At 41.2% G+C, this 70,198-nt stretch overlaps 5 protein-coding genes and 1 long non-coding RNA gene across 7 annotated transcripts; 4 read left to right on the top strand and 2 right to left on the bottom strand.

Moving 5' to 3' along the window:
• The first annotated feature begins 2,923 nt into the window (after nt 1-2,923).
• Nucleotides 2,924-7,474, top strand: LOC116714500 (uncharacterized). Of its 2 annotated transcripts, XR_004338066.1 has the most exons (4): nt 2,924-2,978; nt 3,586-3,657; nt 6,943-7,048; nt 7,413-7,474. It is a non-coding gene; the product is annotated as an uncharacterized LOC116714500 (long non-coding RNA). The 2 variants fall into 2 exon arrangements; XR_004338065.1 differs by lacking the exon at nt 7,413-7,474 and having other exon boundaries at nt 6,943-7,131.
• An 807-nt stretch (nt 7,475-8,281) lies between these two features.
• Nucleotides 8,282-10,287, top strand: LOC116714495 (uncharacterized). The gene is made up of 3 exons (XM_032555110.1): nt 8,282-9,632; nt 9,868-10,050; nt 10,131-10,287. The coding sequence occupies exons 1-3, from the start codon at nt 8,360-8,362 to the stop codon at nt 10,226-10,228; spliced, it is 1,554 nt and encodes a 517-aa protein (XP_032411001.1). The 5' UTR covers nt 8,282-8,359; the 3' UTR covers nt 10,229-10,287.
• A 16,514-nt stretch (nt 10,288-26,801) lies between these two features.
• Nucleotides 26,802-30,697, bottom strand: LOC116714496 (cis-aconitate decarboxylase-like). The gene is made up of 6 exons (XM_032555111.1): nt 30,476-30,697; nt 30,123-30,177; nt 29,551-29,738; nt 29,133-29,225; nt 28,644-28,849; nt 26,802-27,937 (listed from the first exon to the last, which is right to left on the bottom strand). Exons 1-6 carry the CDS (start codon nt 30,488-30,490, stop codon nt 27,013-27,015), a joined length of 1,482 nt encoding a protein of 493 aa, XP_032411002.1. The 5' UTR covers nt 30,491-30,697; the 3' UTR covers nt 26,802-27,012.
• An 875-nt stretch (nt 30,698-31,572) lies between these two features.
• Nucleotides 31,573-35,665, top strand: LOC116714492 (uncharacterized). The gene is made up of 10 exons (XM_032555107.1): nt 31,573-31,774; nt 31,862-33,361; nt 33,446-33,538; nt 33,625-33,729; nt 33,842-33,951; nt 34,046-34,237; nt 34,341-34,503; nt 34,656-34,821; nt 35,203-35,297; nt 35,382-35,665. Exons 1-10 carry the CDS (start codon nt 31,618-31,620, stop codon nt 35,465-35,467), a joined length of 2,667 nt encoding a protein of 888 aa, XP_032410998.1. The 5' UTR covers nt 31,573-31,617; the 3' UTR covers nt 35,468-35,665.
• A 26,279-nt stretch (nt 35,666-61,944) lies between these two features.
• On the bottom strand, nt 61,945-66,798 carry LOC116714493 (uncharacterized). Its single transcript, XM_032555108.1, has 9 exons — nt 66,738-66,798; nt 65,425-65,538; nt 63,666-65,342; nt 63,471-63,570; nt 63,237-63,385; nt 63,026-63,138; nt 62,847-62,936; nt 62,638-62,760; nt 61,945-62,543 (listed from the first exon to the last, which is right to left on the bottom strand). The coding sequence occupies exons 1-9, from the start codon at nt 66,790-66,792 to the stop codon at nt 62,340-62,342; spliced, it is 2,625 nt and encodes an 874-aa protein (XP_032410999.1). The 5' UTR covers nt 66,793-66,798; the 3' UTR covers nt 61,945-62,339.
• Nucleotides 66,799-67,297: 499 nt separating this feature from the next.
• On the top strand, nt 67,298-68,906 carry LOC116713979 (glutamine amidotransferase-like class 1 domain-containing protein 3A, mitochondrial). Its single transcript, XM_032554272.1, has 5 exons — nt 67,298-67,354; nt 67,767-67,879; nt 67,999-68,170; nt 68,270-68,471; nt 68,554-68,906. The coding sequence occupies exons 2-5, from the start codon at nt 67,772-67,774 to the stop codon at nt 68,744-68,746; spliced, it is 675 nt and encodes a 224-aa protein (XP_032410163.1). The 5' UTR covers nt 67,298-67,354; nt 67,767-67,771; the 3' UTR covers nt 68,747-68,906.
• The last annotated feature ends 1,292 nt before the right edge of the window (nt 68,907-70,198 follow it).

Here is a 70,198-nt window from a genome sequence, read left to right on the forward strand (position 1 = left end):
AGTGATTAAATAAATTATAGTGTTGGTGTTTTATCTGAGCTGTGTGTCTTGCATGCATAACATGTTTCCATATTTATAATTAAAATTTTAGCTTTAACATTTGTAGGAATTACAAAGAAGCTTGTAATTCCTTCTTTGACTGTTATAACTTTTCATACATGTCAGTAAAACATGCAGAGGCGAAGACGCATAAATCCGAAGGAAGATGCCAAATATTATATTGATACCAAAACGGACAAAGTGGGGCTTGACGTCACGTACATCAATGCCTTTAAAGGTATGGGGATTTTTTTGGAGTGGTTTAAATACAATCAAGCCTTTATACATTGTTTACTCTTTCTACTATTATTTTTGCTTTCTTCTGTAGGTCGTGGTATCTTTGCCACAACCTCTTTTCAGAAAGGAGACTTTCTGTGTGAATATCGAGGTGAACTGATCAGTAAAGAGGAATGTGAGAGGAGACAGAGAGTTTACCATGACAACCTTAAAGTATTCTTGTTTGAATTCTATTTTAATGGAAAACTCTGGTGGTTAGTATGTTTGTATCAGAAGTCTAATTAGAACTAAATGGCATATATATAAATGAATATTTTAATATTTAAAATTAAATGTTATGTATTTGCAGTGTTGATGCAGCAAAAGAAGATTGCTCCCTTGGAAGGCTTATAAACGATGACAATATCAGCCCAAATGCCAAAATGAAGTATCTGACCATCCAACAGAAGCCACATTTGTGTTTATTTGCAACTCGAGATATCAATCAGGGAGAAGAGATTACGTACAATTATGGGGACTCAGACTGGCCATGGCGACTCAAGGTACTAAAAAAATAGAAATGTATGAATCTTAAGACAATGTTCATTTAAGAAATGCACTAATAATGATGATTTACAACCTGAACCTCCTTTGTTTTACCATTCTTTTCACAACACTAGATGGCTGACTATACAAGACATTACTGGGCAAATTAACCAGTTGCCCACAAATGTATAATAAATAATTACAGTATAGTAGTATTTACAGTAGTATTTTACGTATTCTCAAAACATTGTTACATCTACAATAAATTTGATATATATTCAAATTCAACAGAACTCCAGTGGGATGTCTTCAACTGGACAAGATGTTGAGGTGCCATCCACATCACAGTTGGTTTCATACTATGGACCGGTATCAAGCAAAGACCAAATAAAGGTGTGGGAAAATGATATTATTGAAAGTTTTAAGACAAAATCTGAATATAAGTGAGGGTATCTCTGTGAAGTAATCTAGGGCAGTATGGTGTTGACTTGTATTTATTTTCTGTTTCAGATCAGAGCTGAAAATGACCAGGATCAGATGATAACCAGTGTCCCAAACGAGACAGATCCAGTCCTGGATTCACTCCCCATCAAGGTTGTGAATATTGGTTTGACCTCTGATAAATGTTGACTTGGCATCACAGAATATATTGGGAGAGTAAATATTTTAATTTCTTAAAGGTTATAGAAAATATTTTTATTTTTGGTGATTTTAATCTAACAGAATCAGACTTCAATTTGGTCATTGCTGGTGAAATTATAATAGTCAACTTGTTTCTTAGCATTCGTCTTGCAGACTGTTTCCAGAATTCAAAACACTTGGGTTAACCACCAAATTATTTTCTCTGCTACATCAGAAAATCTTCTGTGGGGATAAAACAATCAATCTTTCTTCTTTTTCACAGGAATTGGAGAAAGAAATGTCCCAAAGTCCTGACTGTCCTCGTACAACTTCTTCAGCTGGCAACACAGAACAGGTACAGAAGTTGTGTTTTCATTTTGAAATTACCAAACATTTTGGCTGGATTTAAAACTACTTTCCTTGCATGGGTGTTTTCTCTCATAGAACAATCATTTAAGTGAAGATATCTCTGTGAAGTAATCAAGGGCAGTATGGTGTTGACTTGTATTTATTTTCTGTTTCAGATCACAGCTGAAAATGATCAGGATCAGATGACAACCAGTGTCCCAAATGAGACAGACCCTGTCCTGGATTCACTCCCCATCAATTCAGAGGTATTTTATGTTTAAGGTGCAGCTAAATGATGTCAGTCAGCCAACCTGTTCAACTTCAGTGTGTCTGTGTGTGGACCTGAATGCCATGTGGTTTATCTGGACATTGGTTTGTAAGGACAGTCTCATGTCATGGTTTTCAGTTTGTAAGTTCAGCGTGTGTATGTGTGTGTTTCATGGTCACCTGCCCCAATGTGATACAGGAGGACCATATTGTATATGGGGACCTTGCGTTATTGAATTGATAAAAACATATGTTTTGGTTCTTGTGACCTTGTAAATATTGATTTGACCTCTCATAAATGTTGACTTGGCATTACAGAATATATTGGGAAAGTAAATATTTTAATTTCTTAAAGGTTAAAGTAGATGCATAGATTTTTGCTAAAATTTCTTTTAATTTCACAACAGAATCAGACTTCAATCTTGTCAATGCTGGTGAAATTGGAGTATTTTGAATATTTGTTAAAGTTTGCTGTCATTCAATGTGTTTACCGTTCATCCTTTAGGTTGTTTCCAGGATTCAAAACACTTGAGTCACAATCGGACTATTTTCTCTGCTGCATCACAGAATTTCTGGGGAGAAAAAAATCAATTTTTCTTCTTTTTCGCAGGAATTGGAGGAAGAAATGTCCCAAAGTCCTGACTGTCCTCGTACAACTTCTTCAGCTGGCAACACAGAACAGGTACAGAAGTTGTGTTTTCATTTTGAAATTACCAAACATTTTGGCTGGATTTAAAACTAGTTTCCTTGCATGGGTGTTTTCTCTCATAGAACAATCATTTAAGTGAAGATATCTCTGTGAAGTAATCAAGGGCAGTATGGTGTTGACTTGTATTTATTTTCTGTTTCAGATCACAGCTGAAAATGATCAGGATCAGATGACAATCAGTGTCCCAAATGAGACAGACCCTGTCCTGGATTCACTCCCCATCAATTCAGAGGTATTTTATGTTTAAGGTGCAGCTAAATGATGTCAGTCAGCCAACCTGTTCAACTTCAGTGTGTCTGTGTGTGGACCTGAATGCCATGTGGTTTATCTGGACATTGGTTTGTAAGGACAGTCTCATGTCATGGTTTTCAGTTTGTAAGTTCAGCGTGTGTATGTGTGTGTATCATGGTCACCTGCCCCAATGTGATACAGGAGGACCATATTGTATATGGGGACCTTGCGTTATTGAATTGATAAAAACATATGTTTTGGTTCTTGTGACCTTGTAAATATTGATTTGACCTCTCATAAATGTTGACTTGGCATTACAGAATATATTGGGAGAGTAAATATTTTAATTTCTTAAAGGTTAAAGTAGATGCATAGATTTTTGCTAAAATTTCTTTTAATTTCACAACAGAATCAGACTTCAGTCTTGTCAATGCTGGTGAAATTGGAGTATTTTGAATATTTGTTAAAGTTTGCTGTCATTCAATGTGTTTACCGTTCATCTTTTAAGGTGTTTCCAGGATTTAAAGCACTTGAGTCACAATCGGACTATTTTCTCTGCTGCATCACAGAATTTCTGTGGAGAAAAAAATCAATCTTCTTTTTCACAGGAATTGGAGAAAGAAATGACCCAAAGTCCTGACTGTCCTCGTACAACTTCTTCAGCTGGCAACACAGAACAGGTACAGAAGTTGGATTTCATTTTTAATTTACCGAACATTTTGGCTGGATTTAAAACTAGTTTCCTTCCATGGTTGTTGGCTCTCATAGCACAATCATTTAAGTGAAGATATCTCTGTGAAGTAGTCAGCCATTTCATATATGGGGACCTTGCTTTATTGAATAGATAAAAGCATATGTTTTGGTTCTTGTGAGGTTGAGAATATTGGTTTGACTTCTGATAAATGTTGACTTGGTGGCACAGAATATAATCTTAGAAAAATGTTTTAAATGTTGTCAAAGTTTAAAATATATATATATATATATATATATATATAAATTTTGTCTTTTGTATTTATCTACATTTTGACGACACAATATTTTTAATTCAACAATTTAAAAGTTCGCAGAAAAAGTTGTTTTTTATGACTGAAACCCTCTGTAATTATTTGTCTCATTTATTATCCAATATAGTATGATCCCAAAGGGGAAATTGCTTATTCATTGAAAAGCTACTCCATCTGAGCTAATAAATATAAATAATAAAATGTCTGTCTGTCTGTCTGTGAAAACGTTTGGGCACCCCTATTAATCTTAATTATTTTATTTCTAAATATTTGGGGTTTTGCAACAGCTATTTCAGTTTGATATATCTAATAACTGATGGAAACAGTAATATTCCAGTATTGAATTGAGGTTTATTGTACTAACAGAAAATGTGCAATATGCATTAAAACAGAATTTGACAGGTGCAAAAATTTGGGTACCCTTATTTTATTGATTTCAATACTCCCAACTACTTTTCACTGACTTACTGAAACACAAAATTGGTTTGGTAACCTCATTAAGCTTTGAACTTCATAGACAAGTGTATCCAATCATGAGAAAATGTATTTAAGGTGGCCAGTTGCAAGTTGTTCTCCTATTTGAGTCTCCTCTGAAGAGTGGCATCATGGGCACCTCAAAACAACTCTCAAATGATCTGAATACAAAGATTGTTCAACATAGTTGTTTAGAGGAAGGACACAAAAAGTTGTCTCAGAGATTTAAACTGTCAGTTTCCACTGTGAGGAACATAGTAAGGAAATGGAAAACCACAGGGACAGTTCTTGTTAAGCCCAGAAGTGGCAGGCCAAGAAAAATATCAGAGAGGCAGAGAAGAAGAATGGTGAGAACAATCAAAGACAACCCACAGACCACCTCAAAGACCTGCAGCATCATCTTGCTGCAGATGGTGTCACTGTGCATTGTTCAACAATTCAGCGCACTTTGCACAAGGAGAAGCTGTATGGGAGAGTGATGCGACAGAAGCCTTTTCTGCAAGCATGCCACAAACAGTCGCTTGAGGTATGCAAAAGCACATTTGGACAAGCCGGTTTCATTTTGGAACAAGGTCCTGTGGACTGATGAAACAAAGATTGAGGGGTTCCGGTGACGTCAACTTCCAAGATGGCAGCTTGAGCTGACTGCACCTCCAGTAAATCTTAATTTGACCGCCATTAATTGCCAAATATAACAAAAAATGAGTAAAATGGAATCTATAAGGGGGTCTAGAATGGGGAAAAGGGACGGGAATAAGAAAACCACGAATAAAGAATTGGCAAAAGAAAGAAAGACGGCAGGTAGCTCACCAACACATCAGCACCTCAGCGAAGCTAATGCTAATAAGCTTTCCACTGACTCGACTGCACTAGCGCAAATCCTGGGGGAGTTACGGGATTTCCGAAAAGATATGAAACAACAGCTTGATGACATTAAGTCAGATCTCATCAACATACACCAAAAAATTAAGGAGACGGATGACCGAGTCAAAACGCAAACCATTATCATGTCTTCTGGGACTACCCAATCATAAAAGATTACTGAAAAGAGATAAATAGTGCCTTACAAGATATTTTCAAGCAGAACATTCCTTTTGAGATCAAGCTTATGTATTTTACATAATTTCTTCAAAAAGAAATAAATATTTAATGACTATTTTATTAATAGCAAGTAAGAAAAACATTACAAGAAAATGGTTATCACAAGACAAACCAACTTTCGACGACTGGATCGACATAACATTTAACATGTATAAAATGGAAAAGAAATAACAGTCACAGGACTGAACAATTCTGTCAGTGGTGGCAGATTTGGGTAGAGATCTGATTTCATTTTTAGAGACCAAACTTGATTAAATCTCCTATGACAGCCATACTTCATAATTATTTTATACTATGTCTTTCGTTCATGTATTTCTTTTTTTTTCTGGTTTGCTCTTTACATTTCTAACTTGATTCCTTTCTCTATTTTTGGTTTCTTCTTTCACACTCTCTTTATTCCTTGCTTTATAATCTTTCTCAGGGAAGTGAAGTTGCATTTTTGTTTTGACTGTTATTATGCAATGGTCTACATGTCTACCTTATTACAAATGTTGAAGTTAATCCTGTGATGTAGAGGCCTAAGTTTATGTAAGTGATACTTTCTTGAGAATCAATAAAGATAAAATAAAAAAAAGAAACAAAGATTGAGTTGTTTAGTCATAAAAAATGGCGTTATACATGGCAGCAAAAAAATACAGCGTTCCAAGAAAAACACTTGCTACCCACTGTAAAATGTGGTGGAGGTTTCATCATGCTTTGGCCAATGTCAGCACTGGGGATCTTGTTAAAGTTGAGGGTTGCATGGATTTCACTCAATATCAACAGATTCTTGAGAATAATGTTCAAGAATCAGTTACGAAGTTGAAGTTGCGCTGGGATATTTCAGCAAGACAATGATCCAAAACACCGCTCCAAATCTACTCGAACAATTACAATGTTCTGGAATGGCCATCCCAATCCCCAGACCTGAATATCATTGAACATCTGTGGGATGATTTGAAGCAGGCTGTAAATGCTCAGCGACCATCAAACTTAACTGAACTGGAATTGTTTTGTAAAGAAGAATGGCCAAAAATACCTTCATCCAGGATCCAGGAACTCATTAAAAGCTACAGGAAGTGACTAGAGGCTGTTATTTTTGCAAAAGGAGGATCTGCTAAATATTAATGCCACTTTTCTGTTGAAGTGCCCATATTTTTGCACCTGTCAAATTCTGTTTTAATGCATACTTCACATTTTCTGTTAGTACAATAAACCTCAATTCAATACTGAAATATTACTTATGTCCATCAGATATATCAAACTGAAATAGCTGTTGCAAACACCCAAATATTTATATATAAAAATAATTAAGTTTAATAGGGCTGCCCAAACTTTTTCATATGACTGCATATATATGTATATGTGTGTGTGTTTTTAAATGTATGTTTAATTTGTTCTTTGTAGTGTCAAAAACATCACTTGATGTGCACAACAGTATCCTCTTTGGAGAAGTGTACTCAGTGTTTTGGACCTTGTTCTTCATTCAAGTGGGTTGGCTACCAGTGCAAAGGTAAGATATTTAGTTAATTTGTACTGTGAATTAATTAATTTTAATAGGATGTATGTCTTTGTTGAACAAATTACAGTGTCAGAATTGAGTATATAGTTTTCAATACAATGCAATTTATGTCATCATGGTGACTTTCAAAGCAGTGGAAGTTTTCAAAGTACCTTAAAGCCTTTGACCTTGATCTTTATTTAAAACAGAACATAAAAATTTTATCCAGAATGTTCAATTTTGCACATTTAAAAAAAAAATTGTTAATCTATATTTAACTATTCCATCTGATCTAAAAGTAAGGTGTAATGGTTTATTTGAGATTTTGGATTTTGCTTGTCTTCTGTGGTTTTTTTACATTTAAATTTTTTCACAGGTTGTTCAAAAGTCTGGCATTCATACTGCCTTAAACAAATTACAAAGGATGACGGATCTCAGGTGAATATCCACATACGTTTTTTTAGCTTTACCTTCTAAGTCTCCATTTTAACATAAATTATATTTCCCACTTCCCACTCCCAATTTCAGGCAAAAGAACTTTTTAAGTATTCCATAGCTGACTCCTCATCAGATAACAACACATCACCTTCCAAAGAATGTGAAATGTCAGATGATGACCATGCATCTGATATTGACTACATACCAAATTCAGAATCTGCAGAAGCTGATGAAGACTCAGATGTTAGCATCCCTCTTCAGCCCATCAAGTCTAAAGTTGGACAAATTCAAGGAAACCCAACAATACCCGATCTCACTTCATTCTTGCCAGACTCAAGTTCTGTGGTTGAACCTTGCACATCAAATTACTGGCCTCCTTTTCACATAGATGATATGGGTGATGGCACATTCGAAACATTCAGCCCAGCCAAGTCTACCAAAGACTCAAACAATAAACCAAAAAGTCAAAAGGAGCTTCACAAACAGGAATCCTCACAGCATATTTTGAGTGCTAAGAACTACTGCTTTGTATGTGGTAGGCCACAGACCAAAATTTCACGCCATTTAAAAACCCACAAGACACATGCTGAAATTGCTTATGCCTTTTCCCTTCCGGAAGACTCAAAAGAGCGCAATGTTCTTCTAGAAAAAATGAGAAACAAGGGGAACTTCAAACATAACTGTGAGGTTTTACAAAGTGGGAAAGGATCGTTGAAAGTTAAGAGAAAGCCAAAAGCAAAGACTGGAACATTTATACATTGTATGTACTGCCAAGGTATGTACATTCGAAAGGAACTACGGAGACATGTCCAAAGATGCCCCTGTAAGCCACAAAATGAAGATTTGAACCAAGGACATGGAAGAACCAAAGTACTGGGTTTTGCTATGGCTCAAGAGTCTGCATTCTGTCAAGAGATTTCAAGTGGGGTTTGGAAGCTCCTTGGTCCCATGAAGCAGGATGATGTAGCCACAGTTGTGAGAAATGACCTGACCATTATTCAGTTTGCCCAGTCTCTCTACAACAGACATGGACAAGACCCTACTAAGTATGAGTACATCCGACAGAAGCTCCGTGAAATTGGACGTCTGTTAATATGTCTACGGTCTGAATTCTCTATACATAACTTGGAGGAAGCTGTGAAACCTGCTAACTTCCAAAGAGTTGTCCAGGCAGTAAAGATTGTCTGCGGTTTTGATGAAGAAAAGCATTCATACCAAACACCAAGTCTTGCACTAAAACTGGGACATACACTACAGAAAATCAGTGACATTATCCATTGCCGAGCGCTCATGGCAGAAGATGAAGAACTGATTAAGTCAACAGACACTTTCAAAAAGCTGTATACATCCAAGTGGTCTGAGTTAGTGTCACATACTGCCTTGAACACTCTGAGTCATGCCAAATATAATAAGCCATTAACCTTACCATTCACAGAAGATGTTCAGAGTCTTCATAGGTACCTTAAGAAATCTGGAGAAAATGCATTTTCTAACTTGAAAGAAGAGGTCAGCCCCCAGAATTATGCAGAACTTGCAAAAGTTACTCTTGCACAGGTCATTGTGTTCAATCGAAGACGAGCTGGAGAAGTCTCAAAGATGCGTCTCAGAGGTTTCCAGCAGAGAGATGACTCCAAGCTCCATGAAGATGTTGCTGCTGGATTGTCCAAGGTTGAAAAAAGGCTCTGTAGCTACTTCAGTCGTGTTGAAATAATTGGAAAAAGAGGTCGAAAAGTTGCGGTTCTCCTTTCTCCAGATGTGGTGGATGCTCTGACTCTGCTGGTCAGCAAAAGAGAGCAATGTGGTGTTTGCTCCACAAACATCTTTCTTTTTGCCCGACCAAGATCTCAAAGTCACTACAGGGGCCAAGACTGTTTGCGTGTTTATGGAAGCCAATGTGGGGCGAAGCATCCCGAGTTCCTCAGGTCCACGCAACTCAGGAAGCATGTTGCCACATTGTCACAAGTCCTCAATCTCAAAAATAATGAAATTGACCAGGTGGCTGACTTCCTGGGACATGACATTCGTGTCCACAGGGAATTTTATCGCTTACCTGTGCCAACAACACAACTGGCAAAGATTTCTAAGCTTCTTTTGTCCATGGAGAAAGGACACGTATCCACCCTGCAAGGAAAATCCCTTGATGACATCGAAATCGAAGGTTATTGCTGAATTGTTTTTGTGATCTTATTTCCATTAGTAGGACTTGTCTGACATAATCAACATTCGTAAAACTGGTGGATTTAAATAAATGATTATTATTGGAAAATATTACAGTAGGGATTCTCTGTTAGAAAATACTAATAAATACAAAATGTGTTTTAAGCCTCATTTTGGTAATGCTTAGATATAATTTTATGTATGGCACTCATTTGTATTCTAATAATGCCTTTCAGATGAAATAGAACTAAGTGAGGATGAAGAAAAGGAAGATTTAAGTGACTTGGATGACTGCGATTCTGTGGAACCTGAGGAACCCGTGGAAACCGTGGAATCTGTGGAACCTGAGGAACCTGTGGAACCTGAGGAACCTGTGGAACCTGTGGAACCTGAGCAAAGCAAGAATATTGATGATTTGTGTATGTTACTTGAATCCAAAGATGCTATAACTTTTTGTCTATCTGTTTTTTGTTTTTTAAACTTTTGTTGTTTGTCTTAGTGGGAGCAGTGTCATCGACAGCAGAGGAAACTGTCCCTCCTGTTGAAGGCAAGTCAAGTTTCCTTATGAGTCTGTGTTTTGATCCTAGCTACATTTAGTTAAAGCATAATTCTACTGCGCTGACCATATTAACTAGTTCATGCTTAAAGGCCATGCAGTCTAGATGCCCTCAAACTATATGCCATTTGCTTGAGACATGTGCCAACCTAGTGAAGAGTGTTACGACCGGCTCTTTGAGCCATACCAAAGACAGGAAGACACGGAGTTCAACAATAAATAAGCTCTTTATTGAGCACAAGCATGAAATAAAACTAAACTGAAACAACTTGTTTTTTGTCCACATGCCTCCATTTGGGAGATTGCTTTTGTTTCTGCTTGGACATTTCTCATTGTCCTTCTTCTCCACCCAATTTCCAGTAATTTCACATTTTTGAAGCATTGTATTCCAAATTTTTGTCCACTTTCTCAGTTAGTTGATTAGTAGAGAAACTTACAAACATGCTTGGCCAGCAGCCATCTTGAATGTTTTTCATTTTTTGTTTTAATAAACTGTTTTAATCATTTTTCTCTTTACTTTTTTCCCTTCAGAGACTTCCTCTGCTGCACCAAGAAGACAACCAAAAAAACCATGGTCAAGTGCTGAGGTTTCTGCTGTTATGAGGCATTTTAAAGCTCACATAGGTAAAGGAAAACTTGCCACTAAAAATGAGTGCAAACACTGCAAGTTGGTGGAAGGTCCTGTGCTGGCTCAAAGAACAGCACAAAATATCAGGGACTTTGTGAGAAACCGTGGAATAACTGCTATGAGGCAGGCACAAAAGAAAAGGCTCTAGATTTTATGTGAAGTAATCATTTGTTCAAAAGTGTTCCATTTTGTTCATGCTACTAAAACATTTTTTTTTTTTGTTGCCTATCAAACAATATTATCTGTAAAGTCCCGTGACTTAGAGGCTGTTTAAATGTATTTGTGTTGATAGGCAGAAAAGCGTTTTCCTAATGGCGAGGCATTTTTCTGTTGTCCAGCATAAAAATTATTCGAAAAGGTGGCAGAATTTTAATTTAACATTCTTTTACTTATTTATTTATATTCAGAATATTTGGCAACAGTCTGCACCCTAAAGCCCTTATTTTACTTTTGTGTACGTTTTGTTGAGGCACTTAAATTAGATTGTTTTTCTTTTGGTAATTTCAATTTGAGGCTTACTTTTATTTTTTAAAGAAAAATAATTGAATTATTTGGTCATATTTACCTAATAAAATATGTTCTGTTAATGCTTTGTGCTGTCAGGTTGTGTATTTATGCTAATCAGCAGGTTTTTAAATATGACGTAGTTGTCCCTTTAAAGTTCTCACAATACTTTGTTTTGTTCTCATAAACCACATTTGCTGATGTCCATATAAGCCACCATGTTGTCAGGCTGCTGAAAGAAAGGCTGTGTAGCTGCTATCTGAAACCTAAAGTGAGCTAAATTTTTTTCAGATTTTTTGCAGTGTTTTAAGCCACCTCCCATTGCTCTAGCTACTTGGGAAAGGGTAGTCCAGCTAAACCACCGTCGGGCCTGTTTGGCGAATAAGGCAGGCTATACCTTATGTACCTGTATGTGTGTGTGTGTGTGTCCAGGGGTGTGTAGGGCTGTGTGTGTGTGTGTGGGTGTGTGCATGCGCTTTTTTGTCTCCAGGACATAACAGCCGATGGTCAGGGGTGAGTGACCCCCTCCCCTGCAGAAGATCCCTTGCTCTCTCTGTGCGTGTGTATGTCTAATGATTGTGTCATGATGTAATAAAAATGAGTTTGTGTGTATTTATTTCCCCACACACCATAATTTAAAAAATAAATAAATAAATACATAAATGCTTTTTCAGTAAAGTATTGTTTAGAATTAAAGCAGCCTTACCTAACTGATTGTAATCACATTAAATATATTTCACAGCTTTCAACGCTCGTGAAATACGAAAGAGGCTCACTGCAGAAAATCTACAAGCTCGAGTTGTTTTGCTGGACGGATTGATTACAGGTACATTATTTGAATTTATCTAGTAAAATCACATCTCATAACTGTTAGAAGTTTATTCCTAATTATTTATTCCTAATTATTTATTACAGAATCTTTTCTACTTCTGGACCGACCTCCAGCTCGAAAAAGACGACAAGCTCTGGCTCGCAACCGAGAAAAAGTTAAAATCCTGCTACAAGCCGTCAGAACAGTGCTGCAAAATGTTTCCTCCGATGCAAAGGTGATTGTGAAATGATTCATGTATGATTTGTCTCTTATAACTCAGTAAAGAATGGAAGACCAACAAGCTAGAGTTGAATCATCTCAATCAGATTATTCTCAACAAATAGCTGACAATATCCAAACTCTGCAAACACTTGCATTAGCATTGAATACTGGGGGAAATGACTTTTCACAGAGCCCTGCTCTTAGCCCTGCTAGGTCATCAATCTCTGATATTTTAAACGCATCTGAACTCTCAGACTATTTCAGACAAATTAATGATGCCGTTCACGGTTTAAATGACTACATATCTCCGCAAAACTCACCGGCTGCCTCATCTGCGTTGGATGAAACTTTTCAAAATACAGAACCTCAATCAGATTATTCCCAACAAATTATTAATTCCATCCAGATTCTACAAACAATCGCTTCAGCTTTGAATACCGGGGGAAATGACTTTACACAGAGCCCTGATCTTAGCCCTGCTAGATCACCAATCTCTGATATGTTAAACGCATCTGAAGTCTCAGACTATTTCAGACAAATTGACGATGCAGTCCGCGGTTTAAATAACTGTATATCTCCGCAAAACTCACCCGTTGGTTCACCGGCTACTTCGTCTACCATTTCATTAGATGAAGGTTTTCAAAATACAGAATCTGTGTTACCATCTGAAACAGTTTCTGCAGCAAATGATCAAGCACAGCAGCAACAGCAGCGAGGAGGTAATCTAGATCAAAATCAGAGAATTGAACGTCAGCGTTTCAATAACATTGAAATAAGGAGATCGTTATCAATCGCGCCTCCAACCCACGGTGTACCTGACATTGCTGAATTCTACACCGCAGTTATGAATGTTTTAACTGATCTAGCTAATGCTGCAAGATCAATAGCTGTACGTAATGACGTTGTACAGTTAGAATTAGCGTGGGGTAATATTTCTCATCACATAAATATCTCTGTTACTGATAACGATGCAATCCTGCCTGCATTTGAGGAATTTTTAGATGAGCTCGTTCAATCTAATGCAGAGCTGCCCTCAGAAAGTAATTTGGAGCTGATTCTCCAGATAGTCAAGAACCCAACAGGAGGTTCAAAACGCAAGGCTGAAAGAACATTGGAATGTGAATTGATTAATAAGAAGAGGCGTCACCTGTATATTGTAGAAAATACAGGAAATAAATTGTGTTTTGCTACCAGCCTGGCACATGTAGCTCACCCTGAATTTACAGATAAACAAGCTCTTGAACAGGGAAGAAAGTGGCAGCATCAGGCAGGTCTAACTGATCAGACAGCGGTTACATTCAGCGACGTCACAAAGTTTGAAAACATTCTACAAAGAAAAATTGCAGTGTTTCATCGAACCTCAAAAGATAGGGCTTTATCTAAATTTGAAACAGATTTCCAAAATCGTTCAAATCCCTGCTTTCTCCTCCTCCATAATAATCACTTCTATGGCATTAGGAATCTTGCAGGTTTTACCGGTTCGAAATATCATTGCAAATTTTGTTATGGCGGTTATAATAATTCTAACACCCATCATTGCCAAGGCTACTGTGGTGTCTGCTGTTGTTACAGTTGCACACAATTGCAGTACAACCCAGTACGCTGCGATGACTGTAACAGAATATGTCGAAACTCTACATGCTTCGATAGGCACAAAGAACCTCGCAACAGACCTCATGCTGAAATGCTTGTAAGTGATTGCGAGATGATCAAATTTTGTTCTACGTGTAAAAGGCTGTATCACGTACCTATGACCAAAGAGAAAACTTTACACATATGCGAATCAAAATGTGTCATCTGCGGTGAAAAAAATCTACCTCCTGGTACAGATGTAACTCTTAACGATCATCAATGCTACATTCAAACCAGTACTACTGATGACAAACTTCATGACAAACTTGTGTTTTACGATTTTGAAACATTTGTAGATCAGAGCGGCGTACATAAACCCTTTCTAGTCTGTTCAAAATCCATGACAGGTGTTGAATGGCACGCTTATGGCCTGGATTGTGCACAGCAATTCCTTCTTCATTTTAGAAGAACTATGTTTAAGGGATACACTTTCATCGCACATAATGCTCGTGGGTTTGACAGTTATTTAATGCTTAACTCTATGGTGCAGTTAGGTATCAAGCCTTTTCTAATCATGCAAGGAGGAAAAGTTCTTTGTTTTACAGACCCCGATTACAAATTGAAATTCATTGATAGCCTGTCATTTCTGACTATGAAACTGAGTGCCATGCCGAAAGCACTGGGCTTCCATGACCGCTCGAAAGGATATTTTCCCCATGAATTTTCCGCTGAAGAGCATCTCAAGTATGTGGGTGTGTTTCCTCCTTTAGATTCTTACGGCATCAAACTTATGAATCCAGATGAGCGGCAGAAAATTACTGATTGGTACGGTGAAGCATCCAAAGGCATTTTTGACTTTGAGAAAGAATCCCTGCATTATTGCAAAAATGATGTGGACATTCTTTTTCAAGGTTGTGTTAAATTCAGAGAGGAGTTTTTTAAGGAGACAAATGTGGATCCCTTTAAGAACATCACAATTGCTTCTGCATGCATGCAGGTTTTTGTGACCAATTTTCTTCCGGAGAAATCCTTGGCGATCCCATCCGCTGTAGATTACAGGCGTGGGTCCAAAACTTTCTCCAATGCTTCAATTCAGTGGCTAGAGTGGAAGATGGACAGTGAGAACTTACATATTGAGCACGCGCTGAACTCTGGCGAACGCAAAATCGGACCCTATTTTGTCGACGGATTCGCAGTAATCTCAGGTTTAGCTACCGTATTCTGTTTCAACGGGTGTCTTTACCATGCCTGCCCTCGGTGTTTCAAGCAGACTGAAATGTGTCCTTTGAGAAAAGTACCGTTTGAACAAATTTATGCAGCTACGGTTGAAAGATCTAAGATTCTGCAAGCCGTTTATGGTGTTCGAGTCGAGACTGTGTGGGAACATGAGTGGGATGAAATGAAAAAGTCTGATCCAGGGGTAATCAGATTCCTGGAAAAATTTGATGCGCCAGAACCTTTGGTCCCTCGGAACGCTCTGTACGGAGGTCGAACTTGTGCTCTAAAGCTCAGGTTCACAGCTGGACCGGGTGAGTCCGTGCATTATGTGGACTTCACATCTCTCTACCCTTATGTAAATGCTACGTGTGAATATCCGCTAGGTCACCCTACCCTCATTTACAAAGATTTCGATGATCCTGTCAACTATTTTGGTTTTATCAGAGCAACCGTTTATCCTCCACGAGGCCTGTTTTTTCCAGTTCTGCCCTACAAGACATCTAGGGGTAAGCTAGTTTTCACTCTTTGCCGCACATGTGCAGATATTAACAATCAAACAGGGATCTGCACCCATGAGGACGAGGCTCGATCTCTGACAGGTGTTTGGGTGAGTGCGGAGTTTCAAAAAGCATTACAATGTGGTTATCGTCTCGGAAAAATCACTGAGGTCTGGCATTTCGAGAGAAGCAGTAGCTCGATCTTTAAAGGCTACATTCACACCTTTTTGAAGGGGAAACAGGAAGCCAGCGGTTATCCCCCTGAAGCGATGGATCAGGAGAGCAGGTTGAAATATGTGAGAGATTATCAAATTAATCAAGGTATTCAACTAGATGCTGGGAAAATTGAGGTGAACCCTGCTAAAAGACAAGTAGCTAAACTGTGTCTCAATAGCTTCTGGGGAAAGTTTGCGCAAAGAAATGATCTCTCTCAGACCAGCTTTGTAAGTGATCCTGATGAATATTTCAATTTTTTTTTCTCAGGTAAATACGTGGTGAAGTACTTTCACTTTATTAACCCTGAAACCTGTCTGATCCAGTGGAATTACAGCAAACGTTGCATCGTTCGTCCTAACAAATCAAATAATATTTTCATCGCAGCATTTACCACAGCTTATGCTCGTTTAAAACTTTTCAGCTGTCTGGAGCGAGTGCAGGATAAGATTCTCTACATAGACACAGACAGCCTGATCTATGTGGTAAAAGATGGTGAGAGTCCTCTAGAACTGGGAAATTATCTCGGTGATTTAACCGACGAATTAGGAGGTGACACCATTCAGGAATTTGTAGCAGCGGGGCCTAAAAGTTATGCTTACCAGACAAAAAATCAAAAGAAAGTGGTGATCCGGGTGAAAGGCATCACTCAAACTTATGAGTGCAGCGAGACAGTCAATTTTGACAGCATCAGAGAGCTGGTGGGAGGGTACTTAGAAGGGTCCCGACACGGTGTTATCAAAACACCGCAACACACCATAAAACGCGATAAAAAAGGGTTCGTTTTAAGAAACGTGACATTTCTTAAAAGGTTTCAGGTTGTGTATGACAAACGCAGGCTTTTTCCTGATGGTTCAACTCTACCTTTTGGTTATTAGAGTTTAAGAGACAAGGAAAAAATAAAAAAATAAAAATGTCTTATTCCAACGATGTTCAAGAGGTATACTTTGACCCCAGATTCACGAAACCGTTCTCATGTATGATCGTTGGGGCAAGTGGTTGTGGAAAATCATACTTTGTAGGGAAAATGTTGCAAAATCTTGAGCATGTCATGAATGTTGTACCGGACAATATTGTTTGGATTTTTACTTCTTTTCAACCATTATATGCTGAATTGCAAAAACTGAATAAAAATATTAAATTTGTGGAAGGACTGCCTGCTTCTTTCGACGACGAAGAATTATTCCCTGTGAATCAAAGTCACTTGGTCATTTTGGATGATGTCATTTTCCAGGCTTCTAACCACCCTGAAGTAGCCAAATTGTTCACCCAATATCGACATCATAGAAATATGTCTGTTCTATATCTCACCCAGAATGTATTTCAGCAGGGAAAATACAGCCGCACCATTAGTCTCAACAGTAATTATATGGTGCTCTTTAAGAACCCTCGAGATAAATTACAGGTGGATATACTAGCGCGTCAAGTCTTCCCATCAGCTAAAGCAAGTTTCCTGGAGAGTTTTGAAGATGCAACCAAAGAAGCTCACGGATATTTAATCGTAGATCTTACTCCTAGCTGCCCAGAACGTTACAGGTTAAGGACGGGGATATTACCCGGCGAATGGCCAGTGGTGTATGTACCTAAATCAAAGTAAGTCAGAATGTCTGCACGCATAAAAAGGAATGCTCCGATGCTCAGGGCTCTTTACCAGGCCACCCCTCAGAAGCGTAAAGATATTTTAGCTCATTGCTCACCGGATTTTCTTAAAACTTTATGTGAGATTGCTCTGAACATTCTAAAAGGAAATATTAAACTAACACCTTCTCAACACCGGAAATTGAAAAAGCAGCGAAAAATTATCAGACTGTTGGCGGATAAAAGAACCGGATTAAAGCGTAAACAGCTGGCTCTTAAAAGTCAAGGAGGAGGATTTATTCTCCCCCTGCTAGCTGCTCTGACTCCGTTAATAGGAAACTTAGTGGGCGGAATCCTCAGCAGATAGAACAAAAGCAATGGCTCTTAAAACATCTCAAAAGATGTTTCTCATCTCACCTCATCAGTTTAAACATTTGAACTCCTCAAAGACTTCAATCAGAGATGCGGCGGAGGAGGATCTGGATTCTCAAATGAGAGCCATTTTGAATGAATCAGGGCTCACTGCATACGAGAAAATTAAGAAATATAATGCTTTGCTACAAAGATCTCTATCTTTAATCAAGCAAGGTCAACTAGAAGAGCCACAGTTATCTGTGACTGTGCAGCGTACCAAGGATGATCCTGAACTTAGAAACCGTGAAGATGATTCTATTCAAAAAACTACCGAATTGGATGAAACTGCTAATGAAGTTGTGAAAGCGCTTCCTGAAAGAGATCGTAAAAATGCTGAATACATTTTGAAAAAGCTGTCCAAAAGTAACAGCGGTTGGACATCTAAAGCAGAATTTGTTTATAAAGGAAATGTCACGAAAGGTTCTCATTTGGTTGATTTACTCAAAAACCTTCTGCTTCCGTTTAAAAGAAAATCCCAAAGCCTCCTGCCTGCAGGATGGACCGATTTCCTTTCCACACTGGATGAATTAAATTTCCCGGTATCGTCTGTTAATAATCCACAAGCTCGTGAACAATATTTGCGTGTCAAGACAGACGGTGTCAAAATCCCTTCCAGAAGAGAAAAAAAGAAGAGTATCCTATCCCCTAAATTTGATTTCGGGGATGAGGTGACGGATGTAAAAAGTACGCGTAAAAAGAAATTTATCTTATCCCCTAAATTTGATCTACAGAATAAGATCAGAAACAGACAAAGTATGCGTAAAAGAACAAAACCATCACGTTGGATTGCTTTTACTCCATAAACTCTCTGACAACAATTCTTTTTTTTTCAATAAAATATTTTATTAAAGAATTTTTCAGGTGTACAGTCTCTTGTTTTAATACAATAATATTAGAAAATCACGTTAACAATTTGTGACAATCTTTAAACATTTGCATAGAACATGTTCCGTGGTGAAAAGAACAAAATTTCTGGTTTTTTACACAGCGTTGATATTTTTTCACAAAATCTGAAACCATGACATCATTTTTTTTCACATCCCCGGGGTATGAATCAAGCACTTGTTGCATTGATAAACCACATGCTCTATTACATAAGTAATAAACACAATGATGACCGCAGACAACAGACAGAGTATCTTGAAGTTGATTATTATGATATATTATTTTTGAAGACCTGTCTTTCAAAAATTTTACGATGCTTGTTGGATAGAAATCAAAGTCTGGCCGAAAGCCATAGGAGTCAAAAAACGTGGCAATCCCGTTCCCTTCCAAAGTAAGAGCTAGCCAGTGTTCTCCGGGCATGTGAGCAGGATGTGTGTTCACAATAAAATATGCGGGTCCTGCGTACTCGTGTGAGAGCAAAGACAGTTCATCGCATGCCCAAACTCCGCAAAATACTTTCCCCAACAGCTGGTGTAGCAGACTCTCAAGTTGATGATTATTCATGATTAATAATAATCCACCAAAACCTCTCTTTTAGAATTGATCTCCAGAATGGAATCGTAACACGTATACACGACCAGCGTGGTTGTGTGCGGTAATGGGACTCTGAACCGGATCTCTAACCTCAAGTTTCCGTTAGAAACCGGTGATAAAGCTTCTGTGTCCTCTCCCGGGTTGAGATTAAAGACAAACAGTGAGTATCCCTGGTTAAAATCAGTTCGGTCTATGCTCAGCGGAAGGTCTTTAAGATGACGGCCTGATGCAGAGAATATGTTGTAAAATTCTCTGACCGATATTCCTTGGTTGAATTGGGGCTGGAAAGCTTTGCCCGGGATCTGTCTGCCCTCCTGACACAGAGCCAAGTACTCAACATCCATATGTTTAAAATGAAAAGGTGACAGGTCCCTTCTTCCTGTGAAGGCCTCGTGATGAACCATTCCCAGAACTATATACTTTGGTATAGCCCCCAAAAATAGGTTCTCCTGAGTACATATTCTTGAGTTTTCAGGGATAGAATATGTTTTAACATTAACTCTGGAAAGTGGGTACAACGCATTTCCCCGCATTAAAGCAGAAGCGTGTCCTAAACGGACCGCGGGAGAAACCGATACTTTTTTCACAAAAAGAGAAGCCCCCAAAATTTTCAATCGAAAAGTTGAGTCACGGGCTCCCATCAGACAAAATGCATCGCTGGCTCTTGTTAATTTAATCCTTAAATCCACAGAATTAAGCAGCACCCTCTCACAGAAAAATATATCAGCATGCAGTGCCCCCAACAGGTGCACTTCTCTGGACTCAGCGGTGAAGGAGGCCCTTTTATTTAAACCCTGGTTTGGACCATTATTTACAACTATAGAGTCTATGGCTCCCGCTGTATCTTTGTAAAAAAGACCTGCGCTAAATTGGCTTCTCAGCGTATCTTGAGAGAAATTAAGTAAAGTTTCAATCACTGCCCTGTAAGGATGGGTGGAACTCGACTGAGATATCAGCCGGTCTCCCAACGTAACGTCGCATTGGGAAAATATTGTGTTAAGAGGATAATTAATTAATCCCACAGCAGCGTCATTAGCCAGGTTGCTACCATCGGCGTTGGTGATCTTGATGCGTAGATGAAGCAGGGTGTCATTTAAGTCCAGATATTTCTCACCTCCCGGAATCATAAATTCGATAGGACCGTTGTCCGTAAGAGCTGACAGCGGTAAAATTTCAGTGTAGACCTTGTCCTCTATAGATAGCTGGGTCATAGGGGCTGAAAATAAGTCTAATTCGGCTAAAGTGCATTCCGGTGATTTGTGATGCAAAAGAGCCATGTTTTATTGAAATATATCTTTGCTAGGAACAGAGTTCCTCGCTTTAGCCTTCCTTCTCCCGTTTGATTTCTTTCGCTTCAGTGCTCTACGTATTTGTAAGTTTCGCGCACGCTCTCCCGGTGGGCGCGTCCTTGCTCTTCTTGACAGAACCATAATTCCTGACCCTTCTTGACCCTCTTTAGAACCAGATATTTTATTCATAGCTTTGCCTAGAACATCCGTGGCAATATTGGCGGCTGCTCTTTTTAAGTGAGGTTTAGCCAGGGCGAAACCTGATTTGACTAGGGGCGACACAAATCTGAATGATCTTGAGAATACCGCCCCTATACCTCTGCCGTACATCACCGGCGCCCCATAGAAACCAGGTAATGTGCCCCCTACCTGGTTATGGTAATAATGTACAAACCGGTGAGGATCATCTCTCAGATTTATCTGACTCATGTTACCTAAGATTTATACAGTTCTTCTGTTAAGGTAAATACTCTCTTTCACGCTGTGAGGGTGAGCCCGTATGAATGATGACCTTATCATCAGCCGTATTTTATACGAATGTTTCTCATCGAAGTTCATACAGTTATTATCTCAGGCTTCCTCGTGACCTCACAGGTCGAAAATGTAATTTCACGATTGCCTTTCCGTAGGTAAAATTTATCGGAACGTTCTGGTCTGATTTCAGTTCTATTTGAATAGATTCGATATGTTTCCGCGCCACAGGAAGATAATCGGGGGGGTTAAAGGTTTGAGTGATTATATCACCGAATTTACCGTCCACTTTAACCGTACGCAGCAAAGGAGCATAACTATCCCCCACTATTTGCTGTTCGACCACGTCGCTGTAACAATAAATCATGTAAAATCCTGCTTGCATGTCCGTTGGTTGAGAAGCTTTTCTATCAAAAGTTAACCATTTTCCAGGTTCCATGCCGAGCATGTAAGCAATCGGAGCATGAAAACGTATTTGATATTGTCCTCCTGCTTGAAAGAATAACTTATTTACAAATGCGTAAATCGGTTCAAAGTAAATGTCGGATTTTATTTCTCTAAGGATAGGTTCGATTTCTCCAACCAGATGTGTCGTGTTTTTGTAGTGTCCGGGAGTAATACTTTGCCGAAACACCTTTTTCACTTTTCTTTCCCTCCATTCAAAGTAAGCTGATTCTTCCGGGACATTATACCAGGTGTGAGGATAAGAAATCTCTGTCAAGGCAACTTGCCAGGAACCTTCTAAATTAATATGCTGCGCTAAATTCACACGAAAACTTGAAATGGTATTATCCTTAAAAACATTTAAACCCGCATTTGAGGGTAAAGTAACGTAGAACCCTTCATCCTCTACCGAACGCTCCATGGTGTTGTGTCAGGTGTAAGATTTACTGCAGGTGTCTTTTATACATCTTGAAGGTCAGCCAGTCTGATCCAACTGTTAAATTTCTGAGGCCAATTTTTCCACCGCACAAAAACCTGTTTAACCCCCCTTACGGTGCGTCGGCTTAATATCTTTTCCACTTGGTACATTTTATCTTTACACAGTTTCACTTTCTGAAGCTCCTTCTCGTAAAAAGAACCTTGAATAGGTTCGTTATCAAGATCTTTGAGTTTATACACAGGAGGAGATCGAAGTATGGTATCAGTCACTGTAAACACTTCATCCGTAAAACTCTGCTCATATTTTTTATCAAAAACGCCGCGTAATTTAGATAATCGAACCAGATCCCCGGGTTTAAGCTTAGGTTTGGCATTCTTGCGACGTGTGCTCGAGGACGTACCATACAGGTTCTGAAAGATTTGAAAGGCATTTTTTGAATTCACTTCCATAGGGGTAGTTTTAATACTTGCATGGTAGCTGTGGTTGTAGCTTTTCACCAAGTCTTGCACAACATCGACATAACGACGGGTATTATTAGCTGTGAAATATCTCCACATTCTTGTTTTTAACGTACGATTAAACCTTTCAATCACTGAGGCTTTTGTTTCGCTTGCTGTTGCAAAATGCTCAATGCCGTGCTTTTTCATTAAAGCTTTAAATTTTTGGTTAAAAAATTCTTTACCCGCATCTGTTTGCAATTTTTTAGGAGTCTGACTATCTTTGAAAATGGATGCAAAGGCTTTTACCACTTCATCCGCAGTCTTCCTCTTTAAAATTCGTACATATGCTCTTTTAGAAAATATGTCAATGACTGTTAATAAGTAATTATAACCATCATTTTCCTCAGTCAAAGCTTGCATGTCACAAAGGTCTGCTTGAAACTGTTTTAAAGGCCTCGTGACAAAAACTCTGTTTCTTGGGAAATTTATGCGTGCAGGTTTATGCAAAGTATAAGTGTCTTGTTCCGATAAAAAACCTTGTACTTTTTCCACCTTAACCTTCTTTCCCGTTTCATCCTCCAGACCTCTTTTCAGTCTCTCTATTCCTCCTAAACTACCGGGATGTGATGGAGTGTAATATACCGTCTTCATTAACCTTTTCTCCGCCATCCTTATGTCAACTGCTTTGGTGAGCGGATGTTAAATAATGAGAAAACAAGATCATGGTACAAAGGATTTATTCTTCCTTTAATAGTAAGAAATCACAAACAGTACAATTATTTACTAGAAATTACAATTAAATGTTTTAACGATAATACGTGTATAAAGATATATTTAATGCTAGTCAATCAGTCATAAAACACAGGTAAAGGATAATGAATAAAATACTTAAACATGCTAAATAAGATGAAAAAAAAGGATAATAGATGTACGAATTAAATACTTAAACATGCTAGATAAGATGAAGAAAAGGATAATACTTAAACTAAATCTATAGAACTAGAAAAATACAAGTCAGAACAGAAGAGAGATTACTTTTCATTCAGAGTGTAACACTCTGAAACAGAACGAAGCTGGTTGAGTTTTTCATCAGTGGACATGCTTTGATACATGTCGTTAATTGCAGTCTGGATTCCGAATGCCGATTTCAGTTCGTGTAAAACTGTTTCTGCAATCATCTTCACTTTTGCATCCTCAACCTGTATGTGGCGCTGTTTCAGCAGTTTCTGGACAGCCGGTATGAATCGTGGAGTCAGGAGTCGCTGTGTGATGCGATGAAAGTGGAGTTGGTAATATTCTTCCTCCGGTATTTCCAGGCACTGATGCTGTCGCTGGCTTGGGTGATCTGTTTTGCACCCGTAGCAGGTTTCCTTGACATATTTGGCACAAATTAAACTGAATAGATGTAGTAAGGCTGTTTTTACACCACCAATCAGCGTGCTCGGTATCCATCCATCAATTTCATCTTCTTGTTGAATTGGAGAAGGTGGAGGTTCGGAGTAGCCGGTTGCATGCTCTCCAGAATTCTCTGCTGCCGGTGCTGGGGGTTGGGGGTAGATGGAAGCAGGTTCCCCAGAGTACTCTGCTGCTGCTGCTGTCGGAGGGATACCCTCTTCAGCTAGAGTACTCGGTATCAGAAATTTTGTAGGAGAGAGTGCCGGAGATGATGCTGATGAGGAAGAGTATAAAACAGGAGAAGGCGGATAATATGGACCCATGTTGTAGCTTCCAGGAGACGGAGGAGTGAAGAGGCTCTCTGTAGAATAACTGGGCTCACCCCAGTTTGATCCCCATAGTCCATAGCTCCTTACTTCTTCCATTCTAAAGGTGTGGTGTCAGAAGTCCCCGCAGCGCTCTCATTATATAGGGTAGAGGGGGGGGGGGGCGGGTCCTCAGAAGAGGGTCGGGCCAGAAGAGGATGGCAGGACAGGAAATGTCAGAGTTTTCTTCACTGACAAAATATCGAGCCAGCAGCGAGATTTTCGGAACAGTTCTGAAATCCGATCCCCGACTTCCGTCATTTTCTCAGACCAGGCCTCAAATGGGAGAGCCAGCATGGTTCTGAATACACCACAGTCCACATTGAAAGCCTCCAACACAAACAGGTCTGGGGAATTCAGGCTCTCGCCCCTCCGTCTGCTCGCCCTTAAGGACCAGCGCCCAGATTCTGTAGTTTTCGATTCCCACACTGCGCTGAAGAGAATTTGTCCCTTTCCAATTTCAGTATCAGTCGGGAAACACTGTCTTCTGGTTTTCTTTGCAGATCGAGGGTCAGCCTCATCTTCTCTTGTATTTCGCTCTAAGACCAATTCCATATCTTCATTGGCACGAGGAATTGCAAGCCTTAGCACTGCCCAGTCATTATAGGTGAGGCTGCATGTATCCGATATCGGTGAAAGCTCCTCATCCTTGTCCAGCTGGTACAGGTAAAGCTCTCCGGTCTCATAACGGAAAACATAACCCCATGACCCCCATAGACCATGAGGTTTTAAAGACCAGTCTGCCTTGAGGGATCCAAGTACCGGGCTCTGCACGCGGCACAGATAAAATTTCGATTTCTTTGGGGCATCCGCTCTAGGCCCGGAGTTGTCATAGATGGATATCGGGGTCTCGCATAGAAGAGACGTTCCGCCTGTCACTATTTCTCTTTTATCCACAGTATTTGAGGCAGATGCATCAGGTGACGAAGGTGAGCTTACAGGTTTATCCAACACTGGGCCCAAATCCGGTTTCACTGCTATTGGGATCTCATATACAACAGCACGTTCTTCTTCAGCAAGCAAGTATTTGTTCATTAACGGTGTTGACTTCATCATCTTAGCGAATGTCTTAGGGCTAGGTAACTTCGAATCCGTATCAGCTGATGCAGAGGAGGTAGGTCCATTTTTCTCAGCAGCAGGATGAACTCGTTTAGTTCCATTCATTGTAAAGTTCTTGAACAACTCTTACAAGTAGAGTGCTTGATTTTTCCAGCATTACTTATAGCAGAAACAGTAAAGGTCAAACCCCCCTGTCTCTGTTTCTATTGGTTGAATTGAAATTAGCGGGAATATATTGTAACACGTGCTAAGCACGCTGAGGTCATGAGACATCCTGGGGGTCATATGACCGGATGGGGGGAGGGGCATCATGTGACCGGATGGGGGGAGGGGCATCATGTGACTGGATGGGGGGAGGGGCATCATGTGACCGGATGGGGGGAGGGGCATCATGTGACTGGATGGGGGGAGGGGCATCATGTGACCGGATGGGGGGAGGGGCATCATGTGACCGGAAATTAATATCAATTAGTCACGGGTCATTAATCACTCATCCATCAAACTCCGATTAAATTTTGACAGAAGGTGGCCCATATCGTCTCTCTCTTCTGTCTACTGTAAAAAATAACCATTGGATAATGATAAATTCTTGTTTTCTGAAAATAGCCTTTGTTTTAATATTCTTTTGCTTACATTACTTTTGCAATTATCAACACAATCCTAAACACTAAATACTAATTTAAAAATGAAAACACATTTAAAGACAACTAATAAAATTGGTTAAATGCATGAAGACTCACTAGTTTGAGCTAGTGAGTCTTCTGAATGCAAGCTTCATTCAGTAACAAACAGCAGATATGCAAAATGTTTTCATTTTGCGATTCCATTGATCTCAGTTTGAGTTGTTCCACATTGTCTTTAAAATTTGCTGCTGTGTGTATTTTACTGTCTGATTTGCAGCAGTGTAACAAATTGTAATTATATTGAAACTACATTTTGGGAAGCACAGATCCTCCACCTGATGGTGCAGTTTTCCATCTTGTTGAGATTTGTTTTTAGGTAATTAATATTAATATACCGTAAGATGAAAAATATCCGTCCATCCAGGGTCTTTAATCATTTACACTTTAGAGAATCGCTAAGATCTAATATTTCATTTAAACAGAACAAACTGAACCTAGTTCAAGGTGTTAGAAAAGGTAATTTATGTCAACTAATCTATAATGGCTTGTAAATAAATGCAATATTTGCCACTTTTTCAAACACAGAGAATGATTCTCTTTCAAGACGTTTTGAAGAGGGGTATTTATTTTTACTGCTGATCCAGCCATTAATTCATCCTCTTTATTCCCTATCCTTGAAAAGTTTCAAGAGACCAGTGGCTTCATCAAGCTAAAGAGGTAGATCCAGGTTAGCACATCAGGACAGTTTTATGTTTACGACATATGATTTATATGATAATATTCAGAGGAGAGTGATGAACTAAGGCAAAGCGAAAGAGACAGTTCCACATACTGCAAAGAATGCGGAAGAAAATATAAATACTATAACAAAGAATTATGGCAGCAGTTGTCTGTATACAACTCTATGGTTTATTGATAGATTTTTGCAATACATTTAACTTTCTAATATTTGCAAACATATTATTACACAGCAGTATGATGTACATAAATAGATTACATGAAAAAGAACATTTATGTGAATGTAACTCTCAAACAGAATAATTTGAAGTATAGAATATATACAATTTAAAGAAGCATGAAGATGATAAAATGTACAAATAAGTGTTTATTGGTGACAATGAAACTCATCATATAATGATATATATTAAATATATTTGCATATCTTCATTGCAGCTGTGAGAGTAACTCCTGGCAGTCGTCAAATCTGTCCAGCTCGTCCACCGCCTCAATCAGCCGCTCAACCTTCGCTGATGGAAGCACTACCTCTGCGTTGTTCCTGAACTTCTTCTTCAGGCTCTCGTTGGTCAGCGGGTTGCGCCAGTGACCGTAGAAGGTATCACAGCGTCCCTTCAGAATGTCTCCTCCCACAAGCGTCACCTGGACCTCCCCGTACATCAGGTTGAAGTTTGCGGGGTTGTCGTGGGGATGCTCCAGCCGAACGCGGCTCAACAGAGCGTGGAGCTCGGGTCGGCTAATGGCGCCGGGGGTGAAGGACTGGACAGTCACCTCACCGTCCAGGAGAGCGCTGCAGGCGTTAAACTGGAAGGAGTGGCGAGCCTCATGCTCTGACTCAGGAAAAGGCCTGTTGATGTATTTAGAGAGGGGGACTCTGAGCAAGATGTCCTGGACTTGATCTGGAGAGATCTTTCCAGGACCAACGCCCACTAGAAGCTTATGGACAGAAGCTGCAGCATCTGCCACCCAGTGCATCCCCAGATGGGCGGGGAAGCGCTTGAAGCCCATGTCCTGCTCCTCTAACAGGAATGCATGGCCATCATGGGGTGAATCTAACGGCTGTGGCTTGTAATCTTCATAAAAAGCACTAAAGCCTGCCACTCCTGCAACAGCATCCAACACCAGAGGACTGGCCTCTAGGCCTCTGGATGCCAGAAGGGCAGCTTCAAGCCCAAGGCGTGAGGCGTTGCCAATGTGGAGGGGTTTAGACTGAGTGGCAGCGTTAGCCATGGGAGCTCCAGCCAAGGAAGCAGCTATCGCCAAGGCATGACTGCACTGAGAGGAATCCAGAGACAGGAGGCGAGCACAGGCTGCTGCACTTCCCATGGGACCGACCACAGTGGGAGGATGAAACCTGGCAAAGGACACACAGAGACCTGAATATCTACTGCATAAACATAATAACTTTTTTAAAAGTTAGTCGTATTTCAATATCTAGTGTGTCAAGCATTTCTAGTTGCACCTAAAAATGAGATGATGCAAAGGAAACTTATGCATCTAATTATCCAAAAAAAAGCCTCCAAGCTAAATATGAAGAGTTGTTTTCTCTGCTAGTTCAGTGTTTTTGTGTACCCAAACTGAAAGTATTGAAACTCTGTGCATCATCATAATTTTTGCTGATGAAAACCACATTTCTGTCCTGACTGAACCTGGGATGAGCTTTACCTATTTCAGGAATGAGCAGTGTCAACAGAAAAAGCTCCACTTAGCCAAAGAGAGCCAAAGGTACCACAGTTCAGAGACAAACCCAAGCACAAAAGTAAGCAAAACATCTCTTAGTTTCTGTGCTGAGGAGGGGAAAAACACTATGAAGCTATGAAAGGCCTCACACATTTGAAGTGTGTGAGGCCTTTGTTGGGTTCACTTTGCACAACTACTTAGTAAAACCTTCCAAAACAGTTATTTTCAGCATATACATTTTTAACTTTAAAAGGAAATATCATCTGCAAAGACTTAAAAAAAGTATATGATTCAAACCATTAACAAAAATACATATGTATTTCAGTTACAAATAATCTGGAAGTTCCAGTGTGAATGCAATCCGACTCTGAGGAACTGACCTTTTAGGAATATTGCGGGCCTCATTGGAGAACCTCATCAGGTGGCCCTGGATCTCGATGCCCACGTTAAACGCGAGTAAGAAGTCCAGACCGCTGGGTTTCCTGCTGGCTGGCATCATGTCACTGAGCGCTAACACAGCAGGAAGGACGGCCCCTGATGGGTGAGTTGCTGGATGCCAGGTATCGTCAAAGTCCATGGAATGAGTCTGCGGTGTGATTAAAAAAAAAAAAAAAGTTTTTTAATTATTTAGTAATACCAAAAGCCATCTTTCTTAGTGGAAAAAAACATGTCTAAAAAGGTTATGAACTATAGTTTTTCTTTTGGATTTGGTGATACACTTTAAATAAACAATGATTTATCCTTTAACAAAGTTACACAAAGGATCACTTTCAAAATTTTATGCTGATTGTGGTGGTTGGAATTTTAATTTTTATTACTGATGTAAAATACTAGCAGTCTATTTGTATTAGTAATATAACTACACTTACCGCCACTCCGTTGACAAAAGCTGCCAATGTTGGGGAGAGCTTGATGCCTCTTTTTCCATACACTGAGCAGATGTTATCATGGCCGTACATGTGCTGATGTTTAAAAGAAGACAGTTAGTTTTGGTTACAGTAAAAATTAACATGAAATATTAATTTACAATTGAAAAAGAAATATTTAGCTTTCGGTAAGATTGGAATTTGAATATTTGAATACATGTAAAATGCAGTTTTGAATTTGTCCAGTTCTACAAGTTTGCTACAAGCTGAATAATAAAATAAGAGTCAAATAGTGGGACTGTATAAATATATTCTTCTCACAGCCAAATATAAAATAGAAGTTAATTTATTGAAACTAAAATTACTATCGTACGTTTACTCAAAAATATAGATATATATTTTCACTTTTTCTATTTCCTACCTTGCAGTGTTGTAGCACCATTTCAAAAACCTCAGTTGTGCTACCAATGAGACCAACTCCAATGCTGTCCAGTACCATTCTTTTACTGCGGTGGAGAACCACCGTGGACAGGTGCTGGGGCTTGACCTTACTGATAAACTTCCCAAAACTAGCAGTGACTGTTTCTTCAGGAGTCGGGCTCCTCAACACTGTTGGAAGGAGAAAAAAATTTATTTCTCTTTTACCTGAGGGTTAATGAAGATGTGATGAGTGTAGTTTAGAAGGTTTATATAAAGTAAAATATTAACCTAAAATGGTGAAATGAGTTACACATTTACAAAGTACAAATATACATAAAGAATGCTGATTTTAGAATCATTAAGTTTAAAAAGAAGTTTAGGATCTGAATATGTCCAAAACACTAAGCTACACCAATAATCAAAAGTATTCAAATACCACACACTGGAAAAAAGAAAAAGAAAACTATACGTTTATGAGATATGCAAAAGAAACCCTTTCACAATTCAACCACAAAAAGTCTAAAAAAAATAAACAAAACAAAAAAAACACTATAGTGAGCCAGAAATTCTCACCTTCCACAGCAGAGTTGTGGATTCTTCTGGCAGCCAAGATTGGCCTGACGGTTTTCTACAAGTGAGTAAAATGTACAAATGATTTCATGCAATCTTAGTTATGTAAGTACAAGGCTTATCTGATCAGTTTCTGTCTTTGTCAGGCACAGGTGATGTGAAGCAAGTGTCTTAGAAGACAATGGTTTAATAGTAACAATATGCTCTGTTGACAGCTGTAGTTTCTGTATTAGCTTCTGTAACAGTTTTTGCCTCAGAAATGAAAAGTATGTTTTAAATGTCATTAAAATGTTTCAAATGCAGTTATGATAGAAAACATGTTCATGGATTTTTAAATTACATTAATGTTTTTTTACCTGCAGCTTGAACATGATGCCTTCTGTATTTTTTCTCGTTGAAAACCTGTTTTCCCCTCAGTGCTTCTCGGGTTCTCTGTGCTGTTAGCTCAGAGTGTCTGAATGATGCTGCTCTAATATTCGGAAGGGTGTCACCTTATATAGCCTAGGTACTAAAACTTGCCTCACAGGAACAAGGAACAAGGTAGGAAATTCCAGATTCCTGTCTTATTCATTGTTAAAAAAATTTAAGACATGCTACTATGTAATTGCCAAAGTAAAGAAAACTAGTTGACGACATAAGCTTGAAACTCCGCCTACAATCCAAGAGTCTTATACTGGATAAAACTTCATCTGTGCATCAGGAGCACTGAGCATTTCATCTTTGAAGCATCTTGACCAGGTAATGCTTCAGTTTTATTACTTATTGTTTTCAGAACAAATTTATCTCTTATTGTCTAAAAACATAAAAAGATACATTAGTCAAAAGATTCATAGGTTTACAACAGTAGATTAGACATTTAGATATCATATCTGGTAATGTGACTAATTCAATTTTTATAAGCAATTTTGATTAGGAGTGGTAAACTTAAGTTTGTCTAAAACATAACACTATAAGGAACAGGCAAGAAAAGCCATTGTAAACTGTGTTTTAACTGGATAAACTATCTTAACTATTAAGTTATTTCTCATATTAAGGACTCAAATTACTCAAGAAACACTGAATGGCATGGGTTGTGATGAATCACTGCTTTGGATCTAAATGCAATTGCTTGTTTTAGATTATACATTACATATCAAAATGTGTGAAAATATTGAAAATATGTTCTCTTTATGCTAGGACATTTTTGTAATTTATAAAAATGATAGAATGCAGACAGATATACACCTTAAAATCTGCTCTACCTTCTACCCTGGTACTGAGGTCACCAAACCTTCGCATAATGTATCTAAAATGAATTCAATAAATGTATGTAAAACAGCGGTGCTAGCTAATTTGTGTATCTTAAGAAATACATGGTATGAATCTTAATGGAATGGTACAAACTTAATCAATGAAACATCATCTTAAACAGCTGGTCAGTGTGTGGATTTATAGACTTGGTGAGGTATATTCTCTGTGATGTTCTTCATCAGAACAAGAGTCTGTCACTGAAACCATCATGGCTGCATCTGATGGGTTTCCTGCCAGTTTCTATGGGGAACCAGGAGTTTTAGGCATGTTGTCAAATGGGATCAGTGCATTCCTTGTACTCCTACAGAACTTCAACACAGCTCACAATGGCAACGCTCCAGTTGGAGTAGAGAACATTCTTGCAGGTAAAACTGGATGTAAAACAACAAAATTAAGCACAGATTATAGTTCTAAGAAGAGAGCTTATCCCCAATTTGCAACTTTTTTTCCAGGTGTACATCTCATCCTGATTGGCGGTGTATGCCAACTGGTGGCTGGGCTGCTCTCCTTCCGTAAATACGACCATCTGAGCGGCACCGCCTTCATTGGCTACTCTGCTCTTTGGGCTAGTTATGGTGCAACTAGAATCTACTATGGTGCCCTGCCTGAAAATCCAAATATGACATTAATAATAGATCCGATGATGAGCAATTCATCCATCAACATGATGAGCAACGTGTCTCTTAATAACTCCACGCAGTGCTATTTATGTTTGTCCATGAAGGAGTCAGCAATTGCTGGTCTGGTCCCCTACATCATCCTGTCCTTTCTTCTTGCGTTTTGCTCTGCCACAGTTAACTACATCATGCCTTTTATCTTTGGAGCCATCACAGCCACCTTGATCTTTGAAGCTGTAGCTTTAGCTGCATATTCCTGGGCTCTGATTGTCTCTGGGGTTCTGGAGTTGCTCATTTTGATCTTTGCTATCTATGGTTCAGCGGCTCTTCTCATCAAAGGCCTGACTCAACGTCTAGCCCTGAAAGGTTTTGGTACCCCACTCTTTAATGTTCTCTTACTAGGTACCCCCAACTCAGGAAAAGCTCAGAGTGGAGGCCAGGAGAAGAAGAAGAACACAAAATATGCAGAGCCAATGGCTTTGGGTTTCTTCTGCGACTCCATTGCTCCATTCATCTTTGCTTTCTACAGCTTTGGGTACATGAAATCATTTGGTCTAGGTGTTGCCTGGGTATCAATCATCTCAGTTGCCCAGTTGTTCTCCAGCTACTACGCCCACCTGCGTCAAGATTGCTACCACACCACAAAGTTTGGGTTGCATGCCACATATTGGCTGATCAAAGCTTGGGAGGAGTTTGTTGTGTCTGTTTTAATAGTGGAGGACAGTAAAGTTGTCTCTGGAAGGGATGCAATGGTAGGAGACTGGTTCTTTGTGGTGGCAGCCTTGGTGCTCTGTGTAGGGAGCCTGAACATGGATGTCCTGGAATTGATCCATAACTTGTTCTTTGTCCTGGTCACAATCTCCACAGTCTCTCAAATCCCCCTGCAGGGTTATTACATCTTCTTTGGAGTAGCTTGTTCTCTCTTCACTGCAGTCTCAATCTATGGCACCTTCACCCGACTCATCAACACCATTGCAGAAAAGTCTCTCATACCTGTAGGACCACAACCAGTGTCTTCTGAGCAGCTGATTAGGGTTTTGAGATGTAGAAGGTCTAAACAGGGAGTTCAGGATGTGCTTCCCCCAGGCGATCAGACCTCAGATGCTCTGTTCTATCTTTCAAATGGGGTTGCAGCTTTGTCAGCTCTTCATTCAAGAAGGATGAGTATGAACCCTTCTCTCCTGCACCTGACCATCCCCTGGGTCCTGATCTCTGGAGCTATCATACAGGCCTACGTCAGCAGGTTGCAAGTCACAGGAGGCGGCCGCTTCGGGTCAGTCATCTCTTCCATCTATGTTGTTGTCTGGGCAACATGGACATGGTTTAGATTTGCAGGTATGTTAATGCTAATAGATGAACATAATGACAATATCTGTTGCAATTTAGATGGGAGTCTAATCTTGAATCTCTTTAATTCAGGTAACCAGCTTCAGCTCTCAACCGAGGCAGATTATGGTTTTACTGCAGGAGCCATTGCCTTCCTTGTCATCAACGCTTTCCTTATGCTGATTGGTAAGTTTTATCTATGTGTTTTCTGTGGTCAATATTTCTGTCTGTTTGTTTTGATTATCATGATAATCTTCTGTTGACTGGTCCAGCTGCTTATAGAAACCTGGTTCTTCTGTTCCTGACAACACTGATGGAGGTGGTTCTTGTTTGCTTCCTTCTCTCCACCCTGAACAAGCTGCCATATGAACTTGAAAGTAAGTTATCATCAGCCACATATGATAACAAGCATTAGTTACTTAAATCTAGATGGATCTTTTCACCTTTTCACCTCAATTTATGAACCTTTGACATTATTTTTTCCCACAGTTGCTATGCTTGCATTGGTGTCTCTCATTTGCATATATGGCACTTTTGCATCACTGATAAACTTCATGTTCTCACAAAGAGTGTTGCCAATGGGCCCTCCTCTCTTTAAGGTAATTACCCTAATGACAAAATGTTTCATTCACTAAGAATTTTCAACTGCACATGAATTATTTTGAACATTTCCTGTATCATCTGTGACTTTAGGAAAAAATGAAGTCAGAAATATCTGAGGAGCTTCCCTGTCCGGTGGCTAGCTCTCGCCTCACAAGTGGCCTCTTAAAAATTGCTCAGCTTCTGGAAGAGGGAGGCGTGTGTGGTATTCCCACAGACACTGTGTACGCTCTGGCGGCCTCCTGCAAGAATCCCCAGGCTATAGAGAAAATCTACAACATTAAGGTAAGACATGAATACCTTTCAAGCCCAATGTGGCATTTAATTTCCACTGTGTTTAATTTATGAAAAATCCATCAACATAATGTTGAATATGACTCTCTTCCAGGACCGGCCAGCAGAGAAGCCTATATGCATTTGCATTTCTAGTGTAGAGCAGCTGGTGGCAGCCAAGCCTCCGTTCAGCCCTCTGCTGTGGGAGTTCATGAGGAACGTTTATCCAGGAGGCATCAGCTGCATCGTCAGCAAAGGAGACTGGCTACTTCAACTTGGTAAAATTTCCCCCCAAGTTTGTAATCAATCTTTAATGTTTGTCCACTACTGTTAGTCAGAAGATATTGAAGTGACTTGGAACTAAGCTAAAATAAAATGTCACAATGTTATTATTAATATATATATAAAAAAGCAATTTCTTCTTCTGTAGGAGTTGGAGCAGCTTACGACCGCGTTGGCACCAGGGACAGCATCATGATCCGTGTTCCTGACCACACGGTGACGTGCCACTTGTGTGACATGACTGGACCCCTCGCTATTACATCTGCCAATCCCAGTGGAGAACCAGACAGCACCCACCACAGTATGATCATCAAGTAAGATACTCCTTTTTATATAGCCAGTGTGATTTGCATTTCTAAACAAAATTGTCACATTTGACAAGTTTTATTTGTCTTCTTCCAGTACACTTTAGGTGTTTGGTATTAATACAGAACTCTACTAACTCTTATGTTAATATTCAAAATTTTTTCCTGACTTGTGGGACATTTCAGGCAGCTTTACATGCCAGTTTTGTCACAATGACTTGACAATTTGTAGATTATGTGTCCGCATTTTAATGACATAGAGCTTATCTTCACTGTTATTCAGTTATTAGATAATTCATTTTCTCTGTGAATCACATATATTTGTATGCAACGGAAAGTGCCAATCCATCCGACCTTTAATTGTGTGAAATACTTTTTGATGTACTGCAGTCGACTGGGGCACAAGATCCAGGGGGTTCTCTGTGATGGTGACTCAAATGAGGTTATTGGTTCCACTGTGGTCAACTGTCTGAGGATTGATGAAGGTGAAACTCAGAGCAGTTCCTAATTTATTTGTTTCAGATTAACTTCTGACATTTTTTCATGACTAACTCAAACTGTTTCCACAGGAATCATCAACATTGTCAGGGAGGGCTGCGTTCCTGCAGCAAAGGTTCAGCAGATCTTTGACAGAGTGAAAGGCACTATGTTGTGATTATCAACTTCTGAAATGTTTTACTTTACTTTGACAAGTTTAGCTACTTCATTAGTTATGTTTTTTTTCAGTTTCTATGTAAACTTATGTGAGTTCAAAGCATTTTACAATGAAATATTGGACAGCTGTTCTGCACTGTTACTCCAAAAGATGTTAAGCTATGTATAAAATATATCTAAAATAAATAACTAAATAAAAGATGTTTGGTATTTTTCTTTTTTTTTCTTTGAAAAAAACTTAATACAGTTAAAATGTTTGCAAACAAGTACTTAAAAACTCCAAAAACAAGTATATTAGGGTTGTCACTTTTCATAAATGAAAATAAGGGACCACCAACACAGGTTCTGTGTGCCATAATGACCCAAGTTGCCCGACTCTTGTAGTGTGTTGTGCCCGCAGTAGTAGTATGCTTTATTCTATCCTGGTGATTTTTTTGTAAAGGCATGATCAAGAAATCAATCATTTATTCATACACATCGAAGGGTGAGAGTATCTAAAAATGTAATCCAGTAAGAGCAGCACTACATCAACACATCTTTACTAAAGTAGAAGTGAAAAATATTAGTCCAAGAATTTACTTATGTAAAAGTAAAAAAAAATGTGTTCCCTGTGTTTCAACAATGTGAAACACAGAAACAGCCACCTCCAGACCATAGAAGCAAAGTAAGAAATGCAGGATACAGCCCCTTACCAATTCTCCAGCCTAAAAAGTTACTCCAGGTCAGATGTAGTAGTCAGGTATAGCAGTATACACACGCTGGACAGGTGCCAGCAATCCACAGAAACACCGAAGAGGAAGTTCACAGAAGTGAAGTCCTTATGGTTCCCCTACATCTCTATGAGAGAATTGGTGTGAGCTAATATGACCACTCACACCAATAAATCAGTCACGCTGTCTCCCCTCACTATCCTAAACAACATGACCCACCTTTTCTCTCAACTTGAGATGGTCATCACACATAAACACTATTCAGAAAAAGGCCCAGCAAAGAATGGACTTCCTGTGGCTTCTGGTCAACTTCTACATTATTGTGTGTTGTGGTTTGGCTCATAAACAAAACAGAACAGGTCCAGACCTGCAACAAACAATTAGATCTGAAGAGAGGATCTTCAGGACTGACATTCCATCCATCCAGGACTGAAACAGCTTTAGGGTCAGGAAAAAGGGCAACAAAAATCTATGGTGACCCCACACATCCTGGACACACACAATTTAGACTTTCATCATCAGGTCGCTGCCACAGAGCACTATTTACAAAAACCTGTCACCACAAAGAGTTTCTTTCCACAGGCTGCCTCTCTGAGGAATAGTTAACACTCAGAGTGCCAAGAACAATATTCAGATTAAGCTCATAATTGGCATTTTTGATAAATTTTTCTAAACTCAAATCCAGTAAAGTTGGATACCCTGGTCTGGGGACCAAATACATGTTGCAAAAAAATGTTTTTTTTTGTTGTTTTTTTTGTGATACAAAATATGCTACTATGAGTCCTCAAGGTAGTTTTTAAGAACTACCTTGAAAATAGTTTGTGTTATCTACAGTAACATTTTATCTTCACTGGTTCATAAGTAGACTTTTACCCATACAATTCTTTTTAAGAAAATCATTCCTAATTAGAAAATAAGTGTACTTATTTTAGGGGGGATATGTAGAGGAATATAATTATATTAATAGTTAAAAATTATGTTGTTTGGCTGGTTCGCACTAAGATATGTTTTAACCTAAAAGAAATATATTGTGTCAAATGGACTGGGTCAATCTGACCTAGAAGTCAGGAAGGAATTCAGATTTGGAGAGATGTCGAATAACAATCATTAAAGAGAGGAAAGTTGTTAGTTTTTTTAAGTAGTTTTTTTTAAGTAGTTATTTTAGATGTCGAATAACAATCATTAAAGAGAGGAAAGTTGTTAGTTTAAGCTGTTGTGCAAGAAAGTTCTGGCGCCAGACATATCTCCTGCTCGCCAGCAAAGGAACTGGGCCGGAGCTCAAGACGTGGGAAGGAACCTCTGTTTGGACAGATAAGGAACAAACAATTTGACTAATAGCACTTTTGAAACGGAGCAGATGTGAAGTTAAGAGGTCTGAATATTCCAAAGGAACTTCCAATACACATCCAGTGTAAGACAGAGTCAAATGAACAACGTAAATGGAGGAAAGCAACGCCATTGGTCGAGGCTTCCCAATACACACCAGTAGAGCTGGAACTCTATAAAAAGCTGATATCAGAAGTAGAAGTCAAGAGATTTTGGATTACTGTAATGATGTGTATGTGATGTTTTGTGGTTCAGCAGATGTGCATTAAATCTCTTCTCGTTCGACTTTGAGCAGAAAGAGTTCCGAGTCTTGTGTAAATCCTTATTTATATATTCTACAAGTTTAGACACCTATAGATTCTACAATAAGTTCTTAAAAGAACTATTACATATCTGTATTTTGTCATCTCTAATCTTTTGACTTTTTCTGTATAAAATCAAATCAATTGAAAGAAGGAAATCTATGATGGAAAATTGTTATAATGTTTTTCAATGTGTTCAGTTTCTTGTGTCTTTAGCTTGTGTCAGTGTTAAAAAGAGTTCCACAGGGCTTGTTGTTTTCACGGTGCTTCACCCAGGCAAAACCTAAAAATAGGACACACATTGCTGAAGTAATGCAGAAATCTTTTGTGAAACCTTTAAAACAACTGATCAGCTAGTGGGGTTGCAAATGTTAATGCATGGCTGACCTCTAACTTTTAGATTTAAGTAAGACTACAGTTTTAAAAAGCACATGAATTTTCTGACAAATCACACAGCGTGAAATGATCAAATGACTGCAAGAAAACTTGAAATCAGATTTTGTCTTTTAGTTCTTATCCTAAGTAAAATGAAGACTATCTTTCTCTTCTTTATTTAAAAAAAAAAAATTTTCGCGAACATTTCCAACATGGCTTTGACTTCACTAAGTGAGTAATTGACATGCCTGATTTCAGCCACTTGTAGCTGATTTCAGTCACTTGTAGTTAGATTTAAATTAATTTTTAATTTGGTAATGATCAGATCATTTACACATTATAATTGTTAGAAAATGTACGTTCTTGAAAGTAATTTAAAAGTAAGATAACTGCTCACAAAAGGCAGATTATGTAACATACTTTTAAAAAAAACCACTGGGCGTTTGTTTGATTTCCCGTTGAACCATCATTTCCCTGAAATGCTCTTAAGTGCTTGACCTTTTCTTCCTGATCAGAGGTCATGACAAAAGAACAAGTTGCCTCTTTGTTATGTTTTACCATTATTTCCCTTTGAATCACTTACCATCTGAATTCCAGAAATACTTTTTTGATGTGTCTTTCAGCTGATGCACTTCAGACAGCACTCAAGTCAGCAGGAACCGGGAGTTTAACTTAGTCACTGTTTTAATTTTTTGTTCTTTGTAATGTCTTGTGATCGTAAAAATATCATCTATTCATTATCCAATTACTGTCATGATCAGATGTCTGTATTTCAAGTATCTAAAAACAAATACACTAAACTGCAAATGATATTTAATAATTTGTATGTGTTCTATATACACGTTTTTGGGTTTTGTTTGTCTATCAATAACTTACACTTAAAAATGTTGATTGGATGTTAAAAAGGTGCATCAAACAGTTTTAAAACAACTAGAAATGTTACTAATTTACTGAAGGTTATCCTGCAATAGTCAGCCCCGCCCACTCCTCACTACTCCCCAGGGCTGCCTACTGACCAGTTCTCCGTCTAACAGGTCCGGAAAATCTCTGAGTCCTGGGTATTACCCTAAGAGTACTCTATAAGAGATAATCTATTTAAACTGGTAGCGAAAGTGACTCGTCTAGCTCTAACTACCTCCAATCCAGAAGTTATGACCCTTTACAGTTAAGAAACAATCAGCTGAGTAGCCCTCGCAGCTGCATAATTCCAATAACCACTTCTGTTAACGGTAGCCCACTTTCTAAATCATAACTTGCACTTGGAACCGGCTAGATTATGTTTAGTGACTTAGAGGTAAGTCCCAGGGTCATTATTTACTCTCACCAAAGGAAATTATGAAGCCTCCTATTTACTGGAATCATGTACATTAGTTTTACCTTGATTAAAAGAACTGGACAAAGATTAAATGACTCTATTAATTCCAATGTCCACCAACCTCATTAGAATTTTGTGGTATAAATTTATTAAGCAAGCTTAAGCAGGGATATGCGACATACAAATCAATTATCAATCGTATATAGATCAAAAACAGTGTAATAAAATTTACATGTACAATCCCACTACTCTGTCTCCTTTCCCTAAGAATTAAGTCGCAAGTTCTGAAATGGAATTTCAATGAGCAGATTCAACTCATACCCAGACGATGATGGATCTTTTGGCAACAGGAATTTCTTGCATCCTTGGTTGAGGTCTTTGTCTCGTGTGGAAAAATCCTCCTTAGAAAGGAAACAAAGCAGAACGGGTCTGAATCCTTTTTGCAAGACCCAGTTCTTCCTCCTTGTGGGACCTTTGTCCTTCCTCCAAGTCCTGCTGCAGAGTTTGAAAGTGCTGAGTTGAGACGAGACCGTCTGTCAAATAAAGAACTAGAGATGGGGCAACGGGACCCAGTCCTTTCTTCGCGGTGTGAAGTCTGAGCTTCCCCGTAGTTCTGAAGTGCGGTCCGTGTTTCAATCTGCTCCTGCATGCTATTGCAGGTGTTGTCTCTTCTTCTCCGCCGCCGGACTGGGAACGGCTGGTTCCTCTTTTCAGCCCCTTTTTATGCCTCTCCTCACCATGTGTGTGTATGGGAAGGTTTGGCCTACGTGACTTCCTTCACGGCCACTGTGTCTCATGAAAAAGTCCCCCCCCATTTCTCAACCCGCTTGCTGACCACAGTGGAATTTCCCGTCCTTCTCCTTTCTTCCTGTGCTCCTTGGCCATCTGTTCAGAACTGTTTGCGACATTTCCTGTTTTCAGGGCTGTACTGCACATTCGTCTTCTCTATATTCTATAACTCACTTTATCTATTAAAACTCAGTAAACACATTCAACTTGTTGTTAAATTGATTTCAGATGATTATAACTTCATATTCATTGACAATAAATCACATCTTTTCCTTGTTGTTAATCATTAACATAATCATTACATATTTAAATCATTACAGATCATTAATCAGAGATGCTTTGTAGAAAGTTATTGAGTGATTACTTATATTCATGTTATTCAGACTTATTCAACTTAATTAACTTTTAATCAAACTTCAGGATTACTTTATTTCTTCCAAGCCATTATGCATCTTTTTCTGCGTGTGCCTGGAAGGATCTCATACCCTTATGCCAGTTTTCTTGACACCCCCTCCATGAGATCGGACGGTGCTGCGCAGAAAACACAGAGTCCAGAGTCAAAAGAGATCAAGTCCATCACCACAAGTGGCAGTGAGGATGTCCCGCTCATAGCAAGTAACCGGAGACGATGAAGGTGTCCAGGAATCCACAACCACATACTCCGACAGATTGGATGGCGGAGAAAGCCAGTGTTCTGCACCCAAATCGTTGTCAAGTGTAAATTCACCTGAGACGGAAAGGGTGGAACGCTCCAGCGGAGGCTGCAGAGGCGAAGGCAAGTCCATGCCGAAGTCTGGCAGCGCGGACGGGTTGTTGCAGTAGCCTTCCAATTCTGCCAGCAGATCCTGGAAATCCATATCACTTGGTGATGGAGATGAAGGGGAAAGGATGTCCTCAGTCTGGCATGCTTGGGGAGATGAACTGAGGTTCTCAGTTTGGGTACCTCTCTCGTTAGTCGCACTGCTGGCTTGGCATCCGACGTCGATAAACAAATCTGGAGACACGGGACGTGTAGGCGGAAGGTAGTCGCCCACCGCCACAATTCGGCCGTCCAACAGATGTAAAGTTGGGAGGCATTGCCGAGTAATTTGGTGTTCCCATAACTTATGAATCACGGGCAGCCGTAGTCCCGTATACAACGGAGATGTTGTGAAGTCGTCGTCGTCTAGGCCAAACGCAGAGGTCCACACGATTTTGTGCACCCGTTCCAGGGATCTAGATGTGGAATCCGCTATGTAGGGCAAATCCTCCAGCCCTGTGGCGCAGAGGATTGCCGTTACATTGGTAAAATTGGCGTTCACGCATTTGTGACACCAGCGGGAAGACGATGCAACCCAAATGAATCCATAAGATTCTGCAGTTATTCCACACCCCACACAGCAGGTTGATGCCTGAGGAGAAACAGTAACCCAGGTAACTTCATGATCAGTGGTTATTGATTAACTACATGTACTTACAACGACGAAAATGCAAAAGCGAAAGCTGAGAGAGTAGGCTGATTTAAGCCCGTGTGCCGGCGTATTTTGCGAGCCAAGGTGAATTAATCACAGGAGCCGGAATGTCATGATCCGGAGCGGGTTCACCTCGATCATAGACATGAGCTGAATCATGGAATATTGCCGCGTAGGTCATCAGCCATACAACAATGGCTAGGTCCGAGGTCTCACGGAGCCAGTAGAGGACCACCAGGATCCCCCAAACCGTTGCCCAAAGAGCCAGAATTATCCATTTCTGCATCCAAATTCGCCTTCCCCGACCCTTGATAGACAAGGCCTGGCGCGCTAAATAGATGAGGATAGATACTGCGAATAGCCCTTCTAGAATAGCTGTGAGGATCTTAAATGGGGCGGCTCGGGTAGCTTGTGTGCCCCCAATGACCAATTCCAGTATCAGGGCTATGGTGTCGGTGATGAGCCATAGGCAAACCACAACGCCCCTGCGCCAATTAATGCGGGTACGGCCCATCAAGTAACAAGCAAAAAGGGATGAAGCCAACCCCCATTTGTGGAGAACGACGGGACGGAGGATCAGCTTGGCATATCCTTGTAGCGCGACGAAGATCCTCATAGGGTGTTCCTTAGGCCAAGGACCGGTGTGGCAGAAGGCTACCCAGGCCAGGGTAATCCCTAAATGCTCAAGGGTACTCACTTGAATTGGTGCAAAAAGTGAGTTGGGATTTGATGAGTTGGTTGAAGAGTTGGATGAAGAATTGGTTTCCATGATGTCCGATGATGGTTGCTCTGGATCAGGTCTTCTCAGCAGCTGCGGTGAAGGTTGAATGGCTCGCAGGCACACGGCAGCTCTCTCTTATGCAGAAGTAGGCTCCTCCTTCGGGGGGAGGGGCTGGTAGTTCCTCCTTTTGCAACGACACAGTGCTTTTAGCCACGCCTCCAGGACGATTTTGCCGATGAGTATTGCTACGGCGACGCCCAGGAGACCTAAGAAGTATGGCCACAGCAGACTCAAAGCACTCATTAACCATTGTTCAACAACGTTGAGGCCCTCTTCCACCACATGAGCAACTTCTTCCGCAACCTCAGAAATGGCGGCCACCAATGTTGCCCCCATAGTCTCGTACCAGTAAAAATCATGTTGATCAGGGCCTTCGCCACATGGCTGCCAATTCTCCGTAGTGGTGGAGCAGGTGAGATTGGAATACAAAAGGTTAGGTCCTACCCAGTCAAACCCTGAATCTATGTTGCCATCACACAGACTTTTACGGAAAGCATGTCCTTCCGCGATGGCCATAAGGGAGTCTGGGATGAACGGAACAGGGAGACCAAGTATACTCTTGCGCTTCTGGAGATGATATCCTAGAATTGCATCGGTGCAGGTTCGTCCGCTCACTATCGCCCTTCGCCATGTTCCATTGAACTTTCGCCAAGTAACCTCAGAAGAGTGAGTGTCATACTCGTCTGCATAGTGGTCCTTGCAGTAACTTTCCCAACCTCGGAGCTCTCCGCAGGGTCGTCTGGCCAAACCTATTACACATTCAAGGATATTTCTGGTGTTGTTTTTACAAGTCATGCGCCAAGGTCTAGGGCTGACGTAACTGTCCGGTCTCCAAAAAATCCCAGGCCAAATCATGCGTTCCTTAGAGTAGACCGTAGCGATGTATTGGTACTGTACCCAATAGTTTGTTGATTCTGCAAGGCATGGTGTTACCCAGGCTTCAAACTCATGTTGTTGGAGTCCCCACCATTCATAGTCCCACTTCCGATAGTAATCCTCGTACCAGGCTCGTAGGGCCCACTTAGCCGTAGGAGCTTTATCAGGATCAGGGCAGTTATACCTCCAGGTAGAGTGCAAAGCGTTGCCGACCTGCCAGAGGTCGCACCGTGGCGATGAGAGGGTTTTCTTCCAGCAGGTGTCATTTAGGCTCTCAAAAATTCTTTTTGCGACACACTTGTCTATTTTTGCAAAGTCCGTTTTAGGAACGGTGAGAAGGTCATCAGGAGTCGGAAGGCGCTGCGTACGCAAGTTGGCAATGTATAGATCCGTTAATCCAGTGTGAGAACGAACTGTCCCCTCTGGGAAGTCTCCCATAAAGAACGTTTGGTCTTCGGCTATGTACGTCCACGGGAACGTGTTGTTCAGCCAGGGTTCAATTTCTGTACGGAGTGGACGTGTAGAGTGCCAAAAATCAGCCCAGTACTCTTCTATGGCTGATACTATATAATTCTGTCCTGCACATTTCACAAACTTGTTCCAGAGGCAAGGATTTAACCAAAGAAAGTGGTGTCTGTAGCAGTGCTTTTGCTCGTCTTCATACATAAACCGTCTAGGTCCTTGCTTGATCAGGAAAGCCGTCATATTAGTCAAAGTATCAGGTGCAGGTGGCATCGTTGTGTTGACTGAAAAATTACCTAGGGAGGCATTTCGGAAGGTCCAATTCCCCGGCGGTGCGGTTGGGATGGTGTCATCCACCCTGCAATTTAGGTGAAAATCTCCCCAAAACTCCTCTCGGGGAAGCCAGGCTCGACAGCCTGAGGACCTGTGTGGGGCTGGGTATACTACTTCGGTATCCCAGTACCCTTGACTTGGCAACAATAGCAGCGATCGACAAGCCATGTTGCAATGCCATTCTGGCATACCTCGGTCCGGGTGAATCCAGTTGCATCTGACGGTTCGTCGTTCTTTGTTTTGCAGAACCCGTATCCAGCAGAGCACTCCGGTGTCGAGGAAGTCATAGTTGTAGATCTCCCAGGTGCGATTCAGAAGTTCGTCCAGAGTGGAGTCGTTCAATCCGAAAGCTCGGCGTTCCACGTACTTTTTACCGTTGTTTTTGGCGAACAGTCCGGTTCGATTCTGGACAGAAGTTTCGTTGTCCCATGGTACAAAAATAGCCGTGGTGTTTGTGTTCCAACAATTGAAGTTAGCGTACTTGGAATGTCCGTAGGTGACTCTTGTATGCGTAAGATACCATGGTCCAACTCCGATGAAGTAGAAGATAGTAGCAAGAACAGCAGCAGCAAACAGCAGGGCAAGAAGCGTTAGCAGCCCTTTCAGGCATAGGGATTTTCCGGTTATCGTAGTCGTTTTCCGTAGCAAAGGTTCGTTAGAGGTTTCCGAGTCGTCGTCAGTGTCAGTAGAGCTGTCTGATTCCGATGTAACATCCAGCAACTCCGGGTGTGTAGGCTGGCGCTTCATGCCGATAGCATCCATCCTGGCCAGATTAGTGCTTCTCTGGGATCCGATGTGTCAGGCTTTGCACAGACTTTCCTCAAAGCCTTGAGGTGGCCCTGGTTGGCAGGGTTCTTTCCAACCCGTCTGGTGGCCCTTCTCTGCTGCAGGGCTGTAAATATGGGAGAGGGGTAGGGTAAATCAGGCTCCAACCCCCTCCACACCCACTTCCAGTGGAACACCCTCCAGTAATCCGGCCGAGGAAACGGGCCTTGGGCGGTGCCAGTTTTCAGCGCCTGGTCATACCAGGATTCGTGTTTGTACCCTATTGGGGCAGGCACTGAGATGTAGGTGTACAATGATTGTCCATGCAGAGTTAGTCTGGTACGGTACCCCCAGGATGACGGAGTATAAATCCTCTGGTGTGGTGGATTGGGGTAGACCCTGTCAATTTCCAATTTCAATGGAAGCTTGGTGTTATTAAATATATAACATTCTGGATTCGTTTCCCTCTGTATTATGGTTTTCGCCATGCTTGGTGATGTGGTCCAAATGATCATGTCATTAACTGTAACTTCACAATACAGTCCTTGCAGTGGTTCAAGATAATGGGGACCCCACCGAACCCGCAGCTCGATCCCCCGTACCCTGAAATACACTGTATTAAAAGTCCATGGTAGAGATCTTGGACACATAGGGGAGATTGATGCAAAATTAACCGTGTTTTCAGATCCTCTTCCTTGCCAAGCAGGCGGTGCGGTAGGGATAAATATATGTGGCTTCGTGGGAGGGGGCGTCGTGTATTCTTCACTTTCCTCCACCTGTCTTGTGTTTTGGAAATTGGTGGGTCGGAGATATATGAGATATTTGAGAAAATAGGCCTCGGTGAGCGGATTGGAAACAGTGAAATCTTCTCTTGGCATATCGAGTAGAATGGAGGTGGTAGGGAGTCTTAGAAACGGGCCTCTGTCTGATAGTCCCGATGAGACTCCAACCCCCACTTTGAACAATCTAGTCACAAAACACTGTCTCCCCTTTCGCTTTTTGGTTTTTTGCTGACCTTTAGACTTGACGACTCGTTTTTCTCCTTCCGGTGCGTCCATCAGTTTTGGTTTGTCTTTCTCCATGGAAATGCTAAGGCGAGCTTCTGCCAGGCGTGAGTTTTGGGTTTCTTCTTGGGGGGCTCCGGCTCCGTACTGGACACGGTGGCGTAAGTCTGCTCGTCTGGTACCACTTTGATGGCTGCTCCGACGGAGTAGATCCCTTTATAGGGGACGGTGATCATGCGCACTGACAGCTGGACTTGACAGGAGGTGCTAGGATCAGAGGGCGTGCCCGCCCTGTGAGCCACGCCTCCCGGGTGTTGCAAAACTCCATCCCGAAACTGGGATTCCGCTGTCACCCAGTACAGGCAAGACTTCTCCTTTGGTCTCACCGCATTGCTGCCCCATCCGTCCACCTCAGTGGTGTAGTAATACATGTCTGAGCTGCGCACCCCATCTTCCCTTGGTGCATCCGGTAGATCTACTATTGGTATTGTGCAGTCATTGATGACCTCCAAAATCAGATGTGCCCAGGTGGTCAGTTCCCAGGGGCCTGTCCACCCACCGTTAACGGCTTGTTCTCGGGCGTCATCTGGGAGTGCACTGAGCTCCTCGGCTGATGGTTGGTATGCATGAGGCCGATGTACCCGGAAGACCACAGGAGAGTGGTTGGCATTCAGTGGTGGAAAGGACAGGGAAGCTCTAGCAGCGTCATACGGCCAGGCGGCTTGAACAGAATCCCACAGGACATCATGCGGTCCTTCTTCCCTCCTCCACACCCATGGGTCCAGTTCTTCTGGAGTGTTCGGAGGAGCGGAAGGTCCTGGTAATATTATCGGTATGGGGCTCCCATAGTTCGATTGCACTCGCCCGTAGGTTCTGTAATACCGCAGCGAGCTGTAGAACCTTGTCACTTGCCACCCTTCCGCTTCGCCTGTCAGTGTTACCTCTCCGCTCCTTAGCTGTTCCTCGCACACAGGACAGTGGTGTAGCTCATTTCCATCCCACGTGCAATAACAAGTTCTTGGTTCGTCCTTGAGCAACCCCCATTGGGTTTCCAACTTAAGCCGGGGCAGGTAACCCACTCGGCAGTTCCCACAGATTGTATTGTTCAACACCGTGACCGGGGAGACGCGAAGATGTTGTAGCATCTCTGCGGTAGCCCCCTGGTGCCTTGGCTTCTCACGGCCTGGTCCTTCCCAGATAATGGGGAGATGGTGGTCCGTTAAACAAACCGGACAGCCGCTTTTAGCTTTCCCCCAAACCAGCATCTCTCTGTCCTCCGACAGGACTCCATTTTTAGCCCAATCCAATTTCTTCAGGGCTCGTCCTGCCCAAATCCCTGAAGGTGTTCTTCTAACTACAACCACCCCTTTCACGGTGGCCAGTCCGAGATAGGGTGGAATGGTACATGATTCACTGGCCATTTCACCGGCTTCTGTTTCACTTTAGTCAGGAACTGGCTTGAGCTGCTCAACTCCTTGGATCCCTTTTCTTTCCAGCAATACTGTGTTCCTGTCCAGTACTTGCTTGACGATGTCAGTTGTGTCAAACTTGGGTTTCACTGCTGCATGTACAGGTTGCTCTCTTGCTTTGACCCACACGCGCTGTCCCTCTCGGAATGGCACTCTGGGCGTCAGCTTCTCCTTTTTGTCGCTGGAGCCCCGCCCCACTTCCTTCGTGGTGAACGGCCGTTGGTTGAGTTCCATCGCAGGGGCGGGTCTTTCGGCTCTGCTTCTGTCATTCAGGGCCTGCCCTATTTCCACCGCTTGGGTGCTCCAGCTGTTGGTGTTAGCATTTTTAGCTATCCAGCTTTTCACTAACCCAATGGCTCGTTCCACCACTCCGTTAGCTTGTGGGGTGTAGGGTGGCGAGTAAACTCGCATCACTCCATACTTCTGACACCACTGGTCAACCTGTGAATTACGGAAATGAGTTCCATTGTCCGTACGCAGCTCTTTCGGGATTCCCAGGGCACTGCATACTTGTTCCAGCATGCCGACAACGCTATTGCCGTTCGCTTTCCTGGCCGCTTTTGTAGTTACAAACCCCGACATAGAATCCACCAGCACTAAGAGGTACTTTTCACCTCTCCTTCCTGTTATCCCCATGGGACCTGCAACGTCCATGCAGACTGAGCCCCAGGGGACCGTGCTTTTGATGGACAACCCATCCATCCGCTGCCCTCGGCGACCTGCGTTGTATTGACCACACACTTCACAGTCCCTTAGCACGCGTTGGACTTGTTTCACTGGGATCCAAAGGTCTTGCTCCTCCAGTTCCTTACGTGTAGGTCGCACGCCTGCATGTCCAAGGGCCTCATGCACGCTCCGCACGACCTCGACCACGTATTCTTCTGGGACCTCCCGTCCCTTGGGAGTTCTGTCCCACTTCTCGGTACCGACAAAGACGATCTTTCTTTGTTGGACATAACAGTCCACTTCATCATTCCCACGCCAATGAGCTCCCTCATGCGTGTGTGCTCTTTGATGCTCAACATCTATTTCCAACTGCAGTTTTAGCTCAGCAATCTTTTTCCACAAGTCTTTGTGTGCCACTGGCCTGCCCTTTGCTGTCTCGAAACCATTTTCTTCCCAAATGGCCAAGTCCTCTCTAAGGGCCTGAGCACAGTAGTAACTGTCGGTTACTAACCTGGCACTTTTGATTTTCCTTTTCACCAGCTCCAGCAATCCTTCCAGTACTGCCGTCACTTCTCCGGCTTGAGCACTACCGGGGGCCTTTCCTTTCTGACGGCATTTCTCTTTGCCATCCTGCTTCAGAATAAATCCCCAGTATGCCGACTGGTCGGACCCCTTTCTGGATCCATCGGTGTAGATTGTCCATTCCGGTTGTCCTGGCTTCTCAGGTGTTTCTTGTGGTTTTTTCTTACTGGTGGGTTGTGCTGGCCCAATTTCAAGCTCCGGGTCCAGCAGGATGTCCTCCCATCTTCCCCACCGAGTATTGGTTGCTTTAGTACTTTCCACAGTCCCTTTTCTTAAGTACTTGTGAACTTGGCTTTGTGTGATGACTTTAACTGGTTGTCCTTGTGCTAAATCCTTCAGCACGCCCCAATAGCGAGCTAACACCGCTAGCTCTTTCTCTTCCTGCGGGTATTTCTTCTCAACAGAAGTTAGGGTGTAGCTCCACAGGGTAACCAAGCCTCCATTTTCATTACTCACTTTGATCATGGCATCGTCATTCTCGCAGCTGATCTCTGCCACTAGTCTTTCTGATAAACTTCTGGGCTCCAGTCTCACGGCTGCTTGAATGGCCCTCCTCAGTTCCTCTAGGTTTTGTTGATTGGCTGCTGTCCAAACCCAGGGTCTTTTTCCGTCTTTCTCATCGTCCTCACTTTTCCTCAGGCAGTGGTACAAGGGTTTAGCATACTTCTGGTAATTGGGTACATGGTCTCTGACATAGTTACACAATCCCAATATTTTCTGCAAGTCATTTTCTGACTGAGGTGGTTGAATGTTTGCGAGCTTTTCTCTGTATCCATCCGAGAGTCCTAAGTCCGACGTGACTTCGAAACCCAGATAGTTCACTTGGAACTGTCCAAATTGACATTTCTTGAGGTTTAGTTTCAAACCTGCCTTGGTGAGGTTTTCAACTACTTTTTGTAGCCTTTCTAAGTGTTCTTCTTCTGTGTCATCAGCAATGAAAACATCATCAATGTACACAGTTGCTCCTACGTCCCCCAGTACTTCCATCACTGCTGACTGGAACACATTTGGGGAGTTCTTGTAGCCCTGGGGTAACCTTTGCCACACATAGCTTTTGCCTTTGTGGGTAAATGCAGTTTTACCTTGCGATTGTCTGGCGAGGCGTAGGGAGAAAAATCCATTAGCTAGGTCGATGCAAGACTTGAACTTCTTGACTCGAAGAGTTTTCAGCGCTCCTTGTGGATTGATTAGACTGGCTCGGTTTGCTATTGTTCTCCGATTCAGGGCTTTGAAGTTGATAACTGGCCTCCAACCCCCTCCAGCCGATTCAGGTTTCTTCACCGCCTGGATGGGGCTGTTGGTGATCGGGTTGAGTTCCTCTCTGATGATCTCTAGGGCCCCTAGTTCCTTCACGATCTTGTCCATCTCCTCGACTGCCCCTGGGTTCAACGGGTACTGCCGAACAGGTGGATGCACCCCACCTTCGATGTGATGAACAAACTTCGGGCCCAAATCTCCACAATCGTTCTTGAACCGTGCCACCTGCGCCGTAACGATGATCTCACGTAGCTTCTCTTTCCCAGCCGGGGAGAAGTCACTCTCTTCAAGTTTCTGTTCTGTCACCGTTGGTATGTCAACTGGTTTGTACCAGTCTTGCTTTTCCGATCCTGTTTGGGTCGGGCCGACTTTCACCAATCTTGCTTTCAAGCTTGTCAGCCTTCGCTCCAGTCGCCGATGTGTGCCTTTCTTTTTACTGAGTTCGTCTAAGTCTTTTACTGTGAGGAGATTGTAGGGACCTTTCACCCACACTACTCCTTTCCAGGTCCCATACGGCATTTCTTCTACTTTTCCATTAGCAAACTGAACCTTCAGGTGTCCTGCTGTTTTTAGGTCTTTGCGGGTCATAGACACCTCCGCTCCTGTGTCCACCAGGTAGGGTACTCCCTCCACTTTAGCGTAGATTTCGTCCCCCTCCCAGTAGGCATTTTCTAGAATGACCCGCGACCTGGACGCCATTACTTTGGTGACCCTCCGGCCCCGGCTTTACGGGACTCACGGAGGGCCGTCCTCTCTTCTGGGCTCAATTTCCTATACTCCTCATCTGTCAGGAACTGACCTTTTCCTGGCTGGTTTGACGAAGCCGGAGGGTTGGTCGGTTTCCCTTGTGGTCCTGGTGGTTTCTGCTGGAACGGCCGGTTCCGGAAGTTGGACGGCGGTGCTCCTTGTTGAAACGGTCTGCTCTGGAAGTTGGATGGCGGTGCTCCTTGCTGAAACGGTCTGCTCTGGAAGTTGGATGGCGGTGCTCCTTGTTGGAACGGTCTACCCTGGAAGTTAGATGGTTGTCTGAGGTTGGCCCTTCCAGGTGGCTTTGCCGATTGGCTAGCCTCCTTCTTCCTTTTGTCCTCGTAGTACTGCTGTTCCAGGTCGAATCCTTGCACTGCTACATCCATCTGAGCGATTGTTGTGCTTCTCACTGGCAACTTGACGAACACGATCTCTCCTCTGCGTCCTTTGGTCACCTCACGCAGTACTTTCACATATCTCGCAGGGGAAACGGTCTGCTTAAGTGTGTGCCACAGCGGTTCCAACCGGCTTCCCTTGTCCAGCCGTCCTCTGGCTCTCTTCACCTGGGACTCTTCATCATCCATGTCCTCCAACACCAGCCTTTCATAGTTGCTCTGCGCTGAATCTGTTCCAACCATCGGGTCCGAGGTCACGCTGGTCAGCCACAACTTTTTGGCTCCCTCGTGGTTGGTGGTAGACAGCACGGTTGGCCAAACATCTTTCAGATACTCCTCATTGTTTTCGTCTGCGTTTTTACTCCTAATCACCAGCCTTAGATTCTTCAACTCGGCGTAAGCATCTTGTCCTGTATTAGCGGCCGGTGGCTGAGCTGACACCTCTGGTTGTCTCACCGGGATTCGCGGTCCTGGCTCCGAAGACGTCGCCTGAGGTTCCTCTTCATCCGCCGACACTTCGTCCAGCTGCTGTTGAGTTTCCCTGGAGTACTTGTAGGCGGCTTTCTTCAGTCGTCGCAGCATCACATCGTACATAATTCCAATGTATGCGTTCCTGAAGTTGGTAGTCAGGGAATAGTGTGCTGTCAGGGTGGAGCAGGATGGTGTCATCAGGATGTTAGCCCATTCTCCGATTGTCGCTTCCACCTCGAGCTGCACCCGGTCTCCCAATCTGCTGGCCCATCCTGCCGGGATCTGGTACTCGGTTTGGCCGACCTCGGGTACATACGTACGCCGTCCGTCCTTAGCCTGCACTGGACCCCAGGTCACGTCTCTTGCCAGTCTTTCAGAAGATTTCTCGATGTCAAAGATTTCCATTTCTTTCTTCTTACCCCGGTGCTGTCCTGTTCGGAGTGTCTTGTGCTCTGTCGGTGGTTGCTTCGGGTCGGAGAAGACACTGCCGTGATCACTTTCTTCTTCTTCTTCTCCAGGATGCTCGATTTCCGGCTGCTCCTCTTCGTCCTCCGAGTCGCTGATGTCCTCATACTGTTGTTGTCGAAGAGGTTCTCTCCCAGGGGAGTTCAGCGGTCGAATCTTAGCTGGTTTCATCGGTCCTTCTTCTTTCGGGACCGTCGGCTGCTCATTCTTGACTCTTCCCACATTGGGTTTTTTCGGTTCACTGCGGCTCTCTTCAAACGAGAACTCCTTAACGTACCTTGCTGCGGAGAACCCTGGTTCAACAGATGCCTCCTTTATCTTTATCCTGGGTGGCTGCACGGCCTTGGCTTTACCTTTCTGGGTGGTGTTTGAAACCTCACTCTGGGGAATTTTTAAGGGATATTTCCTGATCTCTTGTGATGGATGGCTAATGCGGCATTGCTCCTCCATCTCAGCCGCCAATTGCACCCCTTGCTCAGTGCGGAGTCGATGTAGACGGGGGTCAACCACCACCACCACTTCTTTGAGCACAAAGAAATGACTGTTGGTTCTGGCTATATTCACCACTCCGTTCTCCGCAATTGATCTGGCGGTGTCCCTCGGCAGATCCGGTGATCTTAGTCCCTGCACACTCACTATTACTCTTCTCATGCATTCGTTGCTGGCTGCCGTCAGGCCCCGCTCGAGTCCGTGCCACATCTTCTTCCGATATTTCTCCAGACTCTCTCCTTCTTGGTAAACGTCAATCGGGACTAGGATTACAGCACCATAAGGGAGATTATGGCCTTTCATTATTATTATGTCTCCTCGAGTTGCTGCACTACAGGAAGCTTCCAGCAATCTTGAGTCTGTTTTGTAACACTTTCCTGCCTGGCTCTTAAGGTTGCGTCGGAAGTTTTTATTGTGGATCTTGTATCTGTCGTTGGTGAACACAATTAGTCCATCACCCTCAAGATCCCATATCCCTCCAATAAACTGATGAATCATGAGCCCGGATTGCAGCCTTATGCTACCGGTCCCTGGTGGTATTTCGGCCAATTCTCGGGCCATCCTCCAGGTGTCCGATTTCTGAGTCTTCTTCTTGGGGCGGCCGGGGCCCCACTGCTCCTCGTCCGATTCCTCTTCGTCCCCGTCGGAACTGCTGGCCGCTGAAGTTTTCGTAGGTGGCTGTGGAGGCCTCCTCTCCGTGCTGTGGACTCGGGGATGAAACCCGAGCTCCGGGTTCCGTTGAGGGGACCATTCCTTGGCTGCCTCCTCCCACTGCTCCTCTGTGAGTCCGCCGACGAGCGCTCCCTCGGGGTCGTCCTCATTGGCCGGTGCAGGTGGGATGTCCTCGTTCCGCGATGGACCAGGTGGAGCTGAGGGACCCTCATCGTTGTCGTCGCTGCCGCTGTCGCTGCTGTTACCGCCGTCGTTGTCGTCGCTGCCGCCCGTCAGGTCTATTAGAACCCTCGAAGGTTGCTCCCGCTGGTGAGTCGGTGTCGTGGCTCTGCTGGGCAGTTGGGAAGGAGCCTCGGCCACCTCCGACTCTGCCCTGTCCGGGGCTCGCTCTTTTTCCTTAATCTCCTTGTATAACTTAAGTCTCTGCAGGGCTTCGTTATATTCTTGAAACTTGCGCACCCCCTTGGCAAGATGGTTTACTAGAATCCCGTCAATGCCCGCTGCCAATGTAGCGGTTTTTACTACGCTGTCATACTTCTCGGAGGGACTGTAGACAGTCCGCAGCTCACCAGCTTCCCACTCTTCAAGGAGCTTAGCGAACCATTCCAGCCATTCTTTAACCTCCGTCTTCCTAGCAACCTTCACCGGGCATTTGACGACCCCCAGACGGTGACCGTGTTGAAGCTGGGTGCAAAAATATATCCGAGTTTGCACTAAGTGCTTCATCATTCTCTGGGCCACCTCCTTGTCGAGGGTGTAGTGGGATTCATAGAAAGCTTTCTTGTTTATCTCAGTCCAGGAATCCAATCCATCACCGAGCAATATCAGCTTCGCAGGAATTTGTGATATCGTGGATTGGGAAAGACTAGGTCGATGACTCCCCTCGTCTCGGCTGATGTTGCTCGCCCCTTGTCCCATTGCCGGCCCTTGCAGGGGATTCAGTTCCCCTCCTTCTTCGTCTTCACTCATAGTTGTCTTTGTCTTCGAGTCGCCTATCCCCCAAAGCCTCTCTTTGCGCTTTCGAGTAGGGATGGGTCCAGGCTGTGTTGGCTACTGGCTTCACTGTCTGGATCTGGTCATCCTATCCTCAGTAGAAGCTTTCCCTCACCTGTATGCTATACAGTTACTGCGAGGGTTGTGACTGATGGCCTTATCAGTCACTACTAACTCTCTTCCCTAAGAGTTAGTAACCCAAGTGAGCTATTCAGAGTCTCGCATCTGTTTTTACTAACTTGGTGTCTTTGGGGCCCGCCTACTCAGTTGTGCGCCGCCCCACGTTGGGCGCCATGAAGGTTATCCTGCAATAGTCAGCCCCGCCCACTCCTCACTACTCCCCAGGGCTGCCTACTGACCAGTTCTCCGTCTAACAGGTCCGGAAAATCTCTGAGTCCTGGGTATTACCCTAAGAGTACTCTATAAGAGATAATCTATTTAAACTGGTAGCGAAAGTGACTCGTCTAGCTCTAACTACCTCCAATCCAGAAGTTATGACCCTTTACAGTTAAGAAACAATCAGCTGAGTAGCCCTCGCAGCTGCATAATTCCAATAACCACTTCTGTTAACGGTAGCCCACTTTCTAAATCATAACTTGCACTTGGAACTGGCTAGATTATGTTTAGTGACTTAGAGGTAAGTCCCAGGGTCATTATTTACTCTCACCAAAGGAAATTATGAAGCCTCCTATTTACTGGAATCATGTACATTAGTTTTACCTTGATTAAAAGAACTGGACAAAGATTAAATGACTCTATTAATTCCAATGTCCACCAACCTCATTAGAATTTTGTGGTATAAATTTATTAAGCAAGCTTAAGCAGGGATATGCGACATACAAATCAATTATCAATCGTATATAGATCAAAAACAGTGTAATAAAATTTACATGTACAATCCCACTACTCTGTCTCCTTTCCCTAAGAATTAAGTCGCAAGTTCTGAAATGGAATTTCAATGAGCAGATTCAACTCATACCCAGACGATGATGGATCTTTTGGCAACAGGAATTTCTTGCATCCTTGGTTGAGGTCTTTGTCTCGTGTGGAAAAATCCTCCTTAGAAAGGAAACAAAGCAGAACGGGTCTGAATCCTTTTTGCAAGACCCAGTTCTTCCTCCTTGTGGGACCTTTGTCCTTCCTCCAAGTCCTGCTGCAGAGTTTGAAAGTGCTGAGTTGAGACGAGACCGTCTGTCAAATAAAGAACTAGAGATGGGGCAACGGGACCCAGTCCTTTCTTCGCGGTGTGAAGTCTGAGCTTCCCCGTAGTTCTGAAGTGCGGTCCGTGTTTCAATCTGCTCCTGCATGCTATTGCAGGTGTTGTCTCTTCTTCTCCGCCGCCGGACTGGGAACGGCTGGTTCCTCTTTTCAGCCCCTTTTTATGCCTCTCCTCACCATGTGTGTGTATGGGAAGGTTTGGCCTACGTGACTTCCTTCACGGCCACTGTGTCTCATGAAAAAGTCCCCCCCCATTTCTCAACCCGCTTGCTGACCACAGTGGAATTTCCCGTCCTTCTCCTTTCTTCCTGTGCTCCTTGGCCATCTGTTCAGAACTGTTTGCGACATTTCCTGTTTTCAGGGCTGTACTGCACATTCGTCTTCTCTATATTCTATAACTCACTTTATCTATTAAAACTCAGTAAACACATTCAACTTGTTGTTAAATTGATTTCAGATGATTATAACTTCATATTCATTGACAATAAATCACATCTTTTCCTTGTTGTTAATCATTAACATAATCATTACATATTTAAATCATTACAGATCATTAATCAGAGATGCTTTGTAGAAAGTTATTGAGTGATTACTTATATTCATGTTATTCAGACTTATTCAACTTAATTAACTTTTAATCAAACTTCAGGATTACTTTATTTCTTCCAAGCCATTATGCATCTTTTTCTGCGTGTGCCTGGAAGGATCTCATACCCTTATGCCAGTTTTCTTGACATTACTCAAACCGTATTCAACAAGCAGACGAAAGAAAATATGTCAAAATGTTATTTTTGGCTGTACTATGTGTCATGTCAGTGATTAAATGTAACTTAGATTAGCTTTTCAAACACAAAAAGAGTATGACAAACATAAAAGAAACCAAAAGCAGAGGTTTAGGATTACTCACTTGGAAGAAGTGATTCATCAAAAGCACTATTGTTCTGTTCTTGCTGTATGGCTCAACATCACTTCCTTACTTTGACTCCATCTTTTATCTTTTATCATTAGAAGTTGTTCTTCACTTTTTGTTCTTCTAATTGTGTTAGTTTATTTTAGTACTTAGCATTTATAGTCAGTAAATGCTTGTACTTTATCAATCCATTTTGATTAATAAAGTTACACTTTGACTGAATTTCTAGGTTATTTTTTTATCCCAAGTCTTTTTGAATGTGTAATTACTATTCAATAATAAAGAAAATATATTCACATTAGATTTTTAAGTAGATTATTTAATTATTCACAAACCATATAATGAAACTTGATGGTGTGAAAAGGTTTGAAAGGTTGTGAAAATATTTAGAAACTTTTACATGTCTGTTAAGTCTGTACAAAAAGTTGAACTCACCTGCTAGGCATTGCTGCTGGTCGAACCTCCCTGGTATCCAGTTTCTACTGGGTAGATGGTTGTTTTCCAGCCAGCTCGATCCGATCATTTGCTTGTATTGTAAGATCAATGAGAAGCATGAATTTTGATTTGATGGACCACGTCTCTGTGTCAGGGCAGAGGGATGGAGCAGCTTTCACCATTCCTCAGTCCTGAACCACAGCTGAAGGTTCATTTGACAAGGAAGTTTGTCGAATGTAAAGCAGATGAAGAAGTTGAGTGTTGTCTGCAGGATGTTCTAAAAGTCTGTCCAACCAGTGTTCCAGTTAACAAGTCCTTCTCAGATGTGGTTACTTGTCCGTCCTGCCACATGACCTTGAACTTGTATCACTTTTCCTCCCTCCTCATCACCACATCGTTCTGTTCTTTGGACCTGAAGCGAGGTGCTTGTCCTCATCCTCGACCAGCTCTTCCTGTTTGGAGTTTTATAGATGTTGCAGATGATGGATGGCTTGGTTGACCTTAGATTGTGCACTCCACCTGTTGAAGGCCAAAAGGATGGATTGAAGTGGCAGCTGCAGGGTGTATCCAAAGAGGCCTGTTTCAGAAAGGCACAGAGAAATACCCAGTTGTTTTTTTCATTCATTTTACTAGTAGTAGATGAGGGCATATCACTCATTATCTGTGGCCTCATCAGCCTTCTTGTAAAGTGTAAATTGGCAGCACTAGACTTTGAATTTCCCTAAAAGTTGGCTTTGGTCAATCTTTACCAAGCTTTCGGACAGTTCTTTTACTGTAGTTCTCCCTGTCTATTTGTCCAAAAGCTTTACTATGTACTGCCTTGCCAGGCTTGGTGGTTGCTAAGAAAATTGTGGGATTTTCTTTCCCCCATAATGAAGATAGTGCTATTGTTTCTGATTCCTCTTCTGAGACTCCATAATTTTGATGGCCTGATCATAATTCAAAGCCACTGAGTCAGCTCATCCTGCATTTACAATTGCCTGAAAGAAGCTGATAATGTTGTCCATAAACGCTTTCAGCAGGATAGGCTCTACCCATCAGCAGCTTGATTGGATCAAAATCACTGTCTACCATCAATATGGTCCATTATGTCAGGTCTTGAAGAGTGACAAAAGGAGCTGTTTTAAACTTTTGGACTTTGCTTTTCAGTAGGTACTGGTTGTTCACATTCACAATGGGAAATTAGAGTCTAACAGAGTTAGTGTTGAGGTTTCCCAGGGCTCTGGGTGTGGGCCAGATCTATTTTTACTATGCTTCACCTCGGAAATATCACAAGGAAATATTTATATCTTTTCCCTTGTTAGAAAAAAAACAACATGAATCTTTTCTGTCAATGATTCTGTCAAGCTTTTTTATAAGCTTTGAATGAAACCCATTGTTCATTTATCATCCTGACTGTGACTCACACACTGGAAAGATTACTGTAAAATGTTATGTCAGAAAGAACCCTGATGCCAACAGGTGTTTACTGTCAAGAACTAATGCTCAGGTATTTAGCAGAAATTAAATTGTTTAATTCAGTTCAATCAAATTAAGAAATATTTTATTGATCTCAAAGGGAAATTAAATGTTGTTGTAACTCCAAGGTTCTTCAAATAGCTCCTGTAAATGCTGATGGCTGATTATAAATCACTGAATAACTTAGAACCAAAATACTTTACAGACCTGTTATTGTTGTATTAAACTTTCAGACTGCCCAGGTCTTCTTGTTCAAGTCTACGCTTCATCTCCAGAACCAAAACTAAACAAACTTCCTGAAAACAGCAAAACAGCCAAAACACTCAGTTCCTTTAAATCAACGCTAAAGATTGCTTCGATTGCTATTCTCTATAGCCTTTGATTAATACTGTACTACAGCAAATCTGAAGAAGCCTCTGACTGAAGACAATTTTTGTGTATGACAATATTATGAAGAGGATGCTGAGTTTTTTACAATTTTCTTGATTTTATGAAGAATCGTTCTGTCTCATCCTTTCCATTTTCACTTCTCCTCCTATGATGGAAATAAGGTTTGCCCTAACCCTATTTCAGGAGAAATCTACAATTATCTCATTTTTTTTTACATTCGAGATGAGATGATTGTTTCCACGCCATGACATAAAGCAGTCCACCAGCTCTCTATACTCAACTTCTTGTTTGAAGATTAGAAAGCAATCTGAGTATTTCTGCAGATGAAGGGACTCAGACCTGTGCTGGAAGTAAGAGGTGTACAGAGTGAAAAGTAAAGGCAAGACTACAGTCCCCTGTGATGCTCATGTGTTGTGTTGACCACCTGGTTAGAAACATGACTCTTCAGACTAACTTGTCTTTTTGTCATGTAATTATTGATCTAGGTGACTGCTGAGGTCTCCATCAGTGTCTTCTGGAGTTTCAGACAAATCAGGTTGAAATGTGATAAATGCAATTCAGCCTCATTTTCTTATGCCGGTTTTGCTGATTTTAATGGATCTATAATGGATCTAAAAGGAGTACATGCAAAATAAGGTAGATCTATAAGGAATAGATACCAAACATAATGAAAATAGACAATTGATCATTTCATCTCCAATTTATCTTTTTTCATGGATACAATTTGGATGTTCATTTTTCATTCAGGTACCGCAATTAAGAACTTTGAGATCCTTACCTTGGTTTTATTCTGAATTACTTCTATTCTGTTTTAAGAACTGAATTAACTCACATTTCTAGAAACATAAGTTTCTAGAAAACTGATGCCAATAGAGTGAATGTGGAAAATGACTCTATTGTACTAAGATAATCCAACTTCATTGTTCGACGTCAATCCACACAACCAGTAAGGGAAAATAAATGACCACATTAAGGAAATTACCAAATCAAAATGTTATGTACTTGTTCTGTCAGTGTGGATGACACATTGAACAAATATCCTTGGAACTTTGCTCTGTAAATGATGGACAAAGAGACAAAACGTAAAGAATCACATAAGCAGTGTAACCAGTTACCGTATCCTGTGTTAAAAAGGTTTATCACCAGGAAGAAGAGATTTAATCAGCACAGGGGATTTCAGAGAAACAGTGTTAAAACGTGAGGGTATGACAAAGGTTATTACATCAGTAGAGTTTAAAGAACACAGTCATTGACCTAACTAGTTCATTCATTCAGTGTTATTATTATTTGTGTAATTTTAACAAACCTATAAAATAACTAAATGCAAACTTTGAATAAATTACCTGCACAGTTGGCATGTATTTTATAGCTCTATTTAAAGATCTTTATGTATATAAATTTATGGGTAATATATATGTAAAAACTGAAAAACTACTGATTCAGAATTCACTCATTTTACAATCAACTTCAGTATAAAAACATTTAATTAGCATAATGAGTTCACATTTCTTTTACATACTTAGATATACTACTGATTTACTATTTACTCTTTTTGTGTTTTTTTTTCTAACCATGCCCAAATATTTCTGGATCAAAATTTTATGTATGAGGTAACAAAGCCCAGCTTCTGAGAAGCCAAGGTTCAATGGAAACAATGTGACAGAAACTTCTGCTCAGAGGTTTCATCACAATGGACAAAATAAAATATTTGAACATCACATCATTGTATAGACAGTTTCCAAGAAGGAGTATTAAACAACAGGTGTGAACCCTGTTTTTTAAACACAGTTTAAAAAAACATGAGAACATGATTTGTGACTTTACCAGTTTGTTTCTTTAACTTGACATTATTTGTGTCTTCCTCAACACGGCTCAAAATAACAAATTTACCTGCATGCACATTTTGCAGATATTCTATAACTCTATTACAGGTTTCTCTGTATAATAATTTACAGCCAGTATAAAGTATAAGAAGTAAATGTACTGACCCAACTTGACTCAGCATCATGGAACTGATATATAACTGCTAATAAATGAATCAGTTGCAGTCCCTGATACATTTCTCTCAAGCAAATTTAAATATCAAAGATAACACGTGTATGTCATAATCTTGGGTGCTTGGGTTTTGACTTTGTTTCTGTTTGCACTTTTCACAAGGCAAATTACTATTTTACATCAGTGTAGAATAAATTTGACACATTCTTATAATTATTTTAATTCTATCACCCTGGAGTGTTTTTTTGTGTGTAAACCTAAATAAGAGGTCCCTTATTTAAGTTTATGCCATCACATTGTAATTAGATTTTATCTGGACTTTGACTACGCCGCTCCAGAATCTTAAGTTTGAAGAGGACGGTTTTCTGTGGAACCGTTCAGTGTTATATATCTGGTGTGCCTCAGCTCACAATTATAAAGTTATAACTGTGATGTTGACAACCCAGTGGATCCCAGTTCCTTTGAGCAGGTCAAAACAACTGAAAAAACTGAAAATTATTTCTGATTCTGGACCCAATATTTTGAGAGATGGAAAATTTGGCACAGTCTATGGGACTGGCATGAAAGCAATCTAATAGGCTACAATGATAAGCAATGGTACACTGAGTGCTGTCTTTTGTTGTCCATTATGTAATAACTGATGGGAACAGTTTATACACTTGGTTGCAAGTTGTGTTGTTTGAGGGCAATATTTGCTTTTCTTTTTTCCATATTTTTAATGTTTTTGCACCATTAGTGTTTTGCAAACAAAATGTGTCATTTTCACTACAAGTGCTGTTGCTTACGCCTGTGTGTTTGAGCTGACAGCTGCATGAAAGCAATCAAGAAACACTGTAATGCATTTTCAGGAATATTTGGTGTTTGAACTACTAAAATAGGCAATTACATGTTTTTATTAGAGGCCTCATGTATTCATGGATTTTAGCATTTTAGCATTTATGTGGACTGTGGTTCCTAAACCCTGTGAATACTGGTGACCACATATATAAAGAACTAATCATCTCTAAGTGTCACAACACAACCTCATATCATATTTAATAAATGTGTATGGTATTGAAAACATTATAGAAAAGGCAAGCTTTAAGTGTCTGTAAACACCCTCCCCCCCGCATGCCCACCCCCGCCTACACACACACACACATACATACATACATATATATATATATATATATATATATACTATTCACAGTGCATATATGCAGATATATACCTGGTATAAGAGACTGATGCAATTCTAAACTCAGATCTGAATGACAAAATTGCATTTTCCCTTCCTATCAGAGACAAAAGTATACTCTGAAAGTATCTTCCACTGTTCTATTTGTTACACAACCTGCTTATGTTTTACAGCATCTACTTTTATGGAACAACAGGCACTGTGGTTTGAAACATTTTAATGCAAACAATCTACTTCATAGATCAGATTGTGTTTATGTAAAGGTGATATCTTTTGTAATATTCTTTAAATACACATAGTGCACATATGTCATTTCGAATATTGTTATTCTTATCCAGCCACAAAGAAGAATATAAAAAGATGACACAGCAGAAAAAGTAAATATTAACATTCAAAGTTTTGTTTTCTAATACAATTTATGATATACATACAATGTTGCTCTCTAATAAAACAACATGTAAATTTACTACATGAATGTAAGTTCTGATATTTATTGCATCTGATATTTATTGCATATCTATATATTCTATATTTATTTATTTATTAGACATGAGTACATATTTTAGAAAGCAACACAAATCTCCAAAAATAGTTACTAGGAGTCGCTATTGAGGTCTGTGCTTTGCTCATGTGTTGTGGAGAGAGCTGGGTTTTCAGTTTCTCTTCCTGATTCTGAGGTTTCATCCTGTCCCAAACTTTCCTCAGTTTGGGTGTCTGGAGGAGCCAGATCATGTTCAAAAGCAGGATTTATTTGCCCTTGACTATGCCGGTTCTTAACTTTCTCAAAAATCTGAAAGACCTGAAAACAACAAAAACAAAATTCAGAAACCACAAATCAAATAGTCAAAAGCTTTTATAGACAAGTGGGCAAAATTTGGCCTTGCTTGTTTTACCTTTGATTTTGGAATGAGGCCCACTCTGAAGAAACCAATTTGTCCAGTTTCAATCTTGGTGCAGTCAACCACAGTAGATGCAATATTTTCAGGGGAGGGGCCATCACACAACACTCCTTCAACCTTAACAAAACAAATCATATTCAGAACATGAACAACATTTTTATTTGTTTCATCTGAACTTCTCCATGCTATCTCATGATTATCACCTTTTTTCCCAGTTTAGCATAAACTTGGTTATGGTGAGTTGTATCTGCCTCGCCTGTTGGGTTGGCTGAGGTTACTGCAATTGGACCCACCTTTTAGAAATAGAAGACGGTCAATCAGCAATGTAAGATTATTTCTAATTAAACTGAGATGGGCTTTGATCCATAATCTTGGACTTTACCAAATTAATCAGATGTGTAGCTACTGCACAGTCTGGGCTCCTGATGGCAATGCTTTGTGGAGTCCCGATGTGTTTGGCAGCATCTCCCAAACCAAATATGTCCAACCATGGTCCTATCAAAGTCAACCAACAAAACCCATTAGATATTCCCATGAGCACATCATGAACTCAGTTTTCACACAGTTGTCCCTGAAAATAAGAAATCACTCACCTCTGGGAATGACCATGCTGATAGAGGAAGGCCATGCAGCCTCCATGAAGTCCAGGAGCAGGGGACTCAGCAGGTGTCTAACAGGCTCCAGCTGCTTGACAGAAGAGATCCACATGGACATGGGTCGGTCCTCAGCCTGCTTCTTAACTCTGAAGCCAAACAGTAATGATCATCAATGACAGAAAAACAAATAAAAAAGTTGCTAAGAGAAAGTTTTACAACTATGAAGCCTACTTGTAAGCTTTGATAACTGCATCTGGTCTGTTGCAGGCAGCCACCAGCACATAGACAGTATCAGTTGGCATTCCACATATGCCTCCATTTTTCATGATTTCTACATCATATAAATACAGAGCAGAAGAAAAATATGGATATCAGGTCATACATGTAAACAGAGTACACTAAAAACTATCGACATGATCTTCTCACCTGCAATCTGCTGAACTGATGCTGCTTTGCGAGCTGGTACATGCGGACAGACCCCTTCCCCTCCTCCGACCCCACCCAGATTGACTAAAGGTCTTCCTAAGGGGATTTGAGGAGACTGGAAGGTGCTGTTGAAAATGTGCGCCAAGAAACAGTAAAAACTGACAAGACCAAAGATGATTGTGACGCCAATATCATAACCATAGGGCAGTGCACCAATTGCATCCAGCAGGAAGCTGATGAGGATGAGCTGGAAGGTGAATGCATAGACAAACCAGGCAACATTAAGAAATATTGCTGCAATTGTCAACAGGAGGTTAAACATCATGAAACCAATAATCCCAACAGCGACATTGAAGCCTCTGGTTTCACTGTAAAGACCACCAAATCGTGTCAACCCCCACACCGTCCACATCAACCCGTAGAGAATAAAGGCAGTGCTCTCCAGAGTTTTACCCCGAGCAAACGCCACTGAACCACACAGGAGCTGCAACACTCCACCAGCCATCACTGCCCAGGGCAAAACCAGCACAGTCAGAGGATCCCTGTCCCCAATGGTGGCTGTGATGGCAAAAGCTGCCAGAACATTGCAGGCGTGGCCCAGCACTTCTGCATCTGCATATTTGGAGTATCCAAGGTGAGGTGTATGCAGGTCTTTATCCAGAGCCCTGAGAGTAAGACTGCGAATTCTGGTTACTAAAGCTTTGAAGTGTCCCTGCCCAGTAGGAATTTTGGTGCTGGAGACCATGTTGAATGTTGTAACAAAAAGCACTCCAGCAGAAGCTACAAAGATAGCTCCTTGTACACCCTGAGTGCCACCTTGGAGGAAGCCTTGAGGTTGGGCTGCGATGGAAATACAATAGGCTACAAAGAATAACTGGTAGAGGCCATCCAACAAGCTCTTCTGACAGCTGAACAGAGCGAGGACAAAGAAAAGAACGGCAAAGACAACAGGGAAGGGAACCGGGGAGAACGGCTGAATGGAGTACAATGATAACAGAGCGCTGTAACCCTCAGCGAATTTGAGCAAAGATGTAAAACCATAGAAAGTCGCAGCTAATGTGTCCATTGCTCGGTAAAAGAGGACACACATGCCAAGCTGGAAGACTCCAGCTGTCCAGAGCCAGGGGACATGGCCAACAGAGAGTTGGGGGACCACGCCTACCAGGGGACAGGCTAATACAGAGGCAGATAACAAGTTCATCACCAAACCTACACTAATTACAGCACTGCAGCTCTGGTTCTGCTCTGTTTTCAGTTCAGATTTCTGTTTCATGATTGTTCCTGGAGGTTTCACTTTGCCCTGTGTGATGGTGTACAGCAAACGCCCAAAGCCAAAATAGGCACACACAAGACAAACAAGGAGGTAGTTTGCAGCTGTGGCAGACTGACCGAAGTCTGAATCTGACAGACCAGCGATTTGATGGGCACAGGCTAAGGAAATGCTGATGGCTATAACCAGGAGAACTGGTTTCTTCATAAAGAGGGCTGCGGTGCCAATGATGAACAGGGCTAAGGTAAATGCTGCCAGGCCAGGAATCAGAGAGGATTTTAGTTCTGTGAGTGGCAACACTCTCTGTCCTGTCAGGATGTAGACCAGACCCGACCCACACCACAGCGCAGAGACGGTCAGACACAGAGTGGAAAACAGTCGGGAGTGGGACAGACTGTGACGGACACCTAGAAAGATACAGGACAGGGTCAGGAGGCTGGAAAAGGCAGAAAATTCAAATCTGTGCGGTGAAATATACTGAAAACAAACCTGTGTAAGCTATCAGGGCAGCAATGATGAGGAGTAAAATCCCCAGCGCAGTGTGGGGGATGAAGTCTTTCTCAGGAGTGCTGGCATAGCTGTTCACCAGTAGCAGGAGAGAGCCTGAAAGTCAAAAACCTGTTATCCAGAGCTGCCAGTAAAAACCAGCCCTTTCTCACTTTTTCCACAAAAAAACATAATCAGCTCTAATAGCAAGTTAAGGTCATTGCTTTGAAATATTATTGCCTTTTTAAGACCACTGCCTTGTAAACACTTAACTATTTAAACATATTTAGCTTCTATGAAAAATTAAGAAGATATTGTAAGTATTTTTTTCTTTTTGGATTGTACTCCAACTTTAATTATATTATGAAAAGGTAGGTAACAGGCTACATTAGGCTTTCCCTAATGTAGCCAGAGTAGAAAGTTCTACTGATTGTGTACCAGCTCAGCCTGAGATTACGATAATCTACTTTATCCACTCTACTTTGAGTAGTGTAAATACAACTCATATCTGTAAAACCAGTTGAGCATTCAGGATAAATAGCATGGCCTCAAAACGGCTCTATGACTACATGGGTCCTAATTTTAACCTGTATAAACCTTTAAATATTATTAATGTTGGGCCGGTATTTAACCTGTAAACACACCCATTAGGGGTCAATTTTTTTGCCACATTTCATATCTCATTGAGCTCAATATACAAATGTGGATGGGTTTTATTTCACAATCTTGTGGAGACTTTGCTTATCATCATTGCTAAAGGATTTCTTTATTGACTTTTTGCTTCCATATAACTGTCCAATAATCTTGTTTGCAGCATTTGTTGAACTGACAGAAGTAACCGTCCATGGCTTGCACTCATTGAGCAGGAACTCACAGATTGTTTCCTGGACAACTGTCAATTCAGCCCATAAAATGTTCCATTTTATGGACCAAAATGTAACATTTCTGTATTAATAATCATTTGTCATTTAAAAAAATGCCATGTAACATTATATTTTTCTGGGACAGAATTTGGGGTTTTCATTTGCTGTTTAAGTAGCTGCACACTATAAATATAAGCACTTGTAAGAATGTTAAATATAGACAATAAATCATTCTTAGAACTGCTCTCCTGTCTAATATCTATAGTTTACTCTTTCCAGATTCAACCTTTGCATAATTTAACAATGAAGGAAAAACTGTAAATTAGTTCCTTTGCAAACATTCAGATTAAATCCTTTCGGATATCCTTGACACTATTTAGAATAAATTAGCTGATGATTACTCCAAAAAGCAATTACATATGTGGGGGAAAAAACATGAAATGCATTCTTTACCTGCAGAGATGCTGAGAATGCCGACAGACTCATCCAGTGAGCTGCGCTGAGCCATGACAGCAGTGAGAGTTTGTCAGCTGTGTGATGGCTTTATATAGCAGAGTAGGGAGGGTGTCACCCAGAGGGAAAAAAGCACCTTACAGGAAACTTACAGGTGAAACTGCAGCTGAATTGGACAAAGGTGCTTATTCTATTTGATATCAAGTTCTATTTGGAAGCTAAAGCTGATATTTCTATAGAATATATTTTGGTGAACATAGTTTAAAAAAAGAAGAGTGTTCATTTTTACTTATTTTATTGCATATTGAATTCAAATAAAAATAATTTTCTTCCTTTTTCTTAAACTGTTCTGTAATCAGGGTAATTACAATAAATCTTTTCTATAATCAAGCTGTTTTACTGTCACATTACTTTTCCGTTGAGACATGAGTCAGCAGTTTCACCTCTAATGCAACAGGTCTTCCTGGTTACCTGGATGTGGATGATGTCACTGACTTAAACAAAGGACAATGGGAGGAGAAAGGACTATAAAAGGTGTTGCTCTGCAACAATCCTGTCACACCTGCAGTAGCTCTGTTGGTCACTGTGCATACTGTCACCTACTACACCTACTTAAGGTAAGACATCTGGTTCAATGCATTAGCTGCTGATGTTAAGGTTGTTTTAATTCCATAGATTAAACCTAAGCTGGTTGGTTTTAGGTACTAAAATGAGACATAGTAATAAAGAAGTTTAAAATAAAGCATTACAAATTTTTGAATCAACTTTAGGTGCTTTGTTTATTTAGTACAACAACAGGCTCTCTGTTAGGTGGATTATCTAAGATTAGCAGTGTTGGCAGCAGCAACGCTCCAGTGACTCATTTTTCGACTGGATGTGTAAATGATTATCTAAACTGTTGCTCTCTCAGGCTCAGGCTCTTAGCCACTTATCCTGGTTACTCTGCATATATTGATGGAATAAAGGCAAAACTTTAAAAAAGATAAAAGTTTCTGTGCATCTTTAAAAACGATCATGTGTATTTTTCAGTAATCATGGAAAAGCGTGTTGCAGTTATTCTTTCTGGCTGCGGAGTCTATGACGGCACAGAGATCCACGAGGCCTCGGCCGTCCTGGTCCATCTGAGTCGTGCTGGAGCAAAAGTAAGGACAAGAACGGGCTAAAAAATATTTCTAAACTGTTAATTTTCTGAAAACAACGACTTTATTAAAAATAATAGCATTTTGGAGAGGTTAAACTGTTCAATGCTGTTTGATCTCAGGTGAAGATGTTTGCCCCCGACGGAGATCAGATGCATGTTGTAAATCACTGTGAGGGGAAACCTACTGAGGAGAAGAGGAACATCCTGCAGGAAAGCGCTCGTATCGCTAGGGGCGACGTGACTGATCTGGCCAAGCTGGATGTCTCAGCGTTTGATGCTGCCATCATTCCAGGTGAGATGATCTTCTATAAACTCAGATGAAACTGTGTGAAGCTCCTCTGTTTAATGTTTTAATGTAGGTTTCTGAACAAACCCCTACGTTCTCTATCAGGGGGATTTGGTGTGGCAAAGAACCTGAGCGACTGGGCTTTAAAGAACAAGAGCTGCACCGTCCAGCCACATCTGGAGAAGATCATCAAGGATTTCCACAAAGCAGGAAAGCCTCTGGGCATGTGCTGCATTTCCCCTGTCCTGGCTGCAAAGCTGCTGCCCGGCTGTGAGCTGACCGTGGGGCAGGACAAAGAGTGTGAAAAGTGTGTAAATCTCTGTTCACATTAGGTGAAAATGTTAGTTTAGTGGATTTTGTTTTATCATTCACTTGGTTTTTATCTTCAGGTGGCCGTTTGCTCAGACGGCTGGAGCTCTGAAGGACATGGGCTGCAAACATGTGAACAAAGACGTGGATGAAGCTCACGTTGATGTCAAGAACAAGCTGGTCACCACCTCTGCCTTTATGTGCAACGCTCCCGTTCACAAAGTGTTTGATGGAATCGGCGTCATGGTTCAAGAAACACTGAAACTTGCCTAAAGACTGTTATTACATATCTGGTTGCACATGCCTGTTTTAAACATGCATCAAATGTGTTCATGAGCATTTTGGCTATTGTTAAAATGCAGCAATTTGCTTTAATGTAATTGTAACAGTGTGGATTGTTTTAAATTTTCAATAAAATGCTTTCTCAATATTATATTTTTTTATTATTTACTTTTATGAAATCTTTCAGCTGTATACACATTGAAAAGACTCCACACCCTTTTTTTTTTAAGTGAAGAAGTTTTCTAAAACAGATTTTCTTTTCTTCGGTAGTTATAAATCACACAAACATTTGAAATAAGATCTGTGTTTATGCTTGACATTTTAGTCGCTCTACAGTATGGAAAGCAATTGTAAACTTCTATGTAGTAAAATACTTGTTTCATGTCATACACTGCTCAAAAAAATAAAGGGAACACTTAAACAGGTGTTTAACACTTAAAGTGTTCCCTTTATTTTTTTGAGCAGTATATTTCACATGGACTGACTTCGCTAAACGAAATACATACATGAATATCAAAACAAAAGAGTTTGCATAAAAATTTATTAGAAATTCAGCAATTTTAAATTTAGTGATTAACCAGCTTCTTGTGTCTTTACTAACCATGTCAAGTCGCTAACTTAACATTTGTCATTGGATGACAATGCCAGGATCCACCTGGACATATCACCACTGATTCCTGAATCCTTATTTTTGGGTGAACTGCACATCAATCCCACTGCCTGTATGGAATTACTATTGTAAGAAAAAAAATTATAAATATATAAAAATTATTTCATTTTAGTTTCACTTTATATAGCACCAGTTCATACCAAGTCTACTCTTAGGGGAAATTAAAATAAACAAATATATATATACATACGGAAATACTCAATAAAATCATGTCATATTTGACTTTTTTGAAGGTACATTAGCTGTTCTTTCTATTTGTAAAATGTGTGGATATTTTGTCTGTTTTAAATAAACATATTCAAATGGAGAACAAAATAAAAAAGGTGGATTAAAATGAGCTTTTGTTCCCCCGTAAATAACTGAGGTTGAGAATTACTTTTAATACAGAAACCGGAGCATTGAAGTGTTGACACAATGCTTCCTAATTAGTCATGCTGCCCCCTACTGTCCATGACTTCTACTTGCATTTACATGTTGACATTACAGCGCTTTTTAAATGTTTCTTCTGCCCCCTGCTGTCCACGGCTTGCACCTGCACTCAGATCACGTCTCAGTATTTTGTAAAAGTATTTATACATTAACCTGGAACGTTTTAAAATTTGTTCACATTACAACCACACACTGCTGTATATATTGTCTGGATTTTATGTGGCAGACCAACATACAGGTATAATGAAGTTTCCAATGAAGTGGAAAGAAATTATATATGATGCAACTCTGTAGCATCAATTTATCTTCAGCCTGATTAACTTTGAAATCCCTCAATAAAATCT

The sequence above is a fragment of the Xiphophorus hellerii genome, chromosome 23 (assembly GCF_003331165.1).
Source record: "Xiphophorus hellerii strain 12219 chromosome 23, Xiphophorus_hellerii-4.1, whole genome shotgun sequence".
In the NCBI taxonomy this organism is placed as follows: Eukaryota; Metazoa; Chordata; class Actinopteri; order Cyprinodontiformes; family Poeciliidae; genus Xiphophorus; species Xiphophorus hellerii.

Excerpts from the sequence above, each read along its gene's own strand:
- LOC116714495 (XM_032555110.1), top strand. The coding sequence starts at position 8,360 with ATGGCTCAAGAGTCTGCATTCTGTCAAGAGATTTCAAGTGGGGTTTGG. Across the intron at positions 9,633-9,867 it reads TGATGACATCGAAATCGAAG|ATGAAATAGAACTAAGTGAG; the intron begins GTTATTGCTGAA and ends AATGCCTTTCAG. Across the intron at positions 10,051-10,130 it reads CAAGAATATTGATGATTTGT|TGGGAGCAGTGTCATCGACA; the intron begins GTATGTTACTTG and ends TGTTTGTCTTAG.
- LOC116714496 (XM_032555111.1), bottom strand. Across the intron at positions 29,739-30,122 it reads CCACAACTCTGCTGTGGAAG|TGTTGAGGAGCCCGACTCCT; the intron begins GTGAGAATTTCT and ends TCCTTCCAACAG. Across the intron at positions 29,226-29,550 it reads TGGTGCTACAACACTGCAAG|CACATGTACGGCCATGATAA; the intron begins GTAGGAAATAGA and ends TTTAAACATCAG.
- LOC116714493 (XM_032555108.1), bottom strand. The coding sequence starts at position 66,792 with ATGGCTCAGCGCAGCTCACTGGATGAGTCTGTCGGCATTCTCAGCATC. Across the intron at positions 63,386-63,470 it reads GCAGTTATCAAAGCTTACAA|AGTTAAGAAGCAGGCTGAGG; the intron begins GTAGGCTTCATA and ends GTTTGGCTTCAG. Across the intron at positions 63,139-63,236 it reads CAGCATGGTCATTCCCAGAG|GACCATGGTTGGACATATTT; the intron begins GTGAGTGATTTC and ends TGACTTTGATAG.
- LOC116713979 (XM_032554272.1), top strand. The coding sequence starts at position 67,772 with ATGGAAAAGCGTGTTGCAGTTATTCTTTCTGGCTGCGGAGTCTATGAC. Across the intron at positions 67,880-67,998 it reads TGAGTCGTGCTGGAGCAAAA|GTGAAGATGTTTGCCCCCGA; the intron begins GTAAGGACAAGA and ends GTTTGATCTCAG. Across the intron at positions 68,171-68,269 it reads TGATGCTGCCATCATTCCAG|GGGGATTTGGTGTGGCAAAG; the intron begins GTGAGATGATCT and ends GTTCTCTATCAG.
- LOC116714492 (XM_032555107.1), top strand. The coding sequence starts at position 31,618 with ATGGCTGCATCTGATGGGTTTCCTGCCAGTTTCTATGGGGAACCAGGA. Across the intron at positions 34,238-34,340 it reads AGAAAATCTACAACATTAAG|GACCGGCCAGCAGAGAAGCC; the intron begins GTAAGACATGAA and ends ACTCTCTTCCAG. Across the intron at positions 34,504-34,655 it reads AGACTGGCTACTTCAACTTG|GAGTTGGAGCAGCTTACGAC; the intron begins GTAAAATTTCCC and ends CTTCTTCTGTAG.